Raw genomic sequence first — 72089 nt, 5'->3', positions numbered from 1 at the left:
AGTTTCTTCATCTGTAAAGTGAGGTGGGGAGAGAAGGTGAGATTTGATGACTGCTAAGGTTCCTTTCAGACCTAAATCAGTGATCCTACATCTAAATCTATAAATTACCTAGATGTATGACCCTACGCTCTTAACCACCCCTAGGAGAAGGACAATGATATTCTCCTTCCCAGGGAGAGGACTCAGCCTGATCACCAGCCCATTCATCCTCAAATCAATGTTCTCAGGTCCCTTCCAACTCTGACATTCTATGTTCTATGTCCCCATGTCCCTTCCCATCCAGCTCTAACATTCTATGTTCTATCATCCAAGGTCCCTTCCAATTCTGATGTTCTATGTTCCTATGTCCCCTCCCATCCAGCTCTCACATTCTGTGTTCTATGATCCCAGGTCCTTTCCTGCTCTCACATTCTGTGTTCTATGATCCCAGGTCCTTTCCAGCTCTCACATTCTGTGTTCTATGATCCTAGGTTCTTTCCAGCTCTGACATAGTCTATGCTCTTTCACTCATTCTCAGTCCTGATGACTGAGCTGTTTATTCAATGTCCCAGTGGGCACCACCTGCCCTTCTAACCCAGCTGTCATGCTAAGCAGTGAGTATGGGAAGGGGGGAGAGTGGTCACTGGCTGTGAGCCAGGACTCTGATGTCCTTTCAACCATGTCTCCATGGCCATAGGCCATGACATTGGGAAGAGGAAGGAACAGTTGGGGAGGGGGGGTGGAGAAGGAGAGGAAATAAGCCTGGGGTCACTGAGTCCTTCCTGGTAGGAGAGATTCCCAGTAGCAGCATTGCTATCAGACAGGAAAGGAGCCTGGAGTGCTCAAAATAGAACATTCCCAGCAAGGAGCTTGGTCTAAATTCTCCACTCCCACCATCTGGTTCTGATTGTGAGCCAAGGGTGGGGAAGAGAAGGGAGGAGGGGAAGCAGCAGCCAGAAGAGAGGAGAAGTGAGGAGAGAGGGCTGGGAGAACCAAGCAGAGAGTAAGGAGCCACATCCCTTGTGGTGCCATGGTGACAGGTGGTGACTGCCTGATCTGAAGGGCACTGAGTAGCTCTCGACAAAGTAGAAAACCCCAAACTGAAGATCCAGGCCTTTAAGCTCGAGATCTGCCTTCCCCATGCCCATCCCCTGCCCCCCATCCTCTTCTGAAATGCAAATCCTCCTACAACTGCTAACTCAGGGAGCTGTGATTAGGCAGTGCTCCATCGGATCCTAAGAGTAGAGCAAGAAGGGGCCTCAGAGGCCCTGTAACCACAGGGGGCAAAACTGAGACCCAGGTGGGGAAAATGGCCTGCCTGAGGCCACACGAGGAGGAAGCGTCAGAGGCAGGTCTGGCACTAAAAAGCCAGCTTGCTTTCCACCACACGAACACAGACACAGGAGGCCAGTCTTTCCCCTCCTCTCTGAGGCCCCTTTGAGCTTGGACATCCTATTTTCTGTGTTCTCAGGCTGCTCCCAGTTCTGATGTCACACGTTCTAAGGTCCTTCCCAATCTAACATTCTGTGCTAAGGCTTCTTCCAGCTCTAGCATTCTGTGTTCTAAGGTCCCTCCACGTTCTAAAATTCTATGTTCTAAAGCCTCTTTCAGCTCTGACATTCAAAGTTCTTAAGTCCCTCTCAGCTCTGACATTCCATGTTCTAAAGTCCCTCTAAGTTCTAACATTCTATGTTCTAAAGGCTCTTCCAGCTCTGACATTCAATGTACTTAAGTCCCTCCCATTTCTGACATTCCATGTTCTAAGGTCTCTCCCAATCTAACATTCTGTGCCAAGGCTTCTTCCAGCTCTAGCATTCTATGTTCTAAGGTCCTTTCAAGTTCTAACATTCTACGTTCTAAAGCCTTTTCCAACTCTGACATTCGATGTTCTTAAGTCCCTCTCAGCTCTGACATTCCATGTTCTAAGGTCTCTCTAAGTTCTAACATTCTATGTTCTAAAGGCTCCTCCAGTTCTGACATGCTATGTTCTTAAGTCCCTCCCAGCTCTAATATTGCATGTTCTATGTTCTAAGGTCCCTAAACTTACCCAATGGATAATATGGAACAATTTATTTTCCCCTCTTTCTAGGCCTCAGTTTCCTCCTCTGTAAAATTTAAAGTCTGGTCGAGATGATCCTTAAAGGTCCCTTCCAGCCCTAGGATCCTCTGATGCTATGATCTATGACCTCAAAGCAATGTTTGCAAAAGCTGAGGGAATGGAGTGAGCTGGATTCACTGAGGAAGACCTTCTGGAAGAGACGAGGAAAGGGTACAGAGGATGTAGGTGGGGAGTTGTGGGGTGCACAGGGTATGATATCATAAAAGTAACTAAGAAGGCTCTAAGCAACTCCCTCCTTTCACGTAAAAGGAAATCATGGCCCAGAGAAAGACAATGACTTGTCCAAGTCATCTAGGTAAGTAACTGATGGAACAGAGGTTAAAAACCAATTTTTTGGTGGTAGTTTTTTGGTTTTCTTTTTCACTCTGAATGCAGTGGCTTTCTACTCAACCATACTGAATTTGCCAATCTTGCTTTAGGGGAAGTTATCCAAACTTGGCCTTGAGAGAGAAACTAGGTAAACCAATTTCCACCCCATTTTTCTCCACGTCTGTTGACTACTGGGCCAGTCCCAGGCTCTGAAGGAAATTCCCTGCTGAAGTTGAGGGAGAAAGCATCCAGCTTGTGATGTCTTAAAGGAAACCTCCCAACCCTGTTCGCTGCTCCTACCCCAAGACCTTTGTCTTGCCTCACCCTTGAACTTCAACATACTGGGATATTTTGATGCTATTTACTTGGGAAGATATTTGGACTTATTTTTGGAGGAAAAAAAAACAACGCACCTCTTCCCCTTTCCTCTCTTCTGCTTGCAATAGTTACAGATGAATGGGAGGTGACCTCCTTGGCATTGACCTCCCAAGGCCCTGTGAGATATCCCAGAATAGGAGGAAGTAGGGAGAGAGGATGCTGGGGGAGCTGCTGACTGAGGGTCAGCAAGGGAAAGGAGGAGGGGGAGGCAGCCAGGACAGAGGCTAGCTGAGAGCTCTAGCAGATGAATAACCCAAATAACACTTCCTGTCCCAGTCCCCTCATTCCCCAGCCTGACACTTAGCAAATTTTAGGCAATCTCTGAATCTTATCATGTCCAATCCAGCAGCAAGTAGCATACTGTCTTCCTCTATAACAAGGGTTCCCACCTTGGGTTATGAGAAATTTGTCAAGGGGGCCATGGGGAACATTTTGTAAATAATCATGATGTCCTATTAAAATATTCCAGAAATTCCAAATTTATTTCTAACCAATGAAGTGACAAAAATTTTGGTAAACGCTTGAAGAAAAATATTCTCTTTATGTTCTTATCTGCAAATGCATGGTAAAGTTTATTTCATTGCATATTGAATTGGGAGTACAGGAAGGTTTTCTGAAGTCAGGGGCAGGGGTACCCTAAAGGTTGGGGATGGTATATATTTCCTATCTTCCCTTTCCCCATCACTATACTAGTAATAATAGCCAGTGTCTTTATGTAGAGATCATAAGTTTGCATAACGCTTTACACACATTATCTTCTTTGAGACTCCCAACCACCCTGTACTAATATTATCTCCATTTTATAGAGAAGGAAACCGAGATTAAGAGAAATTAAGCAGCTTGCCTCTGGTCACAAAACTAGAGAGTATTATTAGGACAGTGGTCTTCCTGGGCCTTCACTGCACCCACACCATCCCACTGCCCTAGTTCAGACACTTATCCTGCACCAGCATCACAACCTCCTCACTGGTGTCCCTGCCTCCAACATCCCTCCATGCTCTAATCCCTAACTTTCATACTAAATATGACTTCAATCTGATCACTCTCCTTTAGGGAGGGGAGGAGGCCCTGACAGGGGAAGCTGCTTACCCAACACCAAGACCAAAACTAAGGGCTTCAGGGTCAGGCCCCAGCGTCTTCCCCAGTGCATCAGACTGGGCCTGCTCGCTCCTGAGCTTCTAAGAAGGGAGGTTTCTTGAAGGTGCCTTATGTTTAATGCTTAAAACAGTGCCTAGAATACAATAAGCCCCGCCCTGGAACTGTGTGATTTGGGGTTCCTGCTCCAAGTGATTATGCATCTGTGGTCTCAACCTTCAATCAGTCAATTGACAAGCGCTTATTACGGGTCTACTTAGGCACTGAGCAGGGCCCTGAAGGCACCAAGAGCAAAATAACACGTCCACTTACATGTGGATATGCAATGGAAGGACTGACTAAGGCCAGCCTCGGCCTAACAGCATGCACAGATCTGCCTTGCACGGTTTTCTCTGCCCGATTCTAAGCCAACACGTGGAGCACTGGCTACCTACCTTCATCCACGAGTGACCCGGGGGCTGGAGCTGTCTGGTAACCCAAGAGTCTTCTGGGAAGACTGATGATTCAAAAGGTACAGATCTAGAACCAAGTTCAAATACAAGAGAATGACAAGGTCTCTCCTTCTGCCCCTTTTGTTTTTTCTTTTCTTTTCTTTTTCTTGTTCGGGAAGCAAAAACTGCCATGGGCTGCTCAGTGGAGGGTGAGGCAATGGCCACCTTATCTCTGGACATCCCTCAGCCCATATCTCCACAAGTACCTCTTTTGTGTGCATTCTTTTCTGATCCTAGGAACCAGATTACAACCTGGTAAGCTTCGTGCGCTTTAAAAGGCAGGAAAAAGGGAGCAGCCAGGTGGCACAGTGGATAGAGCACCAGCCCTGGAGTCAGGAGGACCTGAGTTCAAATCTGACCTCAGACGCTTAGTAGCTGTGTGACCCTGGGCAAATCACTTAACCCCAGTTGCCAAAAAAAAAAAAAAAGGAAAGAAAAAGGTAGGAAAAGCCCCTCAGCAACCAGAATCAATACTAGTCTCCTTATGGACGATGTGTCTGAAGAGAGAAAGGTATACTTCCTGATTTGGGAGGATTGTTTTGTAAGAGCTATTCTTGCTGGACTCAGTAAATAGCCCTTGATAAAAACTAATTGATGTCAACTAGTCCATTGATAATGGGGGTAACATACTATATGGGGAGATAATATTAAAAGCCACAGGCCCTAGAATTCTATCAATCTCTGGGGACTGAATTTCTGTCCTGTTGATGCTGGCCAAGTCAAGGACTCCTCAGTGATGGAAAACAAGCTGGCCCCATGTCTACACACAGTTTGTTTTCCAGAAATGAAGGCCAGTATCTTTCCTCTTCCTGTTAGACAGGCGCCTCCCCCTCCTAGGATTGGGGCAGCATATTCTCCAGGCCTTAGAGGGACTTTCCTCCCAGTGGAAAAGTCTGGGCCTGGAAAGGGACAGGACCTGACCTCTGGTATGGAAAGCTAAATTATGATACACAATAGGGCTTAAAATATTCCGGGGGTAGCAGGACAAATGAGCAGAAGGCAAGGCATGCCACAGGCATGACCAATCAGCTGGAGCTTGTTAAATATTTTTCTTTATAATAAATTCCTCGGATATACACAGCATGACACAGCAGTTTTGATCCCACTAACTCAGACGTTGGGTGCACTTCAGTAGAGTCCTGGGGAAAGATTCAGAGTTTAGATATGACAACAATCCTGCTTGCTTGTGTAACTTTTGGCAAGACATTTAACCTATCTGGGCCTCAGTTTCCCCATCTGTAAAATGAGAGGGTTGAATTATATGGCCTCTAAGGCCCCTCCCAGCTCTGAATCTGTGACCCAATCCAAGGACGTCAAAGTCGAATAGAAACTGGGGGCCCCTAATCCATACGTAGGATCCTTACAGGCTGCATAGTGACTTCCTTTTAAAACATAATGCTATCAGAGTTTTATTGTGTTCTTATTTACTTTGTTAAATATTTTCCAATTTCATTTTTTTCAAGCAAAGATATTTAACGGAAAAAAAAAACAAAGCCAAATAACATGGAAAAATAATCCCCTATGCACATAGAGGCATACTTTCCCACAGGTGGGAGAGGTGTCAAGAAAAATTAATACAATACTCAGCATTGTAGACCTAAATCTGCCAGATGAAATTTTTGTGAATTTATCATCCTTCTAATTCAAGCATTTCTGCTTAGAGAGAAAAAAACGTCCAACCTGAAAAAGTCCCTTCATACCTTTGTTCGACTCTCTTTAACTCAAGTCATTTTGAAGCCCCACTTCATAATATTTCCCAGTTACAATTTTAATCTGGGTCTTGCTGTGCTGCGAAGCATTGCTGTCAGAGGCACGTTAGATACCTCTCACCCAACCAACAAGCATTTCACAGAATTTAAGAGTTGAAAATATCTCAGTAGCCATCAAGACCGACCTATATTTAAAAAAAAAAAGACCTACTTATACTCAAAAGGAATTCCCAGCACAACCTAATTGTCAAGTGCTCATCTGACATCTGTCCAAAGACCTCAAGAGGAGGAGTCCACCACCGCTCTCGGCACCCCATTCCAATTCTGGACATCTCCCATTTGTAAGAAGGACAGCTAGGTGGTGCAGTGGATAGGGTGATCGTTTGTCCTTTGTTCTGGAAGAGGACCATGGCTTTTGGAAGGTGATGCCATGACCTGCAAATGAATTGCATTTAAGTGAGGGAGGGCTGTGCAAAGTCACCAGCCTCACTCTCTCCTCCAGAGCCATCTGGGTCCAGTGGCCAGATATAGACCAGGATGACTGGAGATATAGATCAGCATGACCACCGTGGATGAAAACCTGGAGTCAGGAAGACCTGAGTTCAAATAAGGCCTCAGACACTTACTAGCTGTGTGACCCTAAGCGGGTCGCTTCACCCGGTTTGCCTCCGTTTCCTTATCTATCACATGAGCTACAGAAGGAAATGGCAAACCACTCTAGTAGCTTTGCCAAGAAAACCCCCAATAAGGTCATGAAGATTCAGACACAACTGAAATGACCGAACAACAATAACAAATATGTAAGAATTTTTTCCTGACATCAAGCTTAAGATGGATTATTAAGCACTGCTAAGTGCCAACTTTTTAGCTCCTCAATGACCTCTCCCTCTGATTGGAGGGCTGGAGGGTTAAAGCACTCAATCCTCCCACAGCCTTCCCTTGCAGAAGGTTCTGAACTTTCAGAACTTTCTAAGGAATTTGCCACTTGCCATCAGCAGCTCTGCTTGGCTTGGACGTCAGGCCTCCACACCAGGTAAGTACTGAGTTCTCCTCCCTCCTCTCTTTTGGCTTTCTCTTGTGGATTGTCTTCCCCCATTAGATTGTAAGCTCCTTGAGGGCACAGATCACTTTTCTTGCTTGCACTGTTCCTTAGAGGGACTTGGAGGAATCTTGGAAGACTTGTATGAACTGATGCAGAGCAAAGGAAGCAAAAACAGGAGAATAAGGTAAAGAAAGGCCACAAAGTGTAAAAGAAAACAACTCTAAAAGACTCTGGAATTTAAATCGGTGCCATCACCCCTCTTAGCTTCTGAGACCTGGTAGTGAAGACTGCCCTCCCTCTTGCCAGGTCACAGATGCAAAAGGAGACGTACGATTAATTGTACTTCTTTGTTAAAAGGATGGGTTCTAGTGGAGGGGCAGGGAAATTGTAAGGGATTCGATTTTTTTAGGCATAAATAAATTGTTTACAGGAGTTTTGCTTAATCAGTCATTCAACAATCATTAAGTGCCAAGCTCTGAGTTAAGCACTAGGGATGCAATAATACCTAATACTAACAGCTAACATTTATACCTGTGCTTCATTCATAGTTTGCAAAAGGCTTTACATGAGTTTTCTTACGCATCCCTCACAATACCACTGTGAGACAGGTACTATTATGCCCGTTTTACAGATGAGGAAACTGAGGCTAAGGGAGAGTAAGCAACTTGCCCAGGGTCACACGCAACTAGTAAGGATTTGAACTCAGGTCCTCCTAACTCCAAGTCCAGCACTGGGTCACTTAGATACTCTTAACTCCTGGCCTCAAGGAGCTTATATTCTAAGAAGGGAGATAAACATGAAAATAACTAGGTACCCACAAGATCTATACAGAGTAGACAGAAGGTAATACAAAGTGGGAGAGGGAGGGAGGGAAAAATTCACCTTCCGGCAGAAGGTGGGATTTGAGCCAAGTCTTGAAGAAATCCAGGAAAAAAAGATCTGGAATGGGAGGGCATTCCTGGCATAGGGGACAGCCAGTGCAAAGACCTGGGTTCAGGAGATGGGTATTGTGTGAAAGCGATAGCAGGTAGGCTAGTGGATAGCGAGTGGATCATAGAGTGTTTGGGAGAGGGGGAAAAGAGTTTTCTAATTTGCCTTAACTATTTTCAAATACCTGATGTTCAATAGTTTTTCAATCCTGTCTGATACTTCATAATCCCATTCGGAGTTTTTTTGGCAAAGATATTGGGTTTGCCATTTCCTTCTCCAGTTCATTTTACAGATGAGGAAACTGAGGCAAACAGGGTTCAGTGACTTGTCCAGGTTCACACAGCTAGTAAGTGTCTGAGGCTGGGATTTGAACTTAGAAAGGGGAGTCTTCCTGATTCCAAGCCCGGCACTCTGCCTATCCACTGTGCCTTCAAATACCTGAACAATTTTAATAGCACTTGCAAGGTACTTCAGTTCAGGAATATCCTCAGCAGAGGGGAAGTACCTTCTCAAGTCAAGTCAACAAGCATTTACTAAACTGCTTATTCTGTTCCAGGAGCCCTGAGAAGCACTAAGAATGCAAATACAAGCAGAATGGAAAACAGCTCCTACCCTCAAGGAGCTTACTCTCTAATGAGGAGAGACAAAACTTAGCTTAAAAAGGGCAGATGGGGACAAGAATGAAAGTACTCAGAATGGGGGAATAGTAGAGAAAGTCCAAAGAATCTGGAAGGCTTCCTGGAGAGAAATAATGACCTAGGTGACTTGAGCTTATTCCTTAAAATGGGGGTTCTGGGAGGGACCAGCCAGTCAGAGGGAGAGGCCTCGAGTGGGGAGGTCTTTCAATGTGAGCAGTAGCCCAGGGAAGGAACCAGCTTTCTGGGTGAAGAAGTTTCTGTGGCCTAGTAGAGAAAGTTCCATGGAGATGAGTCAGGGGGGCAGCCTGGAACTGATGGCCAAATTCCACGTGCAAATAGCTAGAAGCAACATGGAGCTAAGTCTGATGAATAGTGGATAGAGATTGGGTGGGGAGGGAAATCACGGTGATAATGTAATGAGAGGACATGGCTGGGAATAAAAAGCAAGGTGTAACTACAAAGGTATGATACTAGCTTTCTTGTATGACTCCTTGTTCAGAGGACTCCACATTCTGGCAAATGCGGCCAGAAATGTTGAAGCAATGGCAGGATTGCTGTGAAGTCACCTCCCCAGACCTCAGTTTCCCCACTGGTAAAATGGGGGACTGGCCTGATGATGTCTAAGGTCACCTCTAGCTCTGATTTTGTGATCCTATAATCCGGGGCTTAAAAAAGGGACCTCAGAGGTGATTCAGCCCTCTCCCTCCTCCCTCTTTTAAGAGTTTGTTTTATTTCTGCCTATCTTCCTGTTTCTTGACTTTGGACTTTGTTAGTGCTGGGTTCTGTGGACTCGTGGGGGAAGGGGGAATGCCTGGAGTGAGCTTCCGCCTTTTATGTCCTCCCTCCTCCTTCATTCGCAGCCCAGGCTAAGAGCCTGTAAAGCTTTCAGTGATGTGATCTAGGGCAAAGTCTGCTCACTGAACTCCTGGTCTGAGCTCTCCCAGTGGCTGACCTAGGTTTGGGTCTATGGGCTTGTCCCTGATCAGTTTCAATAGACTGCTGCTGGACTCAGCCACCGCTAGCATGCTGGAGGCTCTGCAGGTTCAGAGAGAGTAAACTGCTAGCTCTTCTTTGGTCTGGGACTCCTGCCCCGGGGATCACTCCAAGTTTCTACCCCAGGCTAGGGGCTAGAACAGAGTCCCTGCTCTGCTTCTGGGATCAAAGCTTTGGTTTCCTGCTCAGAATATAACTAGGGCCCATGAATGCGGCCCCTTCTCTCCACTCTATTAACTATTACCTGGAACTAAATAGTGTGTGACAGAGCTGCCCTGTGTCACTGGTTCCTACACCCAGCGATAGTTTAAGGATACCCCAGAGTCTCTTCCTGCTCTGGTACTTCCTGACCCAGCCTCCACCTTCCCTCAGTCCCTACTTCTTGTAGTGCATGCTTCTACCTGCATCTTATTTCCAGTATTGGAAGACTTCTTTCTGACTCCCTAAGTTGCTCCAGGAGTGGACAAGTAACTCTTGACTTTGTTTTTTGCTTTCCCAATCAGAATTCAGTCTGGTGCATTTTCTAGATTTTTGTGGAGATGTGGTGAGCAGATAAGCTGTACTGCTTCCTCTTCCTCCATCTTGACTTTGCACCGTCCTCCCCCCCCCAATCATTTCTAAAGTATCATAGTTTTTAAAAAATGTCCCCACCCTCCCAAAGAATGTTCTCCCCAAATGGTTAAGCAAAACTTCCTTTAAAAATGGTTACGACTGAGGAAACGGTTGCTTTGTTCTTGTGTGTTTTAATGTTTGTTAGCAGATATTTTGTTTAAATAATTCACACCAATGCTATTTCTTGTATCTGACCTGAGTTTTGCTGCTCCTCAGTGTTGCCTTTATTGTATTTTCTGCTCTTCTGGCTCCCTCTGTACCATTTCACTTGATAATTTCATCAGCTTCCATTGATTCAATTCTACGCTGATAAATTTTTAAATCCACTTATCCAGCTGTAACCTCTTTGCTGACCTCCAGTCTCCCATCTCCAGCTGCCTATTGGATGTTTCGCACTAGTTGTCCTGTAGACTTGGTATGTCTAAAACTCAACTCATCTTTTCCCCCACACCTTCTCCCACCCACTTCTAAACTTACCTGTTACTGTCCATGGCATCACCATCCTCTCAGTTTCCCAGGCTCACAGGATAGTTATCATCTTCCACTCTCTCTCAAGCCTCATATCCAGTATATCTTGGCAAGGTCTATCGATTTAACCTCTACTGCATCTATTATGTATGATCCTTTTTCTCCTCCGGCTCTGCTACCAGCCTGGTGTGGGCCCTCATCACCTCACTCCTGGCCTATTGCACCGGCTTGTCTCTCTGTCCACTCCCATCCATCCTCCACTGAGCTGTCTAAGTGACCTTCCTAAAACACAAGTCTAACCTTGTAAACCCCTTCCCCTTATCCTTCTGAGACAAAACTCCAGTGACTCTGTATCATCCCCCAAGATTCAATATAAAACTCTGGTATTCCAAGCCATTCATAACCTGACCAAACTCTGCCTTTCCAGCTTCTTACACCTTACACTGCACTCCACGTATTCTTTGATCCAGGGACGGTGGCTTCCTCTCCATCTCCTAACTGTATGTTTTCACTGACTGCCTCCCACACTCATCTCCACCTGCTGGATCCCCTGGCTTCTTTCAAGTGTCAGTTAAAATCCTGAGCCTGGACCATTGCCACTGTCTTGATTTTTATCTTGCCACTGGACTTCGATAAGTTAAGAAGAGAGTAAGACTGATTACTTTGCGCCTGTGATGTCATTGGTCCTCTCAGAGAAGGACAAACAACAACAAAATTTGTCCTGCCAGGAAATACAAAGGATCAACTCATAGCAAATAGAGAATGCTCATCTTTCATACCAATAATCCATACATTTACGTGAATTAGCTAAGATTATATTACAACACTTTCTAAGTTATATCCTAGAAATATATCATGCCAAAAGCCATTCCATAATAGATTAATGGTCAAAGGTATAAACAGTTTTCAAAAGAGTTTTAAACTATTAACAAGCGTATGAAAGACTACTTCAAATTAAGAGAAATGCAATCTACCTTCTATCCATTCACAAAGATGACGAAAGGCAGAATCAGTGCTGGAGGGGTCAATAGAATATCAAGCACAGTGGTGCATTGTGAGTAGAACTGTGATCAATACAACCATTTCGGAAAGCAGTTCGGAATTATTCAAATAAAATTACTACGATGTCCATGCTCTTTACCCTAGAGATTCTATTACTTGGCTTATACCCCAAGGAGGCTACTGATAAGAAAGTCTCCACATACAGCAACTTATTGATAGCAGTACTATCTGTGATAGCAAAGAATTGGAAACCAAACAGATATTGACCAATTGGGGAATGGCTCAACAAATTATAGGACATGAATGTGATGAAATATTACTGTGCTGCAAGACATGATGAATGTGATAATGGGCATTACTCTTCTGATGACCAGAAAAGCATGGAAACATCTACAGGAGCTGATTTATACTGAAGTAAACAGAACCAAGAAAACAGCATACATGATTACTGCAACAACGTACATGAAAAGAACACCCCACATACACCCTCCCTCAAAAGTAAACATTGCAAAATTATAAAGAATAATCGTGGCTCAAAAGAAGATGTGTGGGAAGACACCACCACCTCCTCATTTGGCAGAGAGGGGAGGTATCGTAAATTATATGTATGTTCAGACTTTTTCAATGTATTGATCAGCTATGCTTATTTTTTTCCTATTTGCTCTCTCTCTCTCTCCCTCTCTCTCCCTCTCTCCCTCCCTCTCTCTCTCTCTCTCTCTCTCTCTCTCTCTCTCTCTCTCTCTCTCCTCTCTCTCTCTCTCTCTCTCTCTCTCTCTCTCTCTCTCTCTCTCTCTCCCTCTCCCTCTCCCTCTCCTCTCCCTCTCCTCTCCTCTCCCTCTCCCTCTCCCTCTCCCTCTCCCTCTCCCTCTCTCTCCTCTCTCCTCTCTCTCCCTCTCCCTCTCCCTCTCCCTCCCTCTCTCTCTCTCTCTCTTCTCTCTCTCTCTCTCTCTCTCTCTCTCTCTCTCTCCTCTCTCCCTCTCTCCCTCTCTCCCTCTCTCCTCTCTCTCTCTCCTCTCTCTCTCTCTCTCTCTCTCTCTCTCTCTCTCTCTCTCTCTCTCTCCCTCTCCCTCTCTCACTCCCTTTAAAAAATATTTTTGTTAAATGGAATAGCTCTCTGAGGAGAGGGAGAGAAATAATGGGGAAACTTTAAGATGATGTAAAATAAATAAATAAATGAAAACTTAAAAAAAAAAGTGTCACAGTAAGTGCTTGATCCGGCCCAGAAGCCATTTATTAAAGCCTTCCTTTGGGAAAGGGAGTCATAGATGAGGAAGATGAGACCCAGAAATAGAGGGCGACTTGCCCAGGGCACACAGTTAGTAAGTGGCAGAGCTGGATTTACAGCCCAGTTCTTGGGCCAACATACCACGCAGGCTCTGAGGTTCTCTGACTCCAAATCTACTACCCTTTGGGAGTTATTCAATTAGACTCCTATTAAACACAACTCCTCCATGCTAGGGATACAAAAACAAAAACCAAAACATTTCCTGCCCTCAGGGAATTTCTATTCTACTGACAGCATTTCAGAGCATTATCATAGCATAATAAGATCATAGCCCTAGAGTTAAAAGATACCTCAGAAAGTAGTCTTTTTTCTCATTGTGCAGATAAGGAAACTGAGGCCCAAGGGGACCTAAGTGACTTGATCAAGATCACAGAAGTAGTAAACATCAGAGGCAGAATTTGAACTCTTTCCAGCACTATTGCTCCCCACCAGCTCTAGCCAAACCACTTATCGTTCTCCAAAAGTAACCCCCCATCCGCCGCCATCCAGCACTGCATGTTTATGCATACCTTTTCTTCCACCTAGCAAGGGCTAAGCCCAACCATGACTGGTGAACTGGGGCTTCTTCCTCCAAAGAGCCCTCTAGAATTTCCCCAGCCCCTCTTCTTACCTCCCATATAATTTTGTATTCCTCTCATAGAACTCTCAGGTAGGGCTTCCTATTAAAATCAATGGTGACCCCTTCCTTATACATTTCACCATGTTATCTCTGCTGCATCAATGAGTAAACTCTCTAAGGGGCCACATTCTTTTGGCCTTTTGAAGGTAAAGCTCTGACCCCATCATTCCTCTAGAGGCTCAGAAACCTTTCGTTTGCCCAGTGAATGAACTTCAGAATCTCCTATTCAAGGTTCTCCATCAATTCAGCTGACCCTCCTACACCTTAATGTTCTCTATGTTGTAGCAAAACCAAACTGTTCCCCAAAGAGTTGAAGTCCAAGTTCACAATTTAGACTTGGAGTGGGGATGTAGAATAAGACTCTGTTGAATAAGAGGTAGTTCATCTTGTCCTCTGATTATCTATTTGTTTATTAAGTTGGAGGAAAAATGGGAAACCTTACCATTGCCAGCAGTCTCTGGAGGCCGGGGGTCTTCGGGAGGAGATGAAACAAAGTATCTTGAGATGTTCCCCTTTTATAGTTTAAAACTCCTCCCTCTCTCCATCAGCTCAAGATCTATGGCTGTGGGTGGAAAAGAATGAATCAAGTTTGTAACAAATTTCATCAGTCCCCCTAATTCTTCAAAACCAGCCCAACCCTAGGGAGGGAGATAAAGATCTTTCTAGATCATGGTTCTTTCCAGGTATACGTGGGTTGGTGAGGTACAGTTTCCAAAACTGACTGACAGGGCCCTCCTTCACCTTAGGCTGACAATGAAGAATGATTTCAGGAGGGGAAGCTGCTTCTTCCCTACTACTCACTATCCATTAGAAAAACCTGCCCTTTTTTATGTGGTTTTGGCCTTCTGATGAATAAAGATTTGCAATGCACACCAGACTGCTCATTATCTAATGCCAATAATCCATAAATTTATATAAATCAACTAACAACATTATATATTGCAACTTTCTGCTATATATTACAACTCTTTCTAAGCAGCATCCTAGAAATATCCATCGTGGTAAATGCTCCATTCAATCCAACAAACATTTACTGAACCCTTCATTTGGGCAAGTTAATAGGGAACATGGAGTAGTAGGCAGAGTCTGTCCCAAAGTCAGATATCAATCACTCGATCAATAAACACACATTTATAATGCTGTATAAATTATTTAGGACAAGCAATAATTTTGATATGGTTTCATTTTGTGACACTGGACTGACTCAGAATATCTAATCTCATCATATGAAACTGCATTGAATTGGTTTCCTTTAGCTAATTCTCTAAATGGTGGATTTGGTTCCAGTGCAATGTTTCTTGTCCTCTTGTTTAGAAAATTCCTTTCCTTATTCATATTCTCCTTAGCACAATGCCAGGCGCATTGTAGGTTCTTAATTAATGTCTATTGACTGACTGACTGACTCCAGTTTTTAAGAATGGCTCTTATTCCAAGGAAGTGTGTAATAGTTGTAGCTCTGAAAGAGCACACTTTAGTGACTGTTAGAGATATCACAGAGGCTGTTAGTGTGGATAAGTCGTTTGTTTCAAGTGTGGTGAGACTCTGAACTTACTCTTCCAGCTCTCAGGTCTCCAGAGCTAGGGGGGCCACATACACTTAACTCAATGCTCCATTCCAGGTCATTCTCCTCGGTGTTAAATACCAAAGAATAGTGCTCCCACCAAATCCTTTAGCCTATTAACTTCAATTAGCTTTTATGAAGGGCTAGATATTTTCTGTGAAGATAGAACATGAGCAGAAGTTACAAATCATTTTTCCCTACCCTTAACCAAGGGATCACACTCTCTCATCTATTGCCTTAGTGCATGGCAAGAAGGGGCTCACCATTAAATTATTTGCTATAAAGCATAAGCTCCACCAAATTCACTTTTACAATCAGCATCAGCCATGAATGGATGAGTCTACACTTCAGCTAGGCCAAACACATCATCCCCCTTCAGAGTCTCAGGTGCCACCTCAGTCACACTTGGCTTTCCACAAATGCTTGAATGGACTCCATCTGCCAGACTTCTGGAAGTTGATATGGTGACCTTTCAAAGCTCACAAATTCTAGCCATGTCCAATACTCCTGCACCTGAAAGAATAGAAACAGCAGAGAGACAAGTCATAGCAGGTCCATTCACTCATGAGCCACATAGTAGTGTACTCAATGGGGAAATAATGGCCTGAGACCCATAGAAAACTTATGAGAATGGCTTCCCTATGGTTTACAGCAGTCCTTGTCCCCTCACTCAAACACAGACAGATAGGGAAGAACAAGAGGTTCTATTCAGCCAATTAGTGCCTTTTTGAAGGCACTTTCGTTCCACCTTCACTGCCAATCAAGAATTCATCTCTTCATCACATGGTTAGAAGACCAAATCCAGTTATAGAATGGTTATGCAGGTTCCAAAATCCACATGGGATGGCATCAGTTGAGTACACTGCACATGCTCATAAGAACTGGGCTTATTGGCCAGTCCCCCATTACCCAAGGACCATTCAAGCCTACCAGTGGTTCCCAAACTTATTTGGCCTACTGTCCCCTTTTCAAAAAAAAAAATTACTAAACACTTCCCTGGAAATCTACTTTCTTTAATTCTTTAACAATTTTTTTGAAATTTGTGTCATTTCAAAAGTACATAAAATATTTTAATGACACATCTTAAATTTAATAATTTATTGTAAATTTGTGGAGTTTTTTCCTGCATTGAAGTTTTGATGATGCAATATTATGTCATGTAACTTTATAGCATCATATTGTAAACAAGTTATTACACACACATATTCCTGCCGACACACGCTGAACTTCCCAACAATGCTGCATGCCAACAGTTGCTTGTTAAGACCTGTCTGCGAACTTGGTTATATTACTGGTTATAGTACAACTTGCGTTTTGTGTATTTGTAAAATAATGTAATCACTATGACTTTAACTCTGTTATACAATGGATGAAACATGTATGAATGGTTCTTCAAAATTTTCTTCTCTTCTCTTCTTTCCTCATGCTTCTACTACCCCCTTATTTTTATTCAACGCCCCCAATTGCACCCGAGGCTACTACTGCCCCCCCCATCATTCCAGTACCCCCCAGGGGATACTATGGCCCACCTTGGGAACCTCTGAAGCCCACAATGAAATAGGATCAGTTGTACCATTTGATTTAATTTGACCACAAATTAAAGTGTGGTCAAAAATGAAAAACAATTCCAAGAACTGACCAAGTATTTCTGTGAAATAGTGTAATCAATCCTCCAAAAACACACAGACCTATAAGAGCTGCTAGCTTCTTCCTCTCTCTACATGGAAGCATAACTTTCTTAAATGAAGAAGAACATTGAGAAGACCAGGAGAAAAAAAAAATCCAAAGAGCTGCTAACAATTGCTATGAAGAAAAGAAACTGTAATAGGCAAGACAGTATAAAGCCTGAAGTACTGAAGCTTGGAAAAAGGTAATTTTTACTTATAAAATTCACATTTTCATTCAAAGTTATAACAAATCTATTGTCAGAAAAAGTCCAGAAGAGCTTCTAGGTTCTGGGCATTTTCACCAGGCTACCAAACACATAGCTCCCCCAAAAAAAATGTGTTTTGAGGATTTCTTACTTCAAATGAGCCTAAAAACCTTGTCCCCGGTGAAGCAATGATGGATGTAGATATATTGATCTATTGAGAAGTACAATTGCTTCAGAATTACAACAATTCCAAATGGAGATGGAATACTGCAATATGACCTAGGCACCATGCCACATGACATGAAAGGTTAAGAAATTTATCCAAAAAATACAGAAAGATATGCTTCAATTGCCTGAGACCTCCCTTTAAAGCTCCATAAAAAAAATAAAAAGCAAAACCTGATGGACTGTAATCAAGGCCAGACTTAGAAAATTAAATATTCATTAAGGAATACTTAATATCCAACCCATTTTTGCAATAAGTTTCTCTGGTTTAGGTCTCATTTCTTTGATTAAAACAAGTTTTATCATAAATTTAAACATTCACCAACATGACTATTTTGATAAACAAATAACAGAAAACATTGTAAATGAAATGGAACTTGCATTGGGCTAGGTTTTTAAACATATATATGAAATTGGACATAATCACAAAACTGCCCTGCTTGTCTCTGCCCCCTCCTAAATTTCCTTCTACTCTCACCTATATATTTTGTTTCATATTTCATTGACACTCTTTTCTTTCTCTTTTTTGTATTGCTGTCATCCCCCCAATAAAAGTATTCATTCATAGCAAATAAGGAGAGTTATGGTAATTAATCATTTCCTTAATTTTATGCATGTAGCTGGCCAAGTAGGTGAATTTCTTTTTTAATTTGCTTTTTGATCCAAAAAATACACATCATCCTAATAGTGCATTACAGTCAGGGAAAAGAAGAGTGTTTCAGGAGAAGTCAGATTTCATGGGACACAAGACACAAACAAGCAAAAATGAAATATCTTTGATCTCAACCCTACTGCAAGCTTTCACTATAAATACATTCCTCTTTTAAAAAAAAAAACCTGGTTCTCTTTAATGGATGGGGTCATACCTCCATTTCCTTTTCATGTTTGGATATTTTACCTGTGTTTTTGTATGAGTATGAGGGAATGCAGGAAGAGAGCAGTTTGACCGGACAGAAGAGTGCAGAAAAAGGGGGGTAAAGGATAAGAAGTATGGGAAGGTAGGCTGGGGCCAAGTTGTGAAAAGGTTTTAAAACTCAAATAGAGGACTTTATATTTGATCCTGGAGAGAATAGCAAGCCATCGAAATTGATTGAATAAGGAATGATGGGTAGACCTATGTTTTGGGAAAGTCATTTTTATAACTGATTGGAGGATGGATTGGAGTGGGGGCACTTATGCTAGAAAGACCAATGAGGGGTGATAGTCAAGAGAGGATGAGGCCCCCCCAAAAGGGAGGTAGCTCTATGAGTTGAAAGAAGAGAATGAACTAGAGAAATGATTTGACAGTTGGTTCAATATGACGAGTGATTAAGGAGTGAAAGATGACAAGAAATTTGGGGATCCAGATGACTCAAAGAATGGTGATGACAACAGTAATTGAGACATTCAGATGAAGGGTTCATTTAAGGAGAAAGAGAATGTTATGAGATGGGTGATAAGCCTTCTAAGCCTGCTCCTCCTATGTGAGTCCCACCCAAAAATTCACCAACCTGGCTAGCTACATGCATAATACTAAAGAAATGATTAGACTATGACTCTCCTTTTTTGTTAAGCCTTTTTAAAAGACTTATTTTTTTAAGACTTTTATGGGGGGAGGAGTGATAGTGACCCCAGAAAAGAAAGAAAATATTGGCAATGAAATATGAAACAAAACACGTGGATGAGAGCAGAAAGAAACTCGGGGGGTGGGGAGGGGGGAATGGAGACAAGCCGTACATAACAGAAGCTCCATTTTATACACAGTCCTTTTGGGGGGGCTTTAAAAAATATCAAAATAGCACTGCCCACTGAGGGACACCTGCCACAGCCAGCAGCTGCTCTGGGGAAAAGGGCAGACGTGATGTAGAGTAAGGAATTTTCCCGGGGTCGAGAAGAAGAGGTAGTGAGCTGACACAACTGGGATCATGAGAGAAGAGTTGGTAGAGATGGGTGGGAGCCAGGCTCCTGGGGAGGGTGGAGTGGGACCTACCTTCCTACTCTTCTACTGGTTGATCCGACGCCCACACCCGGGCCCCCCCAGTGGACCTGTGCTTCCATTTTGATAACCATTGGCCTACAAGACAAGGGCCTTCAGCATCTTTGGTTCCTACAGGCAGTTCAAGCCAGACAAATCTTTTTGCTGTCCCCATCTTCTGGTTCCTACCCCACCTGGAATAACCTCTTTTCTCCTCCTTCTCTAAATCTTACTCATTCTTCCAAGGCCCAAGTCAAGTCCTACTGGCTCCAGGAAAAAGCCTTCCTTGGCCAACTCCAACTCTTCCCATCCAAGGTCCTCTTTCTCTAAACTTGGACAGCCCTCTGAATCCCAGCCCATCTATATTTTGTGTTTCTGTAGGCCATGTCCTTGCCAGGGATAAAGCAGATGGCTTCTTGCCTAGTGCTCAGATACCCATGGCTGTACTTGGGGTAGTAGAGGTCAACATTTTGGCTTTTGGACCATCATCTTAAGCATTATGTCCTTGAGTTGGGAGTAGTATTTCATTGGGCTAGAAGGTGTTGAGGGTCATTGAGGCAGTGAATCTGGTTCAGGGTGGCCATGAGACAGGCTGGGACCTGAAGCCTCTGGACCGGAGAAAGACTTGAGAACTCAGAGAGACTCTCAAACTAGGGAAGAGACCAGACACTCTATCTAGGAGTCCTATGCATCCCTTGATAGGCAGCAGCTATACTGAAACCCAGCACTGGCCCCTTCTAGATTTTCCAGGGCCCCATTAGCTAGTTCTCCTCTCCATATTTCCAGAGAACACTAGGTCTCATTTCAAAGTTATATAAAGAATTGATTCAAATAAGAATAAAAGCCGATCAGCCCACCCTTAGTTAAGGTCTCACCCAGAGTGCCAGAAGTTGGAGGATGCTGAATGATGGAATTCCTTGCGGGGAGTGGCAGGTGACCAATTTGGAGTTTTTGAAAACTAGATCTTCCCCAGAGGCACTGAGAAGACAACTTCTTCAAAAGGTTAATTTCTTTCTGGAAGGAAAGCGCCTTTACTATAAGGGCAGAGGTAAAAGGCAGAAGATTCTTTTTTACTCTGGAGGAGAAGGGAAAAAGCTTCCAGGAAGCCCATATCTCTGAGGGTGACAACCTGGAGACCCTTTGATTCTGTGATACCTCTGTGAGGTCTATTCCCCAAAGAGGCGAAAGAGGAAAAGAATACATAAAAATATTGATGGCAGCTCTTTTTATAGTGGCAGAGAACTGGAAACCTCCCTAGCAATTGGGGAACGGGGGAAAGCTGAACAAGTTATGGTACATGTTGTTGTAGCATTGTTTCAGTCATGTCCGACTCTTCATGACTCCATCTGGAGTTTTCTTGGCTAAGATACTGGAGTGGTTTGCCTTTTCCTTCTCCATATATCATAGCATTCTAGCTGCACTTACCCCATTCTGATTTCCAGGCTCTTCTCTCTTCTCTCTCTATTCTTTCTCTCTACTCTCTGTCTCTCTTTTCTCTTCTTTCCCTCTTTCTTCTCTCTTCTCTCTCTCTCTCTCTCTCTCTCTCTCTCTCTCTCTCTCTCTCTCTCTCTCTCTCTCTCTCTCTCTCTCTCTCTCTCTCTCTTTCTCTCCCTCTCTCTCCCTCCCCTCCATTTCCACCCAGCCAGCAATCTGGGGCTTGGGAAGATTCTGGCCACTTCATCCCCGTCCCCACCCCACCTCTCTCTCTCTCCCTTTCCCTCAGTGCTTCTCTTTTCAGTCCCTAACAAGAAAACTCTCCAAAATAAAGAAGCTTCTTTCACTGAGATCCTCTTAGAACTTGGACTCTATAGGAATGGAGTTTGTCAACCATTACTGAGTTTATTCTTAGAAAGACAAACAAAATTAGGCTGTATGCGAGTGTTTATTTTTCTCAAAGCTTGTGGAACATGTATATAGAGATAGGCATGGGAGTTCATTGTAGGCAATGAACCCAAGAATGGACAGACAAAGGAGACCTTATATCTTCAGAGCATTTCCCTCTCACCTCTCCCTCTCTTCCTGGCTCAGGATGCCTATGTCAGCCAAAATTATAGTCTTCATATGTGTTAACCATAATATGAGAAAGGAATTTCTTAAATGGATAGATTGTAAATACAATAAGATAGAAGAATGTCAATATGTCAGTGGAAATGATAGACCCAGGATGTCTGTGATTCTTCTATCATTAACATGACATAATATAACATCACATAACATGTGTCCATAGAATTCCAAGACATGAAAAGTCCCATCATTATTCAAGACAGTATCTGGGTCAAAGCACTTTTCCTTGGTAGTCATAAACAGAAGAATGCTCCTGGTCAGCTTCATCTGGCCTTCTGGTTGCTGACACAGGAAGGGGCATTTTGGATTCACTCAGAGAGCAAAGTAAAGCATGTCTGTTATACCAGAGCACGCAAGGCATTATGGTAGGTTAAGCTCAGAGAGGACCAAAATGTCTCTCCTGATTGGCCAATCCAAGTTTTAGGCTTTTCTCAGGTCTTGGGGATTCAAGATGGTTTGAGGAGGGGTGCACAAGTTACAACATGTCAGTTTCCTAGGGCATTATTTAGAATAGGGGATAACAAAATCCTGAGAATGAGAGTCTGGTATCTTCATACTGAATCACGAGAGCAGGCCCTTAAGCCTAGTTCTGTATGAAGGGAGAAACAGTCATAATTTTCATGGGGCTCGTTTGTTTCTTAAGCCCAGGTGAAGGGATGAGGACTCCACCCCAGTCAGAGGCAGTCAGTCAAGAGTTTTCCCAAGTACCTCCCAATGTAATCATATCACAGAACATTATAGCTAGAAGTGATATTAGGATACGGGACAGGGAGTGTCCGAGCTGGGAGAGACTGTGGGACAAATGTCAGCTCAGAGATCCGGAGCTAATGGGAACATCCAGCATCATCCAGCCACCCTGCCACCCTCATTTTATTCATGAGGAAACTGAGAACCAGAGAGCTTAGGTGACTTGTCCAGGACTATATAGGTGGGAAGCAGCAGTGGCAGGACAAGTCAAGCAGTCAACAGGCATTTATTGAGCACCTCTTCCCTGGAAGGTCACTTCACCCCTGCACTTCTCACACTGGAAGTACCCTCTGCCCCTTCCACTGATTGGCTGGCTCCTCTCAGCACCTACATTTTAAGGGGGGGTGGGGGTGGGAAGCCCAGGCCAGCCAAGTGTTCATTCTTCCCCAGGCTGTACTCTTGACACTCCAGACTTCTTCTGGGGCCATGCTTTCATGTAGGTACCTCTTCTAGCCCCAATTCAGCTTTCTTTTATGTGCTGTCTTCCCCTCTTAGAATGTAAGCTCCCTGAAGGCAGGGACTGTCTTTCTGCTTCTGGAACCAGCTTCAAAGATGTATTTGCATGAGGATTCTCTTCACTGGTACAGATTTGTTACTTAATACTCCACTCCTCACATAAATATATATGTATATGTACATACTGTATATACACATACATGTGTGTGCATGTATATATGTGTATACCTATATGTGTGTATATCTATCTATATCTATATTCAGCTCAAAAAAAATGTGAGATGTGCAAATTTAGAGAATCTACCCCAAACGTTCACATGGACTATTTGTGCCTGACCTATGGTAGGACATTCATAACTTGTATTAGTCTGATCAGCCACAGTTGGACACATCATAACTTGACTCATTTTGCTCCTCTTTGAGAATGAAGGACAACAACCAACCAACCCATCTGTGGATAAATATCTATATTTGGGAGGGAATCTCTATACAGATACTTAAGTGTAGCGAGATAGAAAGGCAGGTGGATAGCTGGATAGCTGGATGGATGGATGGATGGACGGAGGGATGGATGGATGGATGGATGGATGGATGGATGGATGGACAGATAGATTAGATAGGTGGATGGATAGATAGATAGATAGATAGATAGATAGATAGATAGATAGATAGATAGATAGACAGACAGATAGATAGATGGATGGATGAATATGTGGATGGATGGAAGACAGACAGACAGACAGACAGACAGACAGACAGACAGACAGACAGACAGACAGACAGACAGATAGATAGATAGATAGATAGATAGATAGATAGATAGATAGATAGATAGATAGATAGATGGATGGATGGATGGATGGATGGATGGATGGATGGATGGATGGATGGATGGATGGATGGATGGATGGATGGACGGATGGATGGATGGATGGATGTAATGATATCTGTCTCCTACATGTAGCATATGACTCAAAGGGAAGCAGAACAGACATCTCTAGCCTCTTCTTCCCTTTCCCCTTCCCCTTTTCTAAGGGAGATTTTATTTCCTCTCAGGAGGGGAAGGAGGAACTTGGGGCTAGAAGCTTAGAAGCTTGGCCACTCTGTTCTCCTCAGAGAGAGGGAATGCCTGGCTAGAATTATATCTGTCTGCTCCCTTAAATATTATTAATCTAAGGGATGTGGTTTTTAGGTTCAATCTAAACTTCTGATTGGTGTTCTTTAATGGGGAAAGGAGGATCCCAAGCTTTATATCCAAGGCTTGACTCCCTTCTTATTGAATACCAGTTCCACAATGAACCCACATAGCAATTAACACAGAAACCCATTTATCCAAGTCAGTAGCAAAACAAAAGTGAGAGAAAGTATAGATAGATGATATACCAGACAAGACAGAGTGAAGGAGATCTCCCATTGGGAACAAGGAAACTCAGCTCAATCAAGAGAGTCCCAGATGTCACCTAAGGGGAAATTCCCTGAAGTCTCTAGTGTAGCAATCTGGGGAAAATGACATGACAGAGACTGCCATCTCCTCTCATGCTGGCTTCTTCCTAGAGTCTTATGCTCCCTTCAGCAACCTGAGCTTGGGGTTGGCATTGTCCATATTCTCTATCAAAGCTAGAAGTGTCCAAAGCAGAGACCAAAAAACCCAAAGAGACTCAAGAACCTTGAAGAGACTCAAGCCAGTCCAAATTATAAAAGAAAATGGAGCACGGCATTGATCTCCATCAAGGAGGAGGCAGGTCCACACCATTCCTCCTCTGGGCCAAAACTCTTTACAGTCACAAGCAAAAATCAACTGGGGCATGTCCAAAACCTGTAATTATGCAGTGTAAACACCAACATCAGCACTTTTTTGGTTTTTTTAATTAATTTATTTATTCTGATTTATCAACAATCACTTCCAAAAGCTTTTGAGTTTAAATTTTTTCTCCCCCTCCTTTCCCCCCCCCAAGACGGAGTACAATCTGACATAGGCTCTACATATACATTCTTATTAAACATATTTTCACATTAGTCATGTGAATAATAGAAGGAACCACATGAAAGAGGAAACAAAACAAAACAGAAGGAAAAAAAGAGCAAATAGTATGCTTAGATCTGCGTTCAAACGCCGTAGTTCTTTCTTTGGATGTGCATAGCATTTTTTCCATCACGAGAATTTTGGAGATGTCTTAGATCCTTGCATTGCTGAGAAGGTCTGAGTCTATCGGCGTTAGTCATCGTACAATGTGGCTGTTACTGTGTACAACGTTCCCCTGGTTTTGCTCACTTCACTCAGCGTCAGTCCATACAAGTCTTTCCAGGTTTTTCTGAGTCTACCTACTTATCATTTCTTATAGAACAATAGTATTCCATTACATTCATATACCACAACTTGCTCAGCCATTCCCCACTTGATGGGCATCCTCTCAATTTTCAATTCTTTGCCACCACAAAAAGAGCTGCTATGAATGTTTTTGTACGTGTGGGTCCTTTCCTCCTTTTTATGAACTCTTTGGGATACAGCCTTAGAAGCAGCATCAGCACTCTTAAACAAGGGGGATTTTCCTGCTCTATTCATGGCACTCTACAGAGTATTACCTGGGGGACACCACAGTGACAACAGACAGGCATAAGTACACACAAGATAAATCCATAACGCAGAGCAATCAAGCAAAAGCAATCAGCGTGGCTAACAAGCGAAGCTAGCTATCCGCGTGGAGAGTGTAGTAATAACACTATCCGTGGGTCTCTTTATAAAACACAACTTAACTGCAAGCAGTAGTGCACGTGCAAAACAATGAACAAACAGACATTGCTATAGCATGGCCTTGTCAAATGAATATAACCATGAAGTTAAAAAAACCCACAAAAACAAGCATAGTCAGACATGCAGGATTTCACACGTACGGCAGTAAATATATACAATTAAATGCAAGGTGCATTTCACATGGTCAATCTCTAGTACTGTCACCCAGATACATATACCTATAATTGGCATTGATATCCACCAATGAGGAGAGAGTCCCATACCAATAGGTGTTGGGACTTAGATATGTGTATATGTGTATAGAACGTATGTATAGGGTGTTTGTTCAGTCATTTTCAGTTGTGTCTGACTCTTTGTGACCTCATTTGGGGTTTTCTTGGTAAAGATACTGGAGTGTTTTGCATTTCCTTCTCCAACTCATTTTACAGATGAGGAAACTGAGGCAAACAGGATTAAGTGACTCATCCAGGGTCATACAGCTAGCAAGTGTCTGAGGCCAGATTTGAACTCAGGAAGATGAGTCTTCCTGATTCCAGGCCTGACATTCTATTCACTACTCCACCTAGCTGCCCTATTGAGCAACCTAGCTGCCTCTGAACTAGATAAATTTGTGTTGGAATGGTAGTAGATAGAGAGCCAGCTTCAGAGCCAGAAAGAGTACTATATGGCTCTAAATGTACATGCTCTGTTTCTTGACAGAATATAAGCTTCTTGAGGACAGAGACTGTTTCATATTTGTCTTTGTATCCCCAGTGGCTAGTAAGGTGCTGGCATATAGTAGGTTCTTAATAAGTAAGCTGGATTGGTGAAATGAAATTCTAGAGAAGTAAAGGACTAAGGGGATCTGGGAAGACTTACCTGCACTGAGTTTAGAAGGAAGAAAATATTCTAAGTAGAGGAGATGAGGAAGGAGTTCATTCTAGGGTTGTGGAAGAATGAATGCCAAGGCAGGGCTGTAGGACAGGGAATGTCAAATTTGGGGAATGAATAGTTTAGTTTTGCCAGAATGCTAAATCCTGTATTGGTACAAGCCAGATTGTGAAAAGCTTTAAATAATAGGCTAAGAAATTTGTGTTCTATCCTTTATGCAACAGGGAGTCAGTGTAGGCTTTGGAGCCTGATCAGAGCTGTGTTTTAGGAAAATTATTTTGGTAGCTGCGTGATGGGTAGATTGGACTTGGGAGGAAACTGGAAGCAGAAAGACCAATTAGGAAGTTATTTATAGAAGCTGATTTGAGAGGTAATGAGGGCCTGCACTAGGAAAGTGACCATATGAATGCAGTGAAGGGAGCTGATTGAAAAAATTCTGTGGCAATAGAATTGACAAAACTTGGCAAATGACTGGATATGGGTCACAAGGGAGAGAGGAGCCGAGGATGACGCAAAGATCATGAACCTGGGAAACACAAAGAATTGTGTCTTCATGGTGTTCTAAAGGAAACATTTTGTAAACGTATAATCATGAGTTGTTATTATTTCAGGCAAAACACCAAGGACAGCTCTCTGAACCACCCACTAGGGATTACCTTGTACATTGACACGAAACCATGAATGAATTCTTTTTGTGTCTGATCATTCAAATAGTTCCAAATCCAATTTGCCTAGCCTACATTTCTCCATATCATACATAAAGACAATATTTTAGAACTAATTCCTCAGATGCTTTACTGGAGTCCAAGTATCCTACGTGTTGTACGACTAATATCTACCAATATTTCATTATACCATGGATTAGGCCTGCCCTTCCTCTTTCCCTCTTTCAAAGGGGATTAGTTTCTTCTAAAAGGAGACAAAGTAGTTTCAGGAATTGATACCCTCCAGTCTCCCAGATGCAGCTTCCTGGTCTTTATGTAAGAGCATCAAAGTCCTACTCATAGGCAATTGGGCCATCCCAAGTTGATGCACTTCTGAAGACCAGGTGAGTCACCATATCCTCCCCTAACAGCCAGATGGTTTTCATATGGAGACAAGAGACCATGCCCAGAGAACCAAAGTGCCACTTTAACCTTATTGTTAACTGCTTTCTTATGATTTACAAATGTCTCATTGCATCCCAACACTGGATGCAAACTGAGAGAACTGCTGGTGTTTCAAGCCTACAGCTAGAATACTATGCCTACAGCATTCCTCTGATCTATCCTCCATCTTTCTTTAGAACAGAAAATGAGGTTAGTTTGTTATGACCTACTCTTCATGAAGTCATACTGGCTCAGTGATTGTTGCTTCCTTTGTAATTGTTCACAATCACTCCCTCCATAATGTGCTCTAAATTTTTTTCCAAAAGTAGAAGGAGCCACTCTATTGGAAAGGCATTTTCCCAATAATTGTTTTCATCACTGTGCCACTGAAAGCTGACCTTGAGCCACAGAAAAAGAGTCAAGGAGAGATGATGGTCCACAAATTAGCTCAGATGTAGCCATTCCATTTACATGAGGGTTTTTTGCTGTTGTTCAGTCATTTCAGTTGTGTTCTACTTTTCGTGATCCCATCTGGGGTTTTCTTGGTAAAGAAACTGGAGTGGTTTGCATTTTCTTTTCCAGCTCATTTTTATTTTACAGATGAGAAAACTGAAAAAAATAGGGTTAAGTGGCTTGCCCAGGATCACACAGCTAGTAAGTGACTGAGGCCACATTTGAACTCAGGGAGATGAGCCTTCCTAACTTCAGGCCCAGCACTGTATCCATTCCACCACCTAGTTGTCCCTTAAATGAGATTAGTCATGGTAATTTTAACAAGGCCACTGAGCAAATTTCCAGGAACTGACTACTGAAGGTTCTTACAAGTTGGTTCAGAACTCGAATTTCAAGCTTAGCTCAGATGCCATACTTGGATTGCAGACAAAAAGGGTTTGTCTTGTTAAGAAACCAAACACCTGTTGCCATCGAGTACACAGCTGGAGTATGTTCAACAGCAGCCAGTGATTGACTTGTGAGTGATTACATGGAAGAGCTCCCTTTATCTCTACTTCAGAGCCCTGGAGAGAAGAACATATAAGGCAGTACAGGAAGATGTCAGTAACCACCACCTGAAACCTCATATTTGCCAGTACTTTGCAAATTCCTTGCAGACATTATTTCATCTGAGACTCGGGTCAACCCAGTGAAGTGGGTACTGCAAGTATTATTATTCCATTTAACAGATAAGGAAACAGGCTCAGAGTGTCTTTCAGCTTCCTGAGTAAGTAGCTCAGGATTAGGCAGCTAGTAGGTGTCAGAGGTGAGATACAAACCTGGGTCTTTATGCTCTGAGTCCAGATTGATCTCCGCTCTGCCATATAGTATCTCTACAAGATGCTCAGTTTGTAAACCTACAGAAAGTCATATTGTTAAAGACACTTGGAACTTGAAGTCATAGAAAAGAATCGAGAGACTGTCATTCCACTTCTGAGTCTCAGTTTCCTCATCTGTAAGAGGGAAGCAATAATGCCTATAGTACTTAACTTTGCAGAGATTGTTAATGAGGCTTAAATTAGATAATATGTTTATGGGAATGACCTTTTGGCTTAACCTCATTGGGCCTCAGTTTCCTCATCTGTAAAATGACTAGACCCTTTCCAGTGCTAGCTCTATGAGGTCCAAAGAAAGAAAATGACTTGTCTAAAGTCACCTGGCAAGCCAAAGTCAGAGCTCTAGAATCCAGGTGTCTAGAACCTGGGCTTCAACGTTCATGACATGCTACTCCTCTGCATCTCCCCTAAGGGATTTCCTCAGGCCAGACAATACAGTTTTATTTTCTGCCTAGAGATGTTGTTTTAGGAGACCCTTTGGGGCTTCATCTGTACCCAGCACCAATAAAGAATTAGCCTTCCCTGAGCAAGACTGTGAAGTCTTCATCATCCTCAATGCCTTCTTACTCTTTTTTTTTAATCCATCTCCATACTCTGTCCTCACCAAGGTGCTCCTGCCTCCCTGTACTTTTCATGGAGTAAATGCAGAGATAGCAGGATAAGAAGAGGACAGGCCAGAGGTGATAGAAGAATGACAAGTGATCGGTCACTGATTCTGCTTGAGACCCTCTTTTGGATAACAGCTGTTAGCCCAGGGTAACTGGTGATTCTAGATCAAAGACAGCTGAGAAAGCTAGGCTTATTATGAGAAAAAAAAAAGATGAGAAATAAATCCTGGTCAAGGGCCACTGGTTATTGAGACACCAGCCCAACAAATGGGTGATTTGCCATCAAATGTTGCCATGACAGCTATCAAGAGGAATGAAAGAAGATGAAGGATCTCACTCCCATCAAACATCGAAGGCAGGGGAATTTTTTTTTTTGGCAGGGGGGACTTACAGAGAGTGAGCTAGCTTTATATTTCTTCCAGGGTCAAATAACAGCTAAGTACCTATGAAGTACAACTTGGTCTCCCTCCTAAGAGAAAAAGAGAAAGGGCCTCTCTGCTTCCCTTACTGTTGCTGCATTCAGGCACGTGTGACTCTTCATGACCCTATTTGGGGTTTTCTTGGCAGAGATATTGGAGTAGTTTGCCATTTCCTTCTCCAGCTCATTTTACAGATGAGGAAAGTGAAGCAAACAGGGTTAAGTGACTTGCCCAAGGTCAAATAGCTAGCCAGTGTCTGAGGCCAGATTTGAACTTAGGAAAATGAGTCTTCCTGACTCCAGGCCTGGAGCTCTATCTTCCTGACTGCCCTTCCTTTATATTAGGGAAAGCAAAGTCACCAGAAGTGCTTCAAGGAGAAAAATAATGAAGAAAAGGGATCTGAGGGAGCAAAAGGGAATCTTGACAATTTCCAAAGACTCATGATGAAAAATGCTATCCACATTCAGAGAAAGAACTATGGCATCTGAATGCAGATGGAAGCATATTATTTTAACTTTTTTTGGGGGGGGGCTCTCTGTTTTTCATGGTTTTTGCCTTTTGCTTTGTTTCTTTATTCACAACATGACTAATGTGGAAGTATGTTTAACATGCTTACACATGGATAACCTGTATCAGATTGCTTGCCATCTTAGGAAGGGGGAAGGAAGGGAGGGAAGGAGAGAGAAAAAATTAGAACTCAAAAGCTTATAAAAAAAAAAAGAATGTTGAAAATTATCTTTACATGTAATAGGAAAAAATAAAATATTTACCAAAATTTTTTTTCTAAAAACAAAAAGGAATTCTTGACCTGGGTCAGGAGGTTGGAAAGTAACCCAAATATAATACAAGCTGAAGGGAAGAGGCATAGTATCATGGGAAGAGCCCTGGATTGGGAGGCAGAAAACCTGGCTTCCATTTCCTGCTTGGCCACCTCGAGCAAGTCTCTGTCACTCTCAGAGCCTCCTTTTTCTTCACTTTACAAATGAGGAGATAGATCTAGAATGAGAGGTTTTTAAGCTGGAGAAAGAGCCAGGCAGCCAGAGAGAGAGAGAGAGATACAGATAGCTGTATTTCAAGATTATTTTTGTAACCCTGCATATTTTATTTCTAAATTTAAAAACACTCTTTTAATTTTAGCTTCATTGGATTTATTTGTGCAAAAACTCTAATTTTTTGTAATCAAAGTTATCCACCTTCCCATCTATGATCGTCTCCATCTTGTTTGTTCATACACTTTTCTTCTGTTCTGAATACCTGAAAGGTAACTTTGTCCACATTTCTTAAATTTGTTTAGCATGTGACCTTTTATATTTACACCATCTATGTATTTGGAGCTTATCTTGATATAAAGTATAAGATGTTGGTCTAAACCTAACTTTTTCCATACTTCTGTTCAATTTCCCAACAGTTTTTGTCAAATAACAAATGCTTATCTAGCTAGGTTCACAGTGTTTATCAAATACTACGCACCAAATACATTTGTTTCTGAATGTCAGTTAGCTAATTTATTCCACTCATTGATCTCTCTATTTTTAAAACAGTGTCAAATTGTTTTGTGAAACAATAATAATAATAACAGCTAACGTTTATCTAGCACTTACTCCGTGCCAGGCACTGTACTAAGTGCTTTGCAATTATTATCCATGTAATCCTCGCAACAACCCTGCAGGTAAGAGCTACCATTATCCCCATTTTACAGATGAGGAGAATGAGGCAAACAGTGGTGTCTTGTCCGGGTCACACAGCTAGTAATTGTCTGAGGCCAGATTTGAACTTGGGTCTTGCTGCCTCTTGGCCTGGCACTCTATCCATTGCGCCATCTTGTTGCCACTTAATTACTGCTTCAGGATATAGTTCAAGATCTGGCACTACCAAGTCCCCATTATTTCCACTTCTTTTTATTATTTCCCTTGAGATACTTTGCCTTTTAAAAAAAAAATTTACCCTTTTTTGTTCTATAAAATAATGCTTTAGTAGTTTAAAAATGAACTGGGGGGGGAAGCTTTATAGAGAGTTTCTCTGATAAAGGTCTCCTTTCCAATATATATGAAGAACTAATTTAAATTTGTAAGAGTAAGAGCTATTCCCCATTTGATAAATGAGAGAACAGACAGTTCTTAAGGGAAGAAACCCAGGCTATCTATAGCAATATGGGAGAGGAAAAAATGCTCAGATCACTGCTAATTAGAGAAATGCAAATTAAAGCAATTCTGAAATTCCATTTCACACCTCTCAGAGTAGCAAAGATGACAAAAAAGGAAAGTGAAAAATGTTGGAGGCACTGTGAGAAAATAGGCACATGAATACAAACTCTTGGTAAAGCTTTGAATGGCTTTCCATTCTGGAAAGGAGTTAGGAATTATATATAAAAAATTTATAAACAATGAATGCCCTTTGAACCAGCTATATTAGGCCTATCCCAGAAAAAGATCAAAGAAATGGAGGAAAGATCCTATATTTACAGAAATATTTATAGCAGTTCCTTTTGCCGCAGCAAAAACAAAATAAAACAAAACTCTGGAAGTTAAAGGGATATCTATTAATCAAAGATGGTGGTATAGGAATGAGATGGGATACTATTGTGCTGAAAGAAATGTGGCAATACATTATTGCAAAGAGACATGGAAAGATCTGTATAAATAGGATCAGAGTAGAAGAAGCATAAACAGAACAATTTATACCATAACATCATTATTACAAAAATAGTTTTTAAAGACTTTTATAAACTGGTGAAGAAGGAAATGAATACCAAGGGAACAAGTTCTGTAACAGCGATATTATAAAGACAAGCAACTTTGGAAGCTTTAAGAACTGGGAGTGATGCAATGGCTGTCCATGATTCCATCCACGATGAAACATACAACTTATATTCTGACAGAGAGAGATAGATTTAGGGTGCAAAATTTTATATGTATGTACACAAAAATATACATATATAGTCCACATTTGTATGCAGCTAATGAGAGAGTCTGTTTTGCTGGATTATGCATATTTATTACATGGAATTTGTTTCTTTTTTTTACACTAGGTTGAGGGGATGAGAGGGAGAGAAAGTAGGTTTCTGTTAAAATAATTTTTTAAAAAATAAAGAGATGGGAGAATACTACAGATGTGGCATGTTACATTCATTTTCAGATGAGGTCACAGTATTTCAAGTTTGGCTTAATTGTCTTACTTTGTTACAAGAGAACAAATGCGGTAAGGGTACAAACATGTCAATGTTTGTAATATGAAACAAAACATTTAAACTTTAAATAATATTTATTAATGAAATAATAATATATTATGTAGCACATTACATATTGTCATATTATTTATATAATGTTATACATAATATGAATGCATAAATAACAAAAATAATAAATTAATTAAATAATAATTAAATAATTAAATCAGCTTTAACAAAACTATTTAAAAAAAAAACATTAATCTGAAAGAAGGTCCATAGGCTTTACCAGGCCAAAGGGGTCCAGGCGTGTGTACTGGAGACAGCTGGAACCAATCACAAGAGCTGAGTGTTAAATTTTCAGAGTGAGTATTTACAATCAGGGTGTCAAATCAGGTATCAATTTACTTTGTTACTGATCTTCTATTCTATACTTAAGAAAGTTATAGAGAAAATGTTAATTATGCAAATTCATCTGAAAAGTATGTCATGCATCCTTCCCCACACACACACACACACACCCCACCCAAGAGAGCAGAACATTAAACCTTTACTGGAACAACATTAGATCCAGGACACAAAAATGGCTAAGAACCCTTCTTACTCCAAGTGATCTTAGATCTTACCATTCTAAGTTAAGTGACTGACGTGTTTCCTCCCCTGGAGGGGAAGCTGGACCCTCTTAGGAGGAAGGAACTTCTCTGCGGAATGATGACGTCCACAGGTGTCACTGGAAGAGAAGAAGAGACAAGCAGAAGTAACTGTTACTTCCTCCTGAGGGCTCTGGAAGAGGCCCTTTGCAAAGCTCACATAAACAATAGGTAGGTTGGATGTCCTCCTGGGGCATGTTGGCAAAAGTCATTATGACTCCCATGAATATAGAGTGGGTGGCCAGAGAGCCCTGCTAGGGGTTATGAAACTCTGGGCAAGAAACTGAAGACCTTAATGGCATTCTCATAGCTGCTGCTGAACATAGGTGGAGAGGTTTCCACATAGAGAGGAAGACTGGTGCAGTGAACTTCTGCTAAGAAGATGGGGTCTAAGAAAAAGATGGAAATTTTTGAACCATAGCTGAAAAAAAATCATTCTCCCACCTTTTACTTCCTGCTTTGAGGGAGGATGCATGTGGTTCCAGACCTTCTTTAAGGAAAATCTTGGCCAAGAGCAGAGTACACCTAATGAAGGTCCAATAAGAAATATGTAAAACCTGGGGTTCAAGCCTGGGTCATTGCATAAGACTCTCCTCACTGGTGGAAAGGATTCAACACTGAATGTCTCCATAAGGGTGACATTGGCCTGAGAACTTGGGACAAGAGAGAACGTTTACTTCATTTCTGCTTTGAGGGAGGATGCATGTGGTCCCTGGCCTTCTTCAGGAAGAAATCTTGAGTAAAACAGAACAGATTTTAGATTACAGACATGTAGCACCATACTCCAACATGTCCTTATCTCCCTAGGAACTTTAGGACATTTCCTTTGGTGAAATTGAGGACTCTCTGATTCTCTCCTTCTCTCTCTCTCTCTCTCTCTCTCTCTCTCTCTCTCTCTCTCTCTCTCTCCCTCTCTCTCACACACACACACATACACACACACACACACACACACACACACACACACACACACACCTACCTTACTCTAAGTGGGGGAATTCACTCACTCTGTGTATCATTTGGAATATTTTAATTTGTATGACTTCTCTGAGTTTTGTTTTCTATCTGCTTGGATAAATTAATTACTATTCACTATCTGTGATGGTCTTTCATATAACTAGCATTTGGTGGGAAAGAACCACACCTTCAAGTTGCACACCTTCCTTTTTAAGAGATTGTGATGAAAAAAGCAGCTGGAACCCAAAATTCATTTCCCTTAAATGAGTAATATTTAAGAGAAGTAAAGATAGTTGTAATTCTAGTCTACTCTTCCTTAGGGGAGCAGAACAGCCAACTTTGTGACCCCTCCTCTGGCTCCGCTCCAGGTAGGGACCAAAGTCTCCCTCAGAAAGGGTGGGAAAGATCCTGGGGATAATCCATTCATGTCTCTCTCTAAGTCACATTAGGACAGCCCTTGTAGACACATATAACTTATATAGGCAACACATACCTTCCATAAGTTTTCACAAAGTCTTTCAAGTATGATCAAAGGCTTTTAGCTGAAAGGGGGAAGAGAGGAAGAAGAAACATATACATCAAATCTACAATACCATGGAAAGTAGTAGACACAATATATGGAGAAAAATAGCAGTGAAGGAAACCAGTTCACAGGAAACAATACTTAGGAAGCCAAAAATAACGCCCATGACCTCAAATGTCTATACAAAATGGATAAAGTAGGAATAAGAAACAATGGGAAGAGATTTTAATGCAACGATGAAATATTGCTGGGATTTGTTATGCTGGGACTCATGATTGGAAAATGGCCCTAGAAGACTATACTTTATGGAAAAGGAAGTCATCAATATGCATTTTTAAAGCACTTACTATGTGACAGGGAATGAGTTTTATCTATTGCAAACAGATTCTCCCTTTCTTTTTTTACAAAGAGATTCTCCCTTTCTATTTCTCTCTCTCTCTCTCTCTCTCTCTCTCTCTCTCTCTCTCTCTCTCTCTCTCTCTCTCTCTCTCTCTCTCTCTCTCTCTCTCTCCCTCCCTCCCCCTTTCTTTTTCTTTTCTTGCCCTCTCTTTCTTTCTCTCTCTTCTCTCTCTGTCTCTTCTCTCCTTTCTCTCTTTCTCCCTCTCTCTTACCTCTGTCTCTCATCTCTTCTCTCACTCTTCTGTCTCTCCCTTCCTCCCTCTTTCTCACTGTCTTTTCTTCTCTTCTTCTCTTCTCTTCTCTTCTCTTCTCTTCTCTTCTCTTCTTCTCTTCTCTTCTCTTCTCTTCTCTCTCTCTCTCTCTCTCTCTCTCTCTCTCTCTCTCTCTCTCTCTCTCTCTCTCTCTCTCTCTCCTGATAATGAATTCTATTCTTGATCTACCTTGATGATAATGTAATTCTGCAAAAAATAGAGAAAGTGACAAGGAGCTCTATTATTTGGTGCCTGATTTTTATATACACGGAGAGAACTAGTTGCTAAAATAGAAATGATGGGAACTTTGGGATGATATGACCATGCCATCTCTGAATTCTTAATAGAGGAAAGAAAGCAAGGACAGATAATGGACTATGAATACCAAATCATAGCATAGTCCTGTTGAGAATGCAGCCAGGTACCAATTAGTACGAATAATAAATCCTCTGACAGTGAATGTTATTCAAATTAGCACTATTCAAAGTTATAATTATATAAACTATGGCAACTGGTATGTGAATTCAAATAATGAATTCGGGGGATTCATTATTTGCATGAATCAAGACCTGGGTGTAATGTTAGAACACACTAAAGCTCAGAGTGAGCTGAAACTGGTGATAAATGCTATGGAAAATTTTTGAAAGGATTTTTGAGCTACGTTGGAGGGAAAAGGAAAATGAAAGAAGGGATGGTATCCCTCTTTAGGGTGGATGAAACCAGGGCAGTGCTAGAACCAGCTGGAAGCAGCTCTCTAGAGCTAAATGTTAAATTTTCAGTGTGAACTTTTACACCTTAGAAATCAGCAAATGCTACAAATCAGAGGGTGGTTATTGTCTTGTTGATTGCCTAAGCTAAAGAAAATGGTGGAGAAAATGTTAAAAATGCAGATTAAGCTTTAAAATGCTTCCACCCACCTCCACCACCCACCCCAGTTGTTAAACATTTATCAGCATACCCACTGGTGAGACAATGATAACACACCTCAGAGGGAAACCCAAACTATGCAACCCTAATTTTACTTCTGTTTTGTCAGCACTGAACAAAAATGGTTAATAGACAATGGAAAACCAAGAGAAGTCAGGAGCTGGGAGGAGAATAGCTTGGTGTTTTTGTTGAATTCAGGTGAACCACATCCCTGAGTACTGAGTGGCTTGACACATGTGATTGCTGAGCTGCTGCTGCTGATTTATGAAAGACTATGAAGAAGGAAAAAAGTACCATAGGACCTGAGGAGGGCAAATGTATTGATTATTTCAAAAAAGGGAGAAAATCATACAGAGGAAGGTCTGCAAACAATATGCCAGTCAACACGACTTCCATTCGTGGCAATGGTTTATGATGGTTTGTGAGCATTTAAAAGGGGAAATGGTGATCACAAGAGGCAAGAATGGCTTAATCAAGAATAGATCATGTGAAACTAACTTCATTTCCTTTTTTGACAAAGTTACAAGATGGTAGATTAATGCTGTAGGGCAGCTAGATTTCAGCAAAATTTTTCACAAACTCTATCGTACAATCCTTGAGGATAAGATGGAGAGATGTGGATTGGAAAATAAAATGGATGAATTGGAACCAGAACCACAGAATAATGACTATTGAGTTGATGCCAAAGCAGAGGGGGGGTTCCTAGTGGAACAATTGAGGGATCTGTCCTTGGTACTGAGCTATCTAAATTTTAACCAATAACTCTTAGATGAAGGAAGACATAGCTGTAAGACTGATCAAATTTGCAGATGATAGGAAGGTGGGAGAATTAGCTAGCATGTTAGCTGACAGAGTCAGGATCCAAAAAAGATCAAGATCAGCCTGGGCTGAAATGATCAAGACAAATTCTAATAGTGATAGTCCTAGCATTTGGGTTCAAAAAACCAACTTTATAGTTACAAGATATGGAAAGCATAGGATTTAGTTCAAGCAAACTGCATAATGGTTTGTTTGGAAAAGATCTGAAGGTTTAGCAGGCTGACATCTTAATATGAGTCAATGGTGTGACCAATGAAATGGTAATCAATGAACAAATATTTATTAATTGTCTTCTTTAAGAGAAACATACTATCCAGAATATAAAAGTTCTGTTGGACTCAGAGATTTAGAGCTGGAACAGGCCTCAGAGACCAAGCAATTCAAGTACCTCATTTTATAGGTGAGATAACCAAGGCCCTCCCAGAGAGGTTGAATGAATTGTCCAAAGTGACACAGGTAGCCAGGGCGAGGCAGGATTTTAACCTTATGCCACCAGAGCCAGGGCTTTTTCCACCATAAGACATGCCTCCATTGTATCATATTGCATCTGAAGCACTGTGTTTGGTGCCACATTTTAGGAAGGACTTGAACAAGTGAGAACACATCCATAGAACAACCTGCATAGCGAAGTCACTAGACACCAAGCCATACAAAGTTTGGTTGAAGGAACAACAAATACTGAGTATCAAAAAGAGAAGCTTTATGAGGGCCATGATAACTATTTCCAAGTATTTGAAGAAGCGGGTTTCAAGCTATACAAAAGAAAAAGTATTCTAGCAATCAGAGCTATCCAAAAGTGGAATGGGCTACTTCAAAAGGTTTTTTCTCCCTAGGGGTCTCCAAGCAGAGGCCAGATGAGTGCTTGTGAAGATAGAAGCAAATGGGGTAAAAAAAAATTCTCCCTACACTCTGTAACACCACCTCTGGCTGCAGAGAGCACTGTTACCTTCTATGTTATCTTTTGTTTGCTCTATATCAAATTTTAAATGCTAATGGGCTAGAGGAAGGAGGAGGAGAAGAAGAAGAAGAAAAAGAAGAAGAAGAAGAAGAAGAAGAAGAAGAAGAAGAAGAAGAAGAAGAAGAAGAAGAAGAAAGAAGAAGAAGAAGAAGAAGAAGAGAAGAAGAAGAAGAAGAGAGAAGAAGAAGAAAGAAGAAGAAGAAGAAGAAGAAGAAGAAGAAGAAGAAGAAAGAAGAAGAAGAAGAAAAGAAGAAGAAAGAAAGAAGAAGAAGAAGAAGAAGAAGAAGAAGAAAGAAGAAGAAGAAGAAGAAGAAGAAGAAGAAGAAGAAGAAGAAGAAGAAGAAGAAGAAGAAGAAAAGTAGTAGTAGTATGGCTAGTGAGATCTTGGGTAAGCTACTCACCCAGGGCCCTAGGCCACTCTGTGAGATGATAGGGTGAAGGCTAAGTATTGATCTTAGTTGAAAGAAGAAGTTCCCTCACTGAGACACCTTAGCCATAAGGTCCCCTTAACACAGAGATGGCATCACAAAATGGGACTGGGGTGAGGAAGAGTGATAGTAGAAAGGAGCCAAGTTAAAGCAATCATTTAAAAATATATATATATATGTTAATTCACAGGGGTCTAGGTTATACAATGCTTTCTTAAGGTCAACCCTGTGAAGTAGCTAGGTGTAGGTATTATTATCATCCCCATTTTACTGATGGGATAATTGAGGCTGTGAAAGGAAAGTGACTTGCCTACAGTCATGCAGGTAATTAGTGGCAGAGCCAAGTCTTCTGATTTCATATTCAGAACATAACATGACTACACTATCTCCAAATTAAGGTTAAGTCACTAGATACCCTCTGTGGCTAAATCTATAATACTATTATCTATCCCACAGATGAAGAAACAATGGCCTAGGAAGGCCAAGTCATTTTCCCAAGGTCGCATAGGCAGCAAGTTTGGAGGTAGGAATAGAATCCTGGTCTTTGACTCCAGGTAGGTTGGTAGCTTCTAGCCACTGCACCAAACTGCTTCCTACAGAGCACCAGAGACAGAATTACAATTTGAGTTCTCTGACTTCAAAACTGAGCTCTTTCTACTGTGAGCACCTCCCTTGCCTCTCCCTTGAGCTGCTTCCTGGAGCACTATGCTATTTATTTAACAGCATAACTGAAGAGGCCAGAAACCTCTGAGATGATCAGTTATGATCAGAGCATGATCAGATGATCAGAGAGGCCTCAGAAGCACAAAGGAGCCCTCCCTCCTTGCACTATAAATATTCTTCTCCTCCCCCCACCCTCACCCCCAACAAAAATTTGGCTTTAAAGACACAGGATGAAGATTCTGGAAGCTCTTGGGTATTATTCAGATTCAGAGCAAATCTGTTTTCACCTTCAATCTCAAATCTTCTCTTTTCTCACTTTATCAGCCTTACCTTTAATACCAAAGCTCTCAGCACTTGTGGGAATTAGTCCAAAGATTTTGTATTTAAAAAAACAGCAGCCTGATATACCAGGGCAGAGTTCTTAAGAAGCTTTCCATTTCAGTCAGTCAACTAGCATTTAAGCACCTGCTGTGTGCCAGGCCCTGCACTAAACACAGGGCATCCAAAGAGATATTTCATTCACTCTTACCTTCAATCAGTTCAACCCTTATTAAGCAACTAAGATTAATTTATTAAGGTTTCTGATAAGATGGGGTACCTGCTTTAGCTTGTCTCTGGAGGGTCAGTGTTTGAGCAGGGAAGAGGGCAGTATCTCTGTAGGAAGGGGGCAGTGTCTTAGAGAAGAAATGAATATAGGTCTGGCCTCATGCTTAATGAAACATGGAACTGCTGATGTGGCTTAAGAGACATCGGGAAAACCCCCATTTCCCAAATATATTCCTCACAAGTGACCCCAATTCTATAAAGTATGGGCAAAAGGATGTCAAATAGAGTGGGAGGCAGCGTACTAAGAAAATATTAAAGGGGAAATAGAGAAAGAATGAGTAGTGGTGGGTAGGGAAGGGATAAGCCAAGATATGAGATAGAAAACTGAATAGGATACCTGGGTGGCATGGTGGCTAGCAAGCTGGACTTGGAATCAGAATGACCTAAGTTCAAATCTGCCTCAGAGAGACTAGCTAGGTGACCTTGGGCAAGTCACTTACCCTCTCTCAGCCTCAGTTTCCTCATCTATAAAATGGGGCTAAAAATAGTTCTCTCAGAGGGTTGTTATGAGGCTCAACCTATATATCATATGGAAGATGCATTGCAAGACTTAGAATGTTATGTAAATGTTAGCTAATAGGTGGATTCTGAAATTGGTTGAATGACCAAACCTGATGAGTAATTGTTAATGGCTCGATGTCACCTTGGAAAGAAGCTCATAGTGGAGCGGTCCAGAGCAATGGGTTTGGCCCCATGCAGCTTGATGTTATTAATGGTTTTAATAAAAGCATAGAATGCACGCTTGGTAAATGTGCCACTGCTGACGTAAAGTCATAATCTGAATGACAAAGTCAGGAGCCAAAAAGATTTCCACAGTCTAAGGTCCTGGAATCAAATCCAATCAGACAAAATGTCAAAGGAGAAAATGTAAAGTCTTAGCCTCAGGTTCCTAAAGTCAACCTAACAAATACAAGATGGGGGAGGCAGTTGACCTGGAAAAGATCTGTGGAATTCAGCGGATTGTAAGTGAAATATGATTCAACAGCATGCTTTGGCAGCCAAACAAGCTAGCTCAATCTTGGGCCATAGGGTCTAGAACTAGAACAGGTGATTGACATTGTAGCTGCCATCTTCTGGATACTTTCTAGCTTGTCAATATCCTTCCTGAATTGTGGCACCCAGAACTGAAGACACCACTCCAAATGTGATATGATTCTTTTCTTTTTCCCTGGTCACATTCTACTTACTCTTCATGATCCCATTTTGGGTTTTCTTGGCAAAGATATTAGAGTCGTTTGCCATTTCTTTCTCTAGCTTATTTTACAGATAAGGAAACTGAGGCAATGAGGGTGAAGTGACTTGCCCAGGGCCACATATCTAGTAAGTATCTGTGGCTGGATTTGAACTCAGGAAGACTCATCTTCCTGACTCCAGGACTTGCACTCCATCCACTGTACCACCTAGCTGCCTTGTGATATGATTGGGGCAGAGCACAGTAGGACTGTAATTTCCCTAGTCCTAGGCATGGCATCATACCTCTCCTAATACAGCCTATGGTCACATCAGCTTTTTCCAGTTGCCATATTATATTGTGAAACCACTCTGAGCTGTTGGGTTTTTTTTTTTCCAGGCGAACCACTTTCTAGTCATGCCTCTCTCCTCTCACATTTGTGAACTTGTTTTTTGAACCCAAGAGTAAGACTTTACATTTATCTTTATTAAATGTTATCTTATTAGATATGATGTTCTAGATAGTCAAGATCTCTTTAGATCCTGATGTCATCTACCCAAGGTATTAGCCATCCCTTCTAGCTTTGTCTCATGCAAACTGATAATTTTGTGCCATCTATGTCTTTATCTATATCACTGATAAAATGCTAAACAGTCAAAAGCCCAGCACAGAACCCTAGGGCATCTCACTAAAGACCTCCTTGTAAGTTGACTGCTGAGCCATTGAAGTCAGCGCTTTGGCCAAGTAATCAGTTTGGAATCTTTTTCTGTGACTTGTCCTTTAAAAAGAAATTCTATACGTAGTGTGGAGGCCGGAAAACTGGAGAAAGAGGAAAGGCAGCGAGAGAGACAATACACAGACCATGCCTGGAACCCTCTCCCTTCTCATCTCCATCTCAGCCTCCTTCGAGTCTCAGATAATGTCCCACCTTCTTCAAGAAGGCTTTCCCACGCCTTCTTGTCTTAGTGACTTCCCTCTGAGATTCCCCCTAATTCATCCTGCACACATCTTGTTTGTCCATGGTTTACATATTGTCTCCCCTATCAGATTGTGAGCTCCTTGAGAGCAGGGATTTTTTTTCCCCTTTCTTTTCTCCCCAGTGCTTAGCAGCAATGGCTGACACATAGAAGCCTCTTAAGAAATGCTATTTGAATGACTGGCTGATTGATTACCACTGTCAATCCCCTAGAGCGAGAGCTGATTGACTGTGCAGCTCCTGCAAAGAAAATGTGGCCCTAGGGATGCAGAGGATGGAGGTAGCATCGGATGGGGATACTGACATTCACATGGAAGTGACTTAATCAAAGTCACATAGCTAGGAAATGTCATGGGTGAGATTTTAACCCATGTCCCCTGATAATTTCAAATCTAAGGCTCTTTATACTATAACCTATCCAAAAAGCAATCTTTTTTAAGTAAGCGTTGCGTCTTCCCAATCCCTTATATTTCAGGGGAAAATCTGTGACAGAGGAATACAAGGGTTGGAAAGAAAAAGGTTAGAAGGGCCCTTCTCCTTTCTCAGTTTGAATCAGAAGTGTCCATGGGTGTGGAGCATAGGGGAGTTGTAGTTTGCTGGTGGTGAGCTAAGGAAAGATGGAAAACAACCACCCCCACCTGGTTGATAGATAAGGTGGTTTCCTGTCTACTGCAGAGGGGTATTGACCTTCTTGGCCTTTTTCAAAAGGGAGAAAGCAACAGGAGGAAACAGAGGCTGGGCCCCCTGCTCACCACTGATTAAAGAAAGGAAACAGAAGTGGAGGGTGGAGGGGCTGGAGAGATCTGAGGAGTCAGCAGGGATAGCTTAGATAAAGCTGAGGGAGGGTACAGCAGCTGAAATATGGGGGTGGGGAGGAAAGACCCTATTTCTGAAGACAAAGAATTCCCCACCCCCTATGCTCTCTTCCACCCATGAAGAGATTCAGTCTAATACATGAGGCTAATAGCAAGGTTTTGAGCTAAGAGAAGCAGAGGTTAGAATCGTGGATTCGGCCATTTTGAGTGATACGATCTTGGGTATAACATGGCATCTCTAAATCTTGTCTTAGAATATATAAAATGGGGGTGATCATATTTGCCATGCTCACATCATAGGGCAGTTACATGGAATTCATTCTTTACAACTTACAGAGTCTTAAAAGTGGGACTTATCATTATGATGACTCTGCAACTATCATGCTCTCTGACATCTTGGAGCTAAGGAAACTGAGAAGACAAGGCACTGGATTTGGAGTCAAAAGACCTGGGTCTTTTAGCAGAACCCCAGTTCTACTATTTACCAACAGAGTAACCTTGGACAAGTCACTCCCCCCTCTCTGGGACTCATTTTTCCCACCAGATCTCTAGATCTAAGGTCCCTTCCAATCCTAAATTTATGACCTCTGATGTGGGTTGAGCCCTGAGAAAACACTGTTCCCTCTAATACATTGTTGATGGAGTTGTGAAATGATCCAACCATTTTGGAGAACAATTTGGAACTATGCCTAAAGGGCTACAAAAAGTGCATACCCTTTGATCCAGCAATAGCACTTCTAGGGCTATATCCCAAAGAGATCATACAAATGGGAAAAGGACCCATATGTACAAAAATATTCATAGCAGCTCTTTTTGTGGTGGCAAAGAATTGGAAATTAAGAGGATACCCATCAATTGGGGAATGGCTGAGCAAGTTGTAGTATATGAATGTAATGGAATACTATTGTGCTATAAGAAATGATGAACAGGCTGACTTCAGAAAAACCTGGAAAGACTTATATGGTCTGATGCTGAGTGATGTGAGTAGAACCAAGAGGACTTTATACACAATAACAGCCATGTTATGCAATGACTAATATTGTTAAACTGAACCCTTCTCAACATTACAAGGATCTAAGACATCTCCAGAGGTGTCGGGATGGAAAATGATGTCCACATCCAAAGAAAGAACTATGGAAGTCGAATCGCTATCACTTATTTTTACCTTCTGTTGAGTTTTGTTTCATCTTTCTGATGGTTCCTCCTATTGGTTTTAATTTTTACTTACAACTTCACTAATGTGAAAATATGTTTAATGGGTATGTAAATGTAAAGCCTATATCAGATTGTGCGCCATCTTGGGGAGGGTGGGGGGAAAAAAGGGGGAGAAAAATTTTCAACTCAAAAGCATATGGAAGTGATTGTTGATAAATCAAAATAAATTAATACATTTTTTAATAGAAAAAAAGAAAAAAAAAAGAAAACACTGTTCCCTGACCCCAGACCACACCCCTGATCTCTAGGGAATCATAAACAAGGACATGTCAGCAAGAGAGATTGGGCGAGGATGTGTGTTAAGGCTTAGCCCCACTCAAGAATCTTGTTCTGCTGAGGCAGCACCATCAATCTCCATTTGAACAATTCTATTTGAATGGGGCCAAGTACTGCATGGTATCATGATACCGCACCCCATGTGTCCCACCCTGGGTGATTTCTTCACCAAGAGAAACCAGGAGGAACTCAGATACTCTAGATTAAGAAAAGCTGTAGTGACAGAGTCAGATTTTACAGCCATTCATTACAAGCCATTCCACATGGGAAAGGCTGAGGATTTAGCTGAATTTAGAGTCAGAAATTGATGTTAAGTCATTTCAGTCATGGTCAGACTCTTTGTGACCTCATTTGGAGTTTTCTAGGCAAAGATACAGGAATTGTTTGCCATTTCCTTTTCTAGCTCATTTTACGTATGAGGAAACAAGGTGAAGTGGTGTGCTCAGGGTCACGTAGCTAATAAGTGTCTGAGGCTGGATTTGAACTCAGGTGTTCCTGACTCCAGCCCAGTGTTCTATCCAGTGAGTCACCTGGCTGCCCAGAGTCAAAGGATCTGTATTTAAATCCTAACCCTGCCCTTGAGTGATCTCGTGTCCCCAATGACTAGTACGGTAACTGGAACACTTTGGCAATGCGTGCCGAATTCATCTCCCTGGGCCCTATTTTCCTCATCTGTTAAATGAGTTTACTGGACCGACTACCAAGGTCCCTTCCAGCTCTAGATATCTAATTATATGAAATCCAACTAGGACCATTCACCTGCTCCCTCCTGTCAACCTCTAAGTACACCAAGGGCTCTTAATCTTTTTGTAAGTCACGGACCCTTCTGGAAGTCAGGTAGAATCTAGGATTTCTTCTCAGAGGTTCATATCCCTTGAGGCCATCTATGTTTTTAATTACAAAGGATTACAAAAGAAACCAGTGCTATTGAAATACAGTTATCAAAATTTTTTTTAAAACTGGATTAAGAACCCCCTGAAATAGACACACACCACCTCTAGAGCTATTTCTAGCTGTTCTCCAATAGGTAGGCACCTGCCTAGCTGTGCAGTGTCCAGGGCAAACCTGTTTCTCCCCGCCACTTCTTAGTCCCACAGGGTCCTGAGCCTCTGACCTAGGACACTGTAGATATCTTGTCTCTCAATCAACCACCTGAAAAAAAAACATTTACTAAGTGCCTATGCTACCCACCGGGGAATGAAACACGAAAGAATGAAACAATCCCTATGTGCAAGAAGCTCATATTCTAATAGAGGAGATGACAAATGCATACAAAAATATATATACGGATCTTTGGTCATTGGGAGAGGTCATTGACCCAATTTATTGGTTACTACTAGGCTAACAAATTGGTCATGCTTGGACCATTGTTCCTCAGTTTACCCTAATTTTCAACCTGGGATGGGAGCAGGGCAACCCTTAAAGGGAAGGGAGTGGGGAGAATGGTCCCTGAAAAAGCTCTGCAGGAGCTCACGACCAGGGGCTTTGCCATGAAGGACTACAACCAATGGCCTGAGTCTCCCTCCCAGCCCCAATTTCTTCTGAGCTTAAGTTTTAAAGGTGTCAGACCACTAGAAGTCAGCTTCAGTAGGATTTCAAAGACACTTCACAAATTCGAACTTTCTTCTTGACCCTGAAAGGAGAGAAGTTTGTTTCAATCAAGGAGTGACATGAAGATTAGGTTCTGGATGTCTACAGCTTGAGCCTACAACACCCCACTGCCCTTGTGGAACTTAAAAGAGCTTTGGGGCACCAACATTTGGCCTTCCTGACTATAATTTTAGCAGAAACATCTAAGAATCTCTACAAGTAACCTGAATCAGAGAAGCCCATCTTCTAAGACATTCCAGAATGCCCAAGGGGAGATGTTTTCAGAAACCAGACGCCTACATAAGACATCTGAGCCTGAAGATTTAAGGTGCTGATGAACTGGACATTGAGGCTACGTTACTAGGAAAGAGACTGAATGTTCACCCTTCCTTCTCATTCCTTCTCTATGTTTCTGCAAGGCCTACTTACCAAAAGGGACTGCCCCCAAGGAATTGGTCAATTTGTCAGTCTTTCGAGGTCTCAAAGATCAAAGACTAAGCTTAATGGTTTGGGGGCCATCTCTCTCAAGTTAGTCCTATTAAAGTAGAATATCTCAGATAAATGTTTTTTAGTCCTTATTCCAATATATGGGGATTTGAACAAGCATTAGAACATTAGAACAGCATTAGAACATTAGAACAGCATTAGAACAAGCAAAAATACTACTCTTTTCCCCAGCATTTTTTTGTTTCTATAACCATCGCTTCAGCTTTACTAATCATTGCGGATTGACAGATGTGCTTGATTTTTACTATACTCTGACTTGTCATTTTAATCAGGATTAGTGACTCATGGGAGACAGGGTCTCTCAAGGATCAAAGGGGGGAATTATAAAATTGAAAATTGATTTTAATTCTATTTTTAAGACTTGGTGAAGCTGGCATGAGCAGCTGGATGGAGCACTGGATAGAGAGCTCCGCCTGGAGTCAGGAATACTCATCTTCCTGAGTTCAAACCTGGCCTCAAACACTTACCAGCTGTGTGATCCTGGGGAAGTCACTCACCCTGTTCACCTCATCTGTAGAATGAGCTAGAGAAGGAAATTGCAAACCACTCCAGTATCTTTGCCCAGAAAACCCCGAATGGGTTCAGGAAGAGTTGGACGCGACTGAGAGGGGAGATGGGGTGGAAAGGCAGAGACCAAAAGAGGGTGGCATTAAGAAGGATAACATCAGAGAGGGAATAGTTGTGAGCAAAACAAACTTCGTTATCCTGAAGGTGGAATTGAAAGAAGGGAAAAGATTTTTAACCTAATAGGGCTTCTTAAGTTGTTTTTCAAGCAGTAGGGAAATGGAGGGACAAATTGTGACACGAGAATGTAATGGAACATTATGGCAGCGTAAGTGACCAAAGAGATGATTTCAGAGAATCTCGGATAATGGGAACTGATGAAGCATGAAGTGAGCAGACCAGGAGCACAATTCATACAAAGAGAGCAACGTTTTAAAGAAAAACAACTTTGAAAAATGGGACCTTGGATCAATGCAGCGAGCAACCATATATCCAGATAACCCGCGATGAAGAGTGTTACCTATCTCCTGCCAGAAGCGATCAACACAAAGTTGAGAAAGGTGCATACGCTTTTTAATATGGCCACTGAGTGGATTCATTGTGCTTAACCATTCTTATTCGTTATCAAGGTCCTTCCTTCCTTCCTTCCTTCCTTCTTTCCTTCTTTTCTTTCTCTTTCCCTCCCTCCCGTTCTCTGTCTCTCTGTCTCTGTGTGTCTCTCTCTGTCTCTGTGTGTATCTCTCTCTGTGTCTCTTTGTCTCCCTCTCTTTCTCTGCTTTTAATTCGCTGGTTAGCAGAAGTGATGCCAAAATTAAAAGGGGGACCACTACAACATTTTTTAAAAATTCACATAAGAGAAAGACATTCAGATGCGAACACATACTTACTCCCAAAAAAAGAAGAAAATGCCAGAAAAGAGCTCAGTGGAAGGAGCTGAGAATATTCATCCTAGAAAAGGTTGAAAGCCTGGTCAGAGCTGATAGTTTTCTTAAGCACTGGAAGGGGGATGTTGCGGAAGAAGAATGAAACTTTACTGCTGGATCCCAGAGGTTAGAAGTAGGAGCAATGAGGGAAATGACAACAAAATCAGATATAGACTCGTTTTCAGTGCGGAGCCTTCCTGTTAATCAGAGCTCTACCAAAGTGGAACCACTTTCCAGGGGAAGCGGTTTTGTTGGGGGCCTTCAAGCCCAGATTGCCTGACTCCTTGGTGGGGGCGTTGGTCAAGTACAGGTTGGAACACATGGGCTCTGAGGTCCCCTCCAAATGGGAGATTCTGTCTTCCTGTGACCCTGGTTTTCTGATTCCCAGGCCCTTTCCCACCTCCCTCTTTCTCTTTCCTTTCCCCTCACTAACTTCCCAGGTTTTGACTGAAAGCCAAGCTGTTGTGCATGGGTGGGGAGCTGCCTGGAGCCGGCTGGGTTTCTCCCTGGGTGGTCCCAGTCTGACCTGGCTGGGGGAAGCAGGAAAGAGAGGCTGAAACTAGCATCTCTCCCCACGGGCCTAGAGCAAGAACTGAGCAGTTAGTGGAGGGGAGAGAAAGAGAGGCCTGCAGCTTGGGGAGCAGAGGCTGAGCAGCTCAGGCTCTGATGACTAAGGAGAGACTGTTTATCCTGGCTCTGTGGATGCATGTGTAGGGGGGGTAAACAGGAATGAATGGGGGAGGACTTGATTGATGAAGGTTGAAAAACTTCCAGCTGCCATAGCAATAGCAGGGGGAGGGCCAGAAGCTCCCCTGCTTCCTGTGTGTGTTGGGGGAGGGCACAGCATAGCCTGATACAGTGGAAAGAACTTTGGCTTTGGAGTCCAAGGCCCTGGGTGCAAATGCTGCCTCTGCTACTTATTAGCTGCATGACTTTGGCTAAGTTCCTTACTCAGTCTGGGTCTTACCACCCTGATCTATAAAATGAGGAGGTTTTTTTTCTAGTTCTAAATCTATGATCTGATGATAGGATTCATATTTCCGGCCCTTCCGAGGCCACCTCAGCTAAAGCCCAATGGTAGATGATCCCATGGTTGTTTCACAGGGGCCAGTGAGCCAGGCTATGTTTCCCAGAATCACAAATCTCCAGCTGAGCTAGAAGAGGCCTTTAGCTGTGACTTGAAGGAATCCAGGGAAGCCCAAGAGGCAGAGATGGGGAGGGAGAGAATTCCAGGCACGGAGGAGAGCCAGAGAAAATGCCCAGAGCTGAGAGATAAGTGTCTTGTTTGTGGAACATCGAGGGGGCTGCTGTCACTGGATTAGAGGCCTGGAAGGACCCTCTAGTCCAGGGGTGGGGACTCAAGGCCCTCTAGGTCCCCCTTCGAGGCCACACTTGAGGACCTAGAGGGCTGCATGGCCTGGACATCACAGTTTTCCCACCCTCCACCTAGTCCAACCTCTTCGTTTCACAGATGAGGGAACTTAGGCCCAGAGAGGTTAAGCAACTTGCCCAAGGTCACACAGAAGCAGGATCTGAACCCAGGGCATCCTCTGACTGCAAATCCATCTCTCTTTCCACTGTACCACATTCTCTTCTTACATTAAGAACTGGGAAGGTCCTTAGAGATCCAATCTCCTCATTTTTAAAGTACAAGAAAGTGAGGCCCTGAGAGGGGTAGTGGCTTACCTGAGGTTGTAATGTTGGGCATTGCCTCGGCTGAGATCGGGTGGAAGAACTCGGGGACTCTTTCTGCCCAGGGTCTGGTAGAGCACCATTTCCTGGGTCTGACCCAGTTAGCAGTCCCTGGCATCCAGGAAAAAGGCTGTGCCCTGCCCTGTGGGCCCCACCACCTCCTCCCTCCCTCTTCTGGTTCTGCACAGTGTCTGGGTCTCTGCCACCTTTCTGCCACAGCTCCTTCAGCCTCTGGTCCTGGTCACATAGCCTGCAGACTGAAAGGAGCCTTCGAGGTTAGCTGGCACTGCCCCTTGGTGCCAGCAGCTGACACGGTTCCAGGCACAGAGCCACTCACCAAAGCCCCTGTTAGCTGGGGGCCCACGAGGACTGTGGAGAGGAGAGATGATTCTCAGCCTCAGTTCTTGGGCTAGAGAAGTCTATTAGTCTCTGATTTCTAGAGCCTTGGGATCCACAGAGCCATGGGCTAGACCAAGCTGTATAGATGGCATAAGGGTGTGTGCACACATGGGAGGTTTGGAGAAAAGAGCCAGAAGAAATCAATCAATCAGTCATCTAATAATAGCCAACCATATATTATATAGGTTGGAAAATCGAAGTCCAGAAAGGAAGCAACTTGTTGAAATCCTAGAGCTGGTAAGAAGTAGAATTAGAGTTTAAACCCAGGTCGTCTGACTCCAGATGCATCTGTAAAATGGGGGATTAGACTTAACCACTAAGGTCCCTTCCAGCTTCAAATAGCGAACTGCCTTCCAGAGCTCTCGAACTAAATGTCCAGTAGACAAACTTGACATGTTCAAAACTGAACTTATTATCTTTCCCCTAAGCCCTGCCCCAACTTGACTCCCCTATTACAATCAAGAGCAAAACCATCCTCCCAATCCCTCAGGTCACAACCCAGGAGTCACCTCAACTCCTCACTGTTTCTCCCCCCTCCCGTGTCCAATCTGTTGTCAAGATCTATCAATTTCACCTCTTCAGCATCTCTCAGATCTGCCCCCTTCTCTTCTCTGGCATTGCTACCACCCTGGCTCAGGCCCTCATCACCTCGTACTTGGACTTCTGATGGGTCCCCCTGCCTCAGGTCTCTCCCTACTCCACTGCATCCTCCATTTAGCTGCCAAAGTGATTTTCCTAAACCCCCACATGTTACCTCTCAACTCTACAAACTCCAGTGTCTCTCTCTGTCTCCAGGATCAAATATAAAATCCTCTGGCATTCAGAGCCCTTCATAACCGAGCCCCCTCCTACCTTTCTGCTCTTCTCATACTTTATACGCACTCACTCACATCCCCCACTCTTTCATCCAGTGACACCAACCACCCCAATGTTCCCCAAGCACGACACTCCATCTCTCAGCTGTAGGCATTTTCTCCGGCTGTCCTCCATGACTGGAATTCTCTCCTTCCTCATCTCTGCCTCCTGGACTTCCCTGGATTCCTTCAAGTCACAATGAAGATCCTACCTTGCACAGAAAGCCTTCCCCAGTGCCTCTCAATCCTAGTGCTTCCCCTCTGTTGACTATTTCCCTCTTCATCCTGTATGTCATTTGTTTGTACCCAGTTGTTTGTATGTTTCCTCCCCATCAGATTGTGGGCTCCTTGAGGGCAGGGACTGCCTTTTGCCTTTCTTTGTATCCCCAGTGCTCAGCACAGTGCCTGACATATAGTAAGTGCTTAATAAATGCTTAGTGACTTGGGGACTCTGAACTCTTGCCCCACTGTGCAGCCTAATATGATGGGTGCTTATGTAATGGAAGGGCTGGCTAATGAGGTCCCAATACATACTTGTCCATCCATTGATATGAGGAAGTATGGTGCAACAAGAAAACCCCTCAGAATCAGTCAATAGCTGTCTCTTCCCTGACCCCTGATGTTCTAAGGTCCCTTCCAAGATGCTCTCTTCTGAGATTCCCTCCAGCTCTGAAGAGCTCATCAGCTCCCACGGGTTCAATGGTCATCTCTATGCCAACGACACCCAGATCTATACAGCAAGCCCTGATCTTGCTTTTGAGCTCACTCATCTCCGAATGCCTCTAGGCATCTCAAAGGCAACCTGTTCAAAGCAGAACTCCTTACCTCTCCCCCAAACCCTCCCCTCCTTTCAATTTCCCAGAGAGTGAGGAGGGCCCCACCGTCCTCGACGCCATCTTCAACTCCTCTCTCTCAGTCTCAAAGTGAGCATAAGAGGGAGGAGGAAAAGCATTTTTAAGCACCAAACATTCTGGGCACTAGAGAAGCAGAGACAAAAATGAAACCGTCCTGTTCTTCAGTAAAACCACATTTTATTAGGAGATACAACATGTATCCACATAATAACTAGCATTTACATAACCCTTTTTTTTTACAAATCTTCTCTCATTTCATCCTCACAGCAACCCTGAGAGGTAAATGCTTCAGCCATTGCCATTTTACAAGTGAATAAACTGAGGCAGACAGAACATAAGTGGAGTCACACAGCCAGGAAGTGTCTGAAGCTAGATATAATATACATATTCATGTACACATGTAAATATACTCAAAATAAATGCAGGATAATTTGGAGAGAGAGGCTGTAGCAGCTGGAACAATCAGGAAAGAACTCATGTGGCTTACTCTTGAGCTAAGCTTTAAAAGAAACGAGAGATTCTAAGATCAGAAATTAAGAGAGTACATTCCCTGTGCAAAGGCACAGGAATGGGCGATGACATGTGTGAAGAACATCAGGAAAGCCACTTTGGCTGGACCTAAGAGAGCATGAAAGGGACGAAGGTATCTGAAAGAGGTTGGGAGCTGGGTCGGAGCCAGGTTGTGAAGGGTTTTCTATGCCAAAGACAGGAGCTTGTATTTAATCCTAGAGGTAATGGGGAGCTGCTGGACATCATTGAGCAGGGGAGCTACCTGTGCTTTAGGGAGATCACTTTGGCAATTGTGCAGAAGGTGGATTGGAAGGGGAAGAGATGTAAGGCAGGGACATCAACAAAGATTATAATTATTTTGTAATAGGTTATATTAACCTATTATAATAACCTAGGTAAGAAGTGAAAAGGGAGAGGCAGCTATATGGCACAGTGGATAAAGCACTGGCCCTGGAGTCAGGAGGACCTGAGTTCAAATCCAGCCTCAGACACATAGCACTCACTAGCTGTGTGACCCTGGGCAAGTCACTTAACCCTCATTGCCTTGCAAAAAAAAATGAAAAGAGTCTGAACTAAGGTTGCTGTTGTTTGGTCATTCAATCATGTCCAACTCTTCATGACGCCATTTTGGAGTTTTCTTGGCAAAGATACTAGCGTGGTTTGCCATTTTCTTCTCCAGTGTGTCCCTGTGTTATTTTTTTTTTTTTTGGTTAGGCAATGAGGTTAAGTGACTTGCCCAGGGTCACACAGCTAGTAAGTATTATGTGTCTGAGGCCAGATTTGAACTCCTCCTGAATCCAAGGCCAGTGCTCTATCCACTGCACCACCTAGCTGCCCCTAAGGTGGTCATCTGTATATAGAGAGAGGAGTGTTATTGATGGCAGAGATATTGTGGAGAACAAGTCACAGCAACTGATAGGATGGAGGAAGGTACAGTGAGATATAGGAAGGAGAGGAAGAAATCGAGGCTGACTTTTTGAACCTGGGTGACTCAGACAGATGGTGGTATTCTCAACAGAACAGGCAAGATCAGAAGAGGGAAAAGATTATGAGTTCTCTTTGGGACACTGTGAGTTTGATTGAGTTTGCTTTTCAGTCTAAAATGTCCAAGAGGTAGCTGGTGATGAAGGACTAGAGCTTGGAAAGAGATCCAGACTGGAGGCAGAGATCTGATTTCATTGGTGTGAAAAGCGTTTTATAGTTGTGTTCATATAGTTCCTGGGTTTGTCTTGGCAGGCAGACTCCCAAGTATTTCATATTGTCTACAGTTACTTAAAATGGCATTTCTCTTTCTGTCTCTTGCTGCTGGACTTTGTTGGTAATATATAGAAATGCTGATGATTGATGTGGGTTTGTCTTATAATCTGCAATTTTGCTAAAGTTGTTAATTATTTCAAGTAGTTTTTCAGTCAATTCTCTAGGGTTCTGTAAGTATACCATCATGTCATCTGCAGAGAGTGCTTGTTTTGTTTCCTCATTCCCTATCCTAATTCCTTCGATTTCCTTTTCTTCTCTTATTGCTGAAGCTAACATTTCCAGTACAATATTAAATGGTAGAGGTGACCATGGGCATTCTGGCTTCACCCCTGATTGTATTGGGAAGGCTTTATCAGCGCTTTCTAAATTCTGACCCCTAGTTATCTCGCCCTAATTATAACTCCGCTCCAGAGTTCCTTCCAACAAGGGAACCAGGAATCTATATCTTCCTGTCAGCCACTGTCTTTTTTATCTTCACTAATAAACAGCGCAGCCACTAGGGTATGGAGGTCTGAGAAATCTTCTGGCATTCAAAGTGGTCCTCTCACTTCAAAGGGGGACAAGTCCCTGATGTGGGAGAACAGAAAGAATATTAGGCTTGGCCCTGTCCTCACAATGATAGTACTCACAGTCTAGATGATAATTACTCTCCTCTCTCAATAACCCCCCTTGGCTCCCTACTACCTTCAGGATCAAACACAAACCTCTTGATTGGGTATTTAAAGTCCTCTACCACCTGTCTTCAGGATACTTTTTTAGCCTTATCACATATTTCTTTTTTTTTTGTGCCCTCTACGGTCCAATCAAACGGCCCTTGCTGTCTCCACCCTTCATCCCCATGCCAGAAATGTTCTCCCCCTTCTTCTCAGCCTCTCAGAATCCCTATTTTCCTTCAAGCCTCAGCTCAGGTATCTATTTTCCCCAGCTGCTCATGCCTTCCCTCTTCCAATAACCTTCTATTTTTATTTCACAACATACATGTAATATACATATATATAATGTGTATATGTGTGTACATATATGTGTAATATATGCGTTCACCCCTTTGAAACTATGAACTCCTTAAGCAGAGAAACCAGCATTTATTAAGCACCTACTATGTTCCAGGTGCCACACTAAATGCTTTACCAATACCTTGTTTGGTCCTCACAACAACCCTGAGAAGTAGGTGCTATTTCTATCCCCATTTTATAATTGAGGAAACTGAGGCAGACAGGGATTAAGTGACTTGCCCAGGGTCACAGAGCTAGTAAATTTCTGAGGTTGGATTTGAACTCAGGTCTTCCCTAATCTAAACCCAGCACTCCAGGCACAACAGTGCCACCTAGCTGACAAGATCAGTTTTTTTTAAATTTTCTCTTTGTATCCCCAGTACCTAGCATCCTGCTTGGCACACAGTAAGCAATTAATAAGTGTTTAGCAATGAACTAATTGATCGATGGATCCCCATCACTCCAAGGTCCTGTCCGTGCTGGTTTAGCCAAGATACGCCACGCTGGCTTTCTCTGCTCAGAGCTGGCCGATGAAAGCCCTCAGAGCCCCAAGCTAGGTGGTAATGTGTGGCTCCCCGGGTGTATAATCAGCATGCATTGGTTTTTCAGCACCTGTGAAATGCACTTAAGACCTCCATCACTATCTCCCCAGGATCCTTCACCCCCTGCTGTGCCCGTTTTGGAGAAAACTACAGCTGGTGGCTCTGCCTTAGCCTGAAATCTCTCTCAGCCCCACCCTCTACATCCAGTGTCTTAGATCCGGATTCATCTCAGTTTTCAATACGCTTAGCCAGGTGGTTCTGTGCCTTGGTTTCCCCGTCCATCAAATGGACCGATAACACCCACTTTCCCTTCCCTCTTGGGGATGCTGGGAAGAAAAGTGCGTGTCCTTTGCGGGGAGGGGGAGGGAAAAGATAGTCTCCATGGAGAACAGACAAAGTAGAACCAGGAGAACAATTTGCATGATGGCTACAATGATAACGAATGAAAACATCTCTGAAAAGTATAAGATCAGAAATCTAGAAGAAAACTCTAATCTTCTTGTTTTACAGATGAGGAAACTGAGGCCGATGGAGAGTGACTCAACCAAGGTCAAACAGATGGTGTTAGGAACGGGATTTGAACCTAGGAGCTGTGACCCCAGAGCTGGGACTTGATAGATTGAACTATGAGGAGCCCCTGTCCGTACCATGGTGCTGAATTCAGATTAATTCAATGGCCGATCTTCGTCCCATAGGAGAGATGATGAACAGACCCCCTTCATCTGGTGGAAAACCTCCGTTTTTGCATGTTGTCTCCCCACTTTAGAATGTACATCCTTTGAGGGCAGGGACTACGTTTGGTTTCTTAGTATCTTCAGCACTTTCACACAATGCCCCAAATACCCCAAGACCTTCTTAAGAGGTTGGGGTCTACAGCGTAGAATGTTCCATATATTGTGAGATAAGGCTAGCTTTGAACCTTTGTGTGTGTGTTAAAAATGGCAGTTAGGTGGATAGAGTGCAGTGGATAGAGTGTCAGGCGTGGAGTCACAAAGACCTGAGTTCAAATGTGGCCTCAAACACTAGCTGTGTGACCCTGGGCTAGTCACATCACCCTGTTTGCCTCAGTTTCCTCATCGGTAAAATGAACTGGAGAAAGAAATGGCAAATCACTCTAGTGTCTCTGCCAAGAAAACCCCTAACGGGGTCACGGAGATTCGGACACAATTGAAACAACTGAACAGCAAGATGTTAAAAAGAAGTATTCAGTGGAAGAAGAGGAAGAGGTTGTCTAGGAAATGTAAAAGTTATCATTAAAACTTTTCAAAAAGATGCTCTCTAAATCCAAGCAATGATGTTGGTAATCATAAAGATAGTAGCCCATTTCCATACCACTTTGAGGTTTGCAAATCACCTTCCTTGTCAGGTAGGGAATAGAAATACTACTAGGTCGTGAGGTAACATGGTAGATTGAATGCCGGGCCTGGACTCAGGAAGACCAGTGTTCAAATGTGGCCTCAGACACTCACTCAGACACTGTGTGACCCTGGGCAAGTCACTTAACCTCTTTCTGCCTCAGTTTCCTCATTTGTAAAATTCGGTTCATAACAGCACTTACCTCCCAGGGTTGTTGGGACAATCAAATGAAACCATATTGGTAAAGTTCTTAGCATGGTGACTGGCACATAGTAGGTGCTATGTAAATGTTAGCTATTTGTTATTTATTCCCATTTTATATATGAAGAAACTGGGTCCAAGGAAGCAAAGGCCACATGGTTAGCAAACGTCAGTGGGGGGATTCAAGCCCAGGTCTATCAGACTAGGTCGGTCCTATGCTTTTGCTTTTGCTATTATAGCCCACTGTGTCTCTGGGATAGAAGGATGGAAGTGGGAGCACAGGGAGGACACAGGGATTCTTGCCCCCAGTTCCTTAAAAAGCATATACATGACAGTCACAGGAAGCTCCAGCTGAGTGGGAACTGAGCTTAGCAAAATTTCCAAGGCTGGAATGCTGGCCAAATCCTCCTCCGGGTCTTGACAGAGCTATGGAAAATGAGCCCAGATAGAGGCTAGGACAACAGGGACAGGGCCAGAAATAGGGTGAGCCGAGGCAGCTGCTCTAGAGGATAGGGCATCCTCCATTGGCCACTGGCCAGGGAAAATAGGATCTCCCTATGGCTCAGACCTCCAACAGGTGGCTTGGTGATGCCCCCCTCTCCTCACCAAGGCTGCCATGTAATCTGCCCTTATAAACTATTCAGTGACAGAGCCTGGTCAAGCATGGTCTCACCTAATCCCAAGGCCCATAGCAGAAGAGAGAGTAAAACCAATTTTGGTCATGAAGAAAAGAATGAAAATATACTTTCATCCTCTTAGAAGAGATATGGAAGACTAGGGGAGCAGAATATTACCAATATGGTCAAATGCAGTCACTTTTTCAGCTGAGTCCTCTTCAAATTTTTTTTTCACAAGGGGAAGTTCAATGGGAAAATATATCTGGATATCATTTGTTGGGTTTTTGTTTTGTTTTTTTGGAGGCAATTGGAGTCAAGTAACTTGCCCAGGGTCACAGAGGTAGTAAGTGTCTGTGGTAAGATTCGAATTCAGGTCTTCCTGACTCTATCCACTGAGCCACCTAGCTGTCTGGAAATCATTTGTTGTTAAAAGGGGGATGAGTAAAAGTTCTAAATGGGGGAAAATGTAAACCAATTAATTGACATTTATTAAGTGCTTAGAGTGTGCTAGGCACTGTGCTAAGCACCAAAAAGAGGCAAAAGATAGTCCTGGCCCTCAAGGAGTTTACATTCTAATTGGGGAGACAATAGGCAAATAAAGCAAACAAATAACAGGATAAATAAGAAATGATTAACAGAGGGAAGGAATTAGAATTAAGAGGCTTCCTGAAGAAGGTGGGATTTTAGTTGGGACTTAAAAGAGCCAGGAAGGTCAGTAGTCAGAGAAGGAGGGAAAGCATTCCAGGCATGGGGAACAGCCAGAAAAAATAAAACTCTAGTACAAATCTTTAAAAATAAAGATGCAAAAAGTTATCTTTGAAGACTGGGACAGCATGACTAAGTGACTTAGTAGCATGGCTAAGAATAACAGAATGTAGGGCTGCGAGGGACCTTCGAAATCACCTCATTCAACCCTCTCATTTTACAAAGGAGAAAGCTCAGGAAGGGGAATGACTGTAAGAGAGCTTGTGAGGAGCATATGTGTTTCAGAAACAAAAGTCTTCTGCCTACGCCTTCTGCATTCTCTCCATGATATTAGGCGGATGTTTAGGATGGAAGCGGTACTGTAGATGCAGATAGCAAAATAGGACAAAGCAGCATGATGTGTTTGGAAAGAAAACTAATGCAGAAGTCAGCAAACTGGGATTCAAGTCCCACTCAAGACCCACAAGGCTGCATGACCTTAGGGAAGGCTGTAAAATAAAAGGAATGGCCTCTGTATAAGAAAAACTGTATTCCCAATAGGGGATAGTCTTTCATCATCAGAAGGATTTCAAAGGAGTCATGGGATTTTAGAGTTGGAGAGTATTTTATAAGCTCGTCCAGCCCCATCATTTTACAAACTAGGAGAATGATACTTTGAGAATTTAAGGGTTTTATACCTACCTACCTACATACATACATACATATTTTAAAGTAAAAATTTAAGAATTTAAATTAAGACATTAAGTGACTTGCCCGTGGTCAGAGACCTAATATCTCTTGGGGTCACTTTGCCTCCCGTGAAGACAAGAAAAGACAATTGTTTGGCCAGAAAGTACAGTTGAGATGGTCTCTTGCAAAGAATGAAGTTCCTTCTATCTCCATGGTAGCTCAGGAAATGACAAGAATTCCCAACTTCTGGTTTTCAAGACTCTCTGACCAAGGTCTTGGGGCTGAGATCTGGAGGTGCCTCATCAGGTGACTTCCATCTTAGATTAGGAGAAGTCAGGACTTAGAGGGAACATGATAGGTGTTCTCAAATATTTCCTATGCCGTATAAAATAGAAATCAGACTCTTTCTGCTTGGTCCCAGAGGGTAGAAGTAAAGTTACAATAGGTGAAAGAGGGATGTTTCTATTCATCTTAAATATGGAGATCACTAGTGATCATAGGGGATCATAGGCAAAAGGGACATTAGAGGCCAAGTCCAACACCCTCATTTTACAAAAGAGGAAGCTGAGGCACTCATCAGACTTGTCCAAGATCACACAGATAGTATCTGAGGCAGATTTTTAAATCTAGGATGTCCTGATGCCAAGTCCAATGTTTTCTCATTGGATGAGTAAGGAAACAAGTAAGTGCCTCTTTAATAAAAGAGGGCTGGAGAGATGGGATCACAGGAATTACCTACTATATTCCCCCTAAATTCCTATCTAGAAGTTCTAAGAAGCTTCTTCCAATCCCTCCTATTTCCCAAGCTCCCTGATTCTAGATAAGGAGGATTTGGGGCCAGCATCTTAAAAGAGGGGGAAAGGGGCTGGGGCTGCCATTCTGGGAACTTTGAAGCACTGACTATCAATTATTTAGTGTTCTAACTCTCCAGAGTGACCAGAACTAGGGTTCTGGGAAACGTCCCTTCTAACTCCAGGATGAGGGTAAAGTTTTTATTATGGATATTGGGAACTGGAAAGAAATACAGAGCTCAGAGAATGGGGGCTGAGGGAGAGGCCAGCTTTGAGCAACTACCCGCCTCCACTCCAAGAGCAGTACCACCAAAAGCCCTGGCTTGGCTTCTTAGGGTCAGGTCACTCGTATGACAGTGCCGGAGCTTAGTTTCTCCATCAGTAAGATGAGGAAGCTTGGCTACGTAGCAGTTAATGCCCTTTCTATTTATGAATCTCACTATCCCAGTGACTAGGCAGTCCCCAAGGTCTTCACTAGTTCTAACAGCCCATGGTTCTAGTACGCCCATCTTTCATCAGGATTAGGTACAAAAGTTCAGTTCTCTCTCTCTCTCTCTCTCTCTCTCTCTCTCTCTCTCTCTCTCTCTTCTCCTCACTCTCTGCTCTGCTCTTTTTTTTTTTTCTGGAGTAGCTGTTTCTCCTCCCTCCCTCCTCTCCCCTCCTCTCTCTCCCTCTCTCTCTCCTCTCTCTCCTCTCTTCTCTTCTCTCCTCTTCTCTCTCTCTCTCTTCTCTCTCTCTTCTCCTCACTCTCTGCTCTGCTCTTTTTTTTTTTCTGGAGTAGCTGTTTCTCCTCCCTCCCTCCTCTCCCCTCCTCTCTCTCTCTCTCTCTCTCTCTCTCTCATCTCTATCTCTCCAGGATGCTTCCTGGCCTACCCCACCCCTGACTCTTTAATTAGCTCCCATCTTCTCTCCCACCTCCCAGCTCCAGAACACAGAAGCCACCACAGCTGAACTACCCCCACAAGTCCAGACAAGGTAGGCAAGACATTCCTAGATCCAAAGGAAAATCAGCCTGGGTTAGATCAATGGAAGGAAGTGATGGCCCTTGGCCTCGTGTAAACATGAAGATCAAAGGAAAGGAACTGTAATCCCAGAACATGTGGGTGTCTCTCAGAATCATGAGTGACCCTACCCAGGTAGAACAGGCGGCTGCCTGTGTGGTAGGACTGAAGGGGCTGGGCATGGCTGTTTTCTTCCTCCTTATTCTGCCCAGAAGAGAGATTTCCTAACTGGTGAGATGAGGGAAGGGGAAAGGGAGAGGGGGAGTGAGAAGCAACATACCAGTATTACAGCGATCGAAGTGAGTTCTCTTTTGTTTAAACATTGCCCTCTTTCTTTTTCCTGAGTCTTTTTTTTCACAATATTATCCATTTTGAGTATTACGTCATTGATACTATTATTTGTGTGACCTTGAATAAGTCACTTCTCTCTGATTCTCAGTTACCCCCTCTGTAAAATGAGGATGAACTCTAAAATCTACAGCATATTTATATCACATAGATTTTGTTGTTACTCACTCTTCATTTTCAGTTTGCTTTTCTTTTTTGCTTTTGTTTTAATTTTTAGGCAATTGGAGTTAAGTGACTTGCCCAGGGTCACACAGCTAGCGTTAAGTGTTATGTGTCTGAGGCTGGATTTGAACTCAGGTCCTCCTGACTTCAGGGCTGGCGCTCTACCCACTGCACCACCTAGCTGCCCCTTCACTCTTTGTTTTCAAAGAGGACCAGTGACATCTCTCGGTGATGTCTTGACTTGCTAGGAAATTGGATTTAAGTGAGGTAGAGCTATACAAAGTCATTAGCCTCACTTTTTTTTCCGCAGTCATTGAAGTCCAATGGCAAGACGAAAGTCAAGATGACCGGTGATGGATGACCCAGGATGCGGCAGATGGCCTTGGCATCTTCAATGTCCGACCAGGCTCTAAGCCCTCCACAGCACCTGCTCCGTGAGCACTGGAGCAGATTATTCTCATCCACACATTCCACTGGGGAAGACTGGGGGAGTCTTCACATACTTGGGGTAGACATCCCCCTAACTTGCCACAGGTCTGAGGCCTGTCAGTTTGCCCTCAGGGGGTAGCTAGGTGGTGAAGTAGATAGGGTGCTGTAGTTGGAGTCCATCTGGACTCCTCCTCCTGAGTTCAAATCTTGTCTCAGACACTTACCAGCTGGGTGGCCTTGAGCAAGTCACTTAACCCTGTTTGCCTCAGTTTCCTCATCTGTAAAATGAGCTGGAGAAGGAAATGGCAACCCACTCCAGTGTATTTGTCAAGAAAACCCCAAGGGGTCACAAAGAGTAAGACGTGATCAAAATGACCAAAACCCAACAACAGGTAGCCTCAACCTGATTTGTGCACACACATAGTAGACACTATATAAATGTTTACCCTTCTTCATAACCTCCGAGCCTCAGTTTCCTCATGTGTTTAAGAAGGACAATGATTTGCACTACTCAATCAGACAGGTAGTGTTGTGAGCAAAGCATGTTACAAAGTTTAGAATTTAAAGTGGAAAAGATCACTGTCATTATCCAACCCACCTTCCAACTTCCTCTGAACTAATCCCCTTAGAACAACAGCAGAGATGGGAATCAAAGGATCAGTGACTGAGACGTTTACAGGAAATGGTTTGGTTTAGCCCATTCTTGTCATGAGACAGCCTCCCATTGCACCCTTTTCTCCTTCCTCCCCACCCCCAATCATAACTAAAAGAGCCTGCTCAGAATCTCATTGATGTGGAGTGGGAAGAGATCTCAGAGGACATCCAGTCCAACCCCTCCCTACCCTGATCATAACTGATTTTACAATAGCCTCAAATGTTACTCAGCTGCCGTACTCTCTTAAAGGAAGAATTCCAAAGATGATGAGCTCACTACATATGGAGGCCAGTCATTTCACTTTGGGGGAAGCTAGGTGGTACAGTGGATACAATGCTGGGCCTGCAGTCAGGAAGACCTGAGTTCAAATCTGACCTCAAACACTTCCTACAGCAAGTCACTTTACCCTATGTGCCTCAGTTTCCTCATCTGTCAAATAAACTGGAGAAGGAAATGGCGAACCACTCCAGTATCTGCCAAGGAAATCCCAAATGGGGTCACGAAGAGTCAGACATGGTCCAATGACAACATTTCAATTTTGGACAACTAGATCTATGTTATTCTAGGTGGCCAGAACAACAACTAAACCATTACCCTCTGCCTCCCTGAAAGGCTGTATCACCAGTTGCCAGTTTCTGTATGGGGTGGAAGGCAGTAGATGAAAGAATCACAGACTATTAGAATAGGAAGGGACCTTTTGACATCATATAGGCTAACCCCTTCCTTTTAGAGAGAGGAAACTGAAGCCAAGAGAGGCCAAGAGCCTTACCCAAAGTCATCCAACCCAGATTGGAACCCAGTTCTCCATCCCAACTCCATCCTACTTGAGTGACTTGCCCTGGGTCAGCTTTTCACTGCCACACTTGAAAGAAGGAAATGAATGGAATGGACTGGATGAAAAAGCGTTTAGTAAGCACCTACTATGTACCAGGTGCTGTGCTAAGTTCTGGTAATGCAATATAAGAGATACAATCCTTGCTCTCAAAGAGCTTACATGCTGATATGGTAAAGGTAGCACAGAATGTGCAGTGGGAGTTTTGGTCTGGGGAGTCACTGGGATATTGAGTGCGGATATGGGGCAATCATCCGGCACACTTTCCAGAAGCAATGGTAGTAATGATTTGATTAGTTTCCAGAGCAAGAGATGGAATGGGAAGGTGGAGAGGGAAAAGTGCAGCAATCAACTCAGTGGCATTCTCCTTCCTCTGGGAAATAAGGTTAGGGGAGGTGACCTCTGAGGTACCTTTCAGCTCCAAATCTCAGATACAGGTGGCATAGTGCATAGAGTGCTGGACTTGGAGTCAGGAAGACCTAAGTTCAAATGGTGCCTAAGATACTTACTATCTGTGTGACCCTGGGCAAGTCACTTAACTTCTACCTGTTTCAGTTTCTTCATTGGCAAAAAGGGGATAATAACAGCACCTGTCCCCCCCCCCCGAGTTGTTGTGAGGCTCAAAGGAGACAAATGAAATAAATTTGTCATCTCTAAGGTCCCTTCCAGCTCTGAGGCAATGATCCTATTCTTTCTGTATCACCCCAGGGCTTAGCATCCAGAGATGAGAAGACAAACTTTTCCACATGGGGCAGCTAGGTGACACAGTGGATAGAGCACTGGCCCTGGGGTCAGGAAGACCTGAGTTCAAATCTGGCCTGAGGCACTTGACATTTACTAGCTGTGTGACCCACTTTATCCCATTGCCTAGCCCCCCCAAAAAAAAACCTTTCCACATCCATTCATCCATGTGACTTCCATTTTTTCTGAGGTCTTTGAGGGATGGAATGGGAATCTGGTAATAAATGCTTGACTGACTATGAGAGGAACAATAACATTGCCTGGAGACAACTCTTTGCTCTCCTGTAGCCTGAGCAGTCAAAGGGTTACGGTTAAATCAGGCCGCTGAGACTTGGAAGGACCAGTTTGAGAACAGGCACTGCCGCCACCACACACACACACACACACACACACACACACACACAAACCCCCACCCACAACCCTAGGGTAGGATAGGAAGGAACTGCCGTGAGCAGTCCTCTTCAGGAACAGGCCTGCCAAACCTGTCTCAGTCTGAGTCTCTGGAGCCCCAGAGAAGGTGTCGGGGGATTCCATTCAACAAGCTAGCTTAGTGTAGGGCTTAGAGTGGGAGCTGGGAAGAGGAGATGGGTCTGAGGTCCCTGGGGAATCAATAGCCCTGTAGACCCTGAGGACTTAGAAAATTTCAAGGCTAACTCCTTAGCCAGAGTTGATGTCACACAATTCCCAATTCCTTTGTCACTTGGCTAATTATCTGCTTTCTGCCCTAAATTGAGGAGCTTACTTGCTTCCCTGCCCCCAGAGGTTTTGGGGCTGATGAAAGTGAGGTCCCTGGCCCTTCCCTCCCCAAGAATCCCAAGGGAAGAATCCAGACTGTAAGCAGTTGACTGACAGATGTCCAGCACCAGAACTGGATGTCTGCAGACACTGAGAGACAACCGATAGGAATTGAGGGCAGACAGTGCCCAGAGGCTACCTGCTGGCCATTCTTAGGCGGGCAGCAAAGAAAGCAAAGAAAGAGTGGGGGAGGAAGAAGAGAGAGAGGACAAAAAGAAGCCAGGACAGCTGTTCTTTGCATTTTCACTGAGTCAGCATTAAGAAGAGTTGACAGACCCTGACCAAAAGGAATGGCTCAGGCCCAGGTCTCCAGGACCGTAACTCCCTGGAGGGCCCTCAGACACATGCCACCTTCCTAGGCTTCTAGTCTTCCCGGGCCAGACCAGCTGGGCTTCCCAAGAGCAGCATCCCAGGCTCCCTGTTCCAGCAGAGCTGAAATGATGAGAGAGTTGTTTCCTTGAGAGGAAACCAGTCTGCAGGTCCTCCCCACTCACTCATTCTCAGGTGGAACTCAACTACCGTAAGAGTGGATGGGCATCACTTCTCTACCAGAAAGGTCAGAGCTGATAGACACCTTGGAAATTCTGTGGATCAATTCTCTCATTTGGTAGAAGAGGAAAACCGGGCCCAGATTAAAGTTTGGCAAAAGTCACACTGCTTGGAAGGCCAGAGCTGGGATTTGAACTCAGGACCAAAAGCCTGTCTTGGAAGCCCACTGCCCTCAGGCACCCTCCCTGGGGCTCCAGAGACCCATACTTAAATACACTGGAAGTGCTTGTTCCCAGAGCCTCAGTTTCTTCATCTGTCAAATGAAAGTAATATGTGAAGCTCCTACCTCACTTGGCTGCGTTGAGACTCAAATAAGACAGCCTTTGTAAAACGCTCCACACATGCCAACTCTTATTCTTAGATCAGGTAAGGGACTTCCCGCCCAGCTCCTCGGGCCGGGCGCCCGACCCTATCGAGAGGAAGTTCGATCTGGGACAGATTTACTCATCCCAAAGGTAGGACGGGGCTTGGGTTTAATTTGGATCAACATTGGGACGGACACAGGGGAGTGTGGAAGGCCACACTTTCAACCGAATGGACAAGACCTCGTCAACGTCTCCCCTCCCGCCCCGCCCAGTTCCCTGGACTGTAGTCTTTCCAAGGACCCTTGGCCCCAGCTGCCCCCTACCGCGCGCGCGCGGTACACACACACACACACACACACACACACACACACACACACACACACACACGCACGCACGCACACACACAACACGCCCAGCAGCAGGGAGCTGCAGACAGCCAGTTAGACGGACAGACATCCTCAGAATAACGAATGCACTGTGCAAATATATGTTTTTATTTCTCTGTTCTGGAAACCTCACAGACACATTCAGGTAGAAAGAGTATTAAATAAATGCAGTTTACGATTGAAATGCAAAAATAAATAGACTCCGGAAGCTTCGTGGTAGCCCAAGTTCCATCTGTGGCGACGGGCTGGTAGAAAAGTATTGGGGCGCCAGGAAGGGGGGGATAGATGGAAACCGGAGCTCCCTCCAATCAAAGACAAGTACACAGCGACTTTCCTAGAAAATGTCCCAATCTCTCTCTCTCTCTTTCTTTCTTTCTCTCTCTCTCTCTCCCTCTCTCTCTCTCTCTCTCTCTCTCTCTCTCTCTCTCTCTCTCTCTGCTCCTAGAACCAGGCACGTTCACAGCAGGGTTTGTACTGGGCAGAGTAAATGAAAAGAAGAAAAGGGGGGAGGGGGAGGAGGAGCCCTTCCCTTGGCCCCCTGGACTGCCTAGCCCGGACAGCTGCCCCTTCTCGCTCCAGGTCGCGGCACCGGATAAGCGCCCGGAGGAGGGCAACGAGTTCGCAGCTTAGCCAGTGCAGAAGCAGAGACCAGGGGCTCGGCTCCGCAGGGTTGGGACCAAGTCAAGTCCTCGGCCAGCCGGCCGGCCCGCCACTGGGGAGCGAGAATAGGGGGAGGGGCCGTCTCATAGAGCCGAATCCGAGTCGCTAGAGTCCAGGCTGTTCCGCATCTTGGAGCTGCCGAGCTGCTCCCGCGGCAGGCTGAGGTTCTGGGTGCTCCGTCGCAGGCACTCGAGCGACTGCAGGAAGGACTTCTTGGCCTTCTCCTCCTCCATGGGGGACACCCCCTCTTCCTCCACCTCCTGGATCTCGTCGAACGTCACCGGCTGGGTCTTGAAGCGCGACTGGCGGGGCCGCCGCAGCTTGCCCTTGCCCCGGGGCAGCTTAGTGGGCCGCGCGGGCTGCGGGAATTCATCGGCCAGGCACACGAAGTGAGGCATGACCGCCTGGTAGCTGGAGCAGATGCCCATCAGCTCTGGCGGCTTAGCTGCCGCGGCCGCCGCCGCCGCTGCCATCGGGCTGCTGGCCGGCCCGGGACCGGGCTCTGGGGAGGTGCCGGGGACGGGCGGCGGCGTGCACGCGCGGACGCCCCCCGGGCCGGGCGGAATGGGAACCAGCGGCTCCCCCCGGGGCGCGGCCCGACGAACGCCGGCCGGGGGATCCAATCTGCTGCCGGGGCGGCGGGCGAGCGGGAAGGGGCGGCCCGCAGGGGGCTACAGGGGTCAACGGCGCCCGCGGCGACCGCCTCCCCGACCTGGGGTCCGCTGTGCCGACTGTTTGGGGCGCCCTCGCACGGGCTGGGAACGTGGGGGAGTGCAGAGGCTGCTCGGGGCACCTTCTCACTGCTGCTGCTGCTGCTGATGATGATGATGATGCTTGGGCTGGGGCTGGGATGCGGCTGCGGTGGAGGCTCCTCCTGCCGCTGCTGCTGCTGCTGCCGCTGCTACCGCTATCGCTTCGTTGCCAGGAGGTTCCGGCTCCTGTGTCGCCACTCTCACTCCTACCTGGGTTCTGCCGCTGCCACTGCCGCTGCCGCCGCCGCTGCGTCTGCCTCGAGGTCGCCGGCTTCCCCTCGCTTATATAGCCCCTGCCTGCCCACACGGGAGCATGCTCAGATGACAACAAATACCATTTAAAGCTTGCGAGCCCGGCTCTCTTCCGCTTGACGTCTCCGACTCAGTTCATTAAAATAACCCGCCCTTCTCTCTCCCTCCCTCCCCACCTCTACGCTCCCTCCCCTCCACCCCACCCCCACCCCCCACAACCTTGCTCCTCGCAGGCAGGGACCCGAGAGAGACGCTCCAAGGTAGAGATAACACCCCAGCATCACCATCGAGTGGGGAGTTTCCCCGAGCATCCTGCTGCTCTCCCTGCCCCCAGACTCGGAGATAAAGAAGCTGAGATTCAGAGAGGAGAGAGGCTCAGCTCAGGGTTTTTATAGCTGAACTGGATCTTAGAAGTCATCTAGTCCATCACCCCCCTACCCAATTTGACTGTGACGTCGAGCTGCGAAGCAATTCGATTAAAGTTATACGCTCATAGATCTAGCCCACCCCTCCCGAGTCTCCTCCCTGTGGGTATGGGCCCAGCAGGTCACAAAAGTAATAAGCATCAGAGTGAGGACTGGAACTCCAGATGCTCCGACTCCCGGCTACCTCTTTCCATTGTACGGCTCGGCCTCATCAGTTGGGAAAGGGCAGAGTCACGATTCCAAACCAGACAAGTGACCCGGAAAGCAGGGGTTCTCAGACTTTTTTGGGTGATGGACTCCTTTGGCAGTCTGGTGAAACGTGATGGTGAAACCTCTTCTCAGAAGGAAGTTTGTAAATGTACATAAAATACATGAGACTACAAAGGAAAAAAACTCGTGACTGAAACAAAGATCTCTTTGCCCCTTCCAAGGTCACAAACTCCCCAAGTCTATCTAAGATTTCTTCGATCCGTGGGCCCTAATTTAAGAACTCTGGCCCCCAAGCCAGTGCTCTTCCCAAGGTCACTGCCCATTAGTAGGGGTTTTCTTTGGCAGATCTACAATCCTGGTTGTATCCATGCTCCCGGTCTGGTCCAGGGTTCTTCCAGCTTCTCCTTTTGTTAACCGGGCATGATATTCCATTCTCTCACTCCCTTCCCAGGTTCGCTACGGGGAAAGTGTTCTGGAAACCTTAGAACGGTTCTAGGAATGTCATTTTTTAATAGACTTTCGCCCCTACTCAGGGACTGGCTCCTCCTTCAGGGACTGCTCAGTCACCAACACGCACGGATAGAGGGCCATGAAGCAGGACGGGGCGGGAAGGGTAGTAGGATGTATGGTCTGGGATGATTTTATCGTTCCCCAAAGGACTTGGTGATGTTCTAAAACCTCAGTTTTATAAAGTACCAGGGATCAGCAGGAGACTTTCCTGAGGACTGCCTTGCTACATCTAGAAATTCTGTTAGAGTGGAAAGAATACTGGATTTGGAATGGGGGGTAGGGGATGTGGGTTCAAATCCATAGTTTCTCTGTTAAAACCCTCCACGACCTGACTCCAGCCATCTGTTCCCCATGCCTGGGGTATGCACTCCCTCCTCAGTGCCAACTCTTAGGATTGCTAGTTTCCTCCAAAGCTCAGCTTCTACATGAAGCCTTTCCCAATCCACCCACCCCAGCTGCTAGTGCCTTCCCTCAAAAAACCACCTTCCACTTGTTTTGAATACAATTTGTATAAACATATACATATATAAGTCCCAGCTGATAAAGTGTAAACTCCTTGAAGTCAATCAACAAACATTTATTAAGCACTTACTATGTGCCAGGCACCGTGCTAATCTCTGGGGATACAAAGAAAGGCAAAAGCCCACCCTTGCCTTTATGGAATTTACATTCTAATAGGGCAATATTGTTTTTGTCTCAGTATTCCCAGCAATCAATCAAGCAATAAACATTTATTAGGTGCCCCCCTATGTGCCAAGCACTGTGCTCAACACTGGGGATACAAAAGTGCTTGCTCTCAAGGAGCTCCCAGTCTACCACAATGTCTGGCGTATAATAGTAAACAGTAAATGATTGATTTCTCTCTGAGTGATTTTGGGCAATTTGATGAGCATCTACTAAACGTCAGGCAGTAGCAATAGAGTGACAAAGACAAGACAGTCCCTCAATTTGAGGAATTCATATTCTACCAGAGGAAACAATGCACACAGATAGTAAGTAGTGGAGCACAGTGGAAAAAGCACTGGCATCAAAGGTCCTGGATTCAAATCCTGTCTCTGAAGCATTCCTTATGTGACCCGAGGCAAGTCTCTTAATCTACCCAGGCCTCAGTTTTCTCATCTTTCAATATGGAGGTAGGGATACATGACTTCTAAGATCCTTTATAGCTCTAAATCTTTGATGAGTAAGAAGGGCTTTTTTTTTCAGGGGTCTCATTAATTATGCTCACTTTTCCTTCAATGTTAACATACGTTGATTAAATTTTTACCCTGCTGGACTAGATACTATTGTTCAGTTGTTTTCAATCATGTCCCACTCTCCATTGACCCTGCTTGGGGTTTTCTTGGCAAAGATGCTGGAGTGGTTTGCCATTTCCTTCTCTAGCTCATTTGACAGATGAGGAAACTGAGGCAAACAGGGTGAAGTGATTTGTCCAGAGTCACACAGCTAGGAAGTGTCTCAGGGCAGATTTGAACTCAGGGAGATGAGTCTTCCTGACTCCAGGCCCAGGGTCCTATGCACTATGGTGCCACCTAGCTGCCCCTTGGACTGGATAACAGAATCATAGACTTTGAATTGGTAGGTTCCTCTGAAAGGACCTCTACCCGAAACATGAATTCCATCTAACACATCCCTGTCAAGTGGCCATCTGGTATTTGCTTGAAGTCTTCCCAGCGCAGGCAACTTATGACTCCAGAGACAGACCATGTCCCTTTCGGAAAGCTCCGATTATTATGTAAATTATTACGTAAATGAGAGGATTGGATTGGAGGGCACCTACGTCCCTTTCGGGGCAGCTGGGTGTCAGAAGCGGACAAAGTGTGGGACCTGGAGTCAGGAAGACCTGAGTCCAAATTTGGCCTCAGACATGTACTAGCTTTGTGACCTTGGGCAAGTCACTTGACCCTGCCTGCCTCAGTTTCCTCATCTGTCAAATGAACTGGAAAAGGAAATGGCAAATCACTCTAGTATCTCTGCCAAGTAAACCCCAAAAGGGGTCTCAGAGAGTCAGACATGACTGAAATGACTGAACAAAACAGTTCCCTTTCAGTTTGAAACCTATGAGCCTCTGATCCTTTACCACCGTGGTTGGCCTCCTCTATCTTATATCCACTATCATCTGGGCTCTCCACCTTAATCAGTGTCTTTCTCTATCTCACCCATTTATTTACTCTCTTGTACACCAGTAGTGTCAAACTCAAATAGAAATGCTGCCACTAACTATATATATATGGATTCTTCTCTGTGTGTATGGGGGGGGGCATACTGACTTAGAAAACCACAAATTAACATCATCTATGTTTTATTGCATTTTTTTTTGTTAAAAAATATTCCCAATTACATTTTAAGTTGATGACTCACTGGTTACATGTTTGACATCTCAGTTGTACACTCATTCTTACCAACGTCCTTCCTAAAAGATGGCACCCTGCACTGATGCTTGCAGAGAGATGCTTGGGGTCTGTAGCTTCTTTCTATACAGTGATAAAGTGGTTCCCTACTTATTTCTCTCCTCTCTTTGGTTCTGTCTTCACCATCTCCATGGATGTCTCCATCACCATTGATGTCTCCAAGTAAATAAGCAAGCATTTATTATGCACCTATAATGTGCCAGGCAATTGAGCTAGGCACTAGGAGTAGAAATACAAAAGTATTTTTGTGGAAGAACCTCAACAAGGTTCTTCTGTCACTGTGTTCACTCTGTCTCTTTCAACTATTTCATTGTCTCTACTTCTCTCCCTTCCTCCCTTCCTCTTTTAATTTCAAGGCTGCAGTAACCATCTGCAGTGATCTTTGAGCCCAAGAATAGAAAATCTGACACTACTTCCATTTCCTCTCCCTCTCTTTGCCAGGAAGTGGTGGGACCAGTTGCCATGATCTTAGTTTTTAAATGTTAAGCTTCAAGCTAGCTTTTACACTCTCCTTTTTCACCCTCAGCAAAAGGATTCTCAGTTCTTTTTCACTTTCTGCCATCAGGAAGCTTAGTGTATGAAGAGCTCTGATCAGGTGCCCTGGAGTCTGTGCCCTGAGATGATCAGAAAATTGGCCAGCAGAATCTATAGCCATATGAAAAAATGCTCTAAATCACTATTAATTGGAGAAATACAAATTAAATCAATTCTAAAGCACTACCTCACACCTACTAGATTGCTAATAAGGACAGAAAAGGAAAATGACAAATGTTGGAGGGGATGTGGGAAAATTGAGCCACCGATGCACCATTGGTGGAGTTGTGAACTGATTAAATCATTATTTAGAACAATGCCTAAATATTTATAGCAGCTCTTTTCTGGTAGCAAAGAATTAGAAATTGAAGGGATAGATACCCATCAATAGTGGAATGGCTGAATAATTTGTGGTATATAATTGTGATGAAATACTATTGTGCTATAAGAAATAATGAGCTAGGTGCTCTCCGAAAAACCTGGAAAGACTTACATGAACTGATGCAAATTGAAATGACTAGAACCAGGAGAAGTAATATTGTAAGATGATCAGCTGTGAATGACTTAGCTATTCTCAGCAATACAATGATCCAAGACAACTCTGAAGGATTTATGATGAAAAATGCCATCCATCCCCAGAGAAAGAAGTGATGGAGTCAGAATACAGAATGAAGCACACTTTTTTTTTACTTTATTTTTCTTGGGTTTTTATTTTGGTCTATGTTTTCTTTGACAACATGAGTAATATAGAAATG

At 43.7% G+C, this 72089-nt stretch overlaps 1 protein-coding gene and 1 long non-coding RNA gene across 2 annotated transcripts; both read right to left on the bottom strand.

Moving 5' to 3' along the window:
* Positions 1-32924: 32924 nt before the first annotated feature.
* On the bottom strand, positions 32925-49754 carry LOC110224035 (uncharacterized). The gene is made up of 5 exons (XR_002328845.2): positions 49625-49754; positions 34881-34929; positions 33875-33955; positions 33407-33510; positions 32925-33106 (listed from the first exon to the last, which is right to left on the bottom strand). It is a non-coding gene; the product is annotated as an uncharacterized LOC110224035 (long non-coding RNA).
* Positions 49755-65667: 15913 nt separating this feature from the next.
* Positions 65668-66829, bottom strand: CUNH11orf96 (chromosome unknown C11orf96 homolog). The gene has a single exon (XM_021009847.2). It carries the CDS (start codon positions 66711-66713, stop codon positions 66324-66326), a length of 390 nt encoding a protein of 129 aa, XP_020865506.1. The 5' UTR covers positions 66714-66829; the 3' UTR covers positions 65668-66323.
* Between the last annotated feature and the right edge of the window lie 5260 nt (positions 66830-72089).

This window comes from Phascolarctos cinereus, unplaced genomic scaffold (assembly GCF_003287225.1).
Source record: "Phascolarctos cinereus isolate Bilbo 61053 unplaced genomic scaffold, phaCin_HiC Scaffold_9;HRSCAF=440, whole genome shotgun sequence".
NCBI classification, from domain to species: Eukaryota; Metazoa; Chordata; class Mammalia; order Diprotodontia; family Phascolarctidae; genus Phascolarctos; species Phascolarctos cinereus.
This window is presented reverse-complemented; position numbering and strand designations above follow the sequence as displayed.

Bases quoted from the DNA above. Each gene is read 5' to 3' on its own strand.
- CUNH11orf96 (XM_021009847.2), bottom strand. From the start codon at position 66,713: ATGGCAGCGGCGGCGGCGGCCGCGGCAGCTAAGCCGCCAGAGCTGATG.